This window comes from Pinus tabuliformis, chromosome 3_2 (genome assembly GCF_031772625.1).
Source record: "Pinus tabuliformis cultivar Carrire ecotype Pingquan chromosome 3_2, CPIR1, whole genome shotgun sequence".
Taxonomy (NCBI): domain Eukaryota; kingdom Viridiplantae; phylum Streptophyta; class Pinopsida; order Pinales; family Pinaceae; genus Pinus; species Pinus tabuliformis.
Window position 1 is genome coordinate 89,028,805 of NC_142302.1, and position 72,089 is coordinate 89,100,893.

General features: G+C 37.3%; 3 pseudogenes; all 3 read left to right on the forward strand.

Moving 5' to 3' along the window:
• The first annotated feature begins 7,359 nt into the window (after window positions 1–7,359).
• LOC149179971 (uncharacterized) lies at window positions 7,360–8,953 on the forward strand (annotated as a pseudogene).
• A 3,526-nt stretch (window positions 8,954–12,479) lies between these two features.
• On the forward strand, window positions 12,480–13,309 carry LOC149179972 (LRR receptor kinase SERK2 pseudogene; annotated as a pseudogene).
• A 31,788-nt stretch (window positions 13,310–45,097) lies between these two features.
• Window positions 45,098–45,984, forward strand: LOC149179973 (LRR receptor kinase SERK2 pseudogene; annotated as a pseudogene).
• Window positions 45,985–72,089: the final 26,105 nt, after the last annotated feature.

The window sequence follows — 72,089 nt, forward strand, 5'->3', positions numbered from 1 at the left end:
GTATTGGCCCATGGTAGTACCATGGTATTCATGTGAGCACAAACTATTTAAAGGGGAAATTCTATCATCTTAGATCCATCTTAATTCTGGGTCTACCAAGTGCTCAGAGGGATAAATAGATTTCATCCCCCTAAGAGTGGTAGATGTGGAGTTAAGATGGATATAGGTTGGTTTTTATGATAATGAAGATATTAAATAGACTTGGGAAATTATATTGTAAAAACATCTTAAGGTGAATGGTTAAAGCATAGACATTGGACAAGTATATTTGTGTACTTCTGTTTTAAACTGAAACAAATCCAGGGCTAAAAGGAATGGATTGACTGCACTAGTCATCATTTTATAACTTTCCAACATATGCTGCAGTAAACACATTGTAATTTGGGTAATTTTTATAATTTCAAACAAGAACATACTTGTGTTTTGGCAGGGTGGTTACGAGGTCCCTAGAAGTGATAAATTTGAATTTTCTTGGTTTTATATATAATATTAGGTTTTTTCCTCATGCTTTCTGTGAATGGAACGGGTGAATTTTATCCTACACCCACTAGGTTATAGATATGTAATTTCGGTAATTTTGATTTCAAAAGATATTTTAAAGAAATGCAATGATTTCATTCGTGTATTCAATAAACATAAGATTTTATAATTGACTAAAATATTCGCCATTCCTCGTGAGAAATTCTCCAGAAAATTATATATACATATCATATTATTGATAAAATCGCCTTCCATTTTTTGTATATACCACGGAGATTTGCCCATTTATTACACATGAAATTTGGGGGGTTCTTAAAATTTTCCCTGACTACAAAGGTGAGAGCAAGACAAACCATAATTCACTAGAAGTAAAAACCACAACATTAGTGTTCACATTTCATACTTTATTTGAGGAAACAATAACCATCATGTAGAAGAGAATTCAAGGAACCATAAATAACTTATATTCATTTTGGACAAGCTACTAATAAATTATGAGAACAAAGATACATTGTTTCCATTCATTTCATTATAAGTATCAATATAACCAAATTCTCTATCCAAAAATGCGGTACATCACAAATTATGAGAGGTGATAGGCTCTTAGCCTGATTAACATAAATTAAAAAATATAATAGTAAAAAAAATGAGAACACTTACGTTATTACAAACTCAAATAAAATGAATATCAACATCCAAAGTGTGTCGAGGAATTGTAACCAAAACTCCTCAAACATCGTTAGACAAGAAATTAGTAGGCGGAGTAAGAGAGACTTGTGGAATAAGGAAGTTGTGTTAGCTAGAGAGATAAGATAACCATATGATGTGAGTTGAACAACAGAACACTTCGATTTAAGGGCCATACCTGCAACAATGTCTAACTTCAAGTAGGCTACAAATATGAAAGGATGTGTGCACAACTCATAAACATGTTAATAATGAAATATAACGGAATAAAAATTAAGAGTATACCGAAGGATGAACACAAGATTTAATTATTCATGTAACCTTGCATGCAAGAAAAGTCACAAATTAATATAGTGTTACGAAAGAAAAAATAAATTATAAGCTCAAAGAGAACCGAACAATTAAAGTGGAAATATTGCATGGACAATTATTGTGCCTTATCCATGTATAGCCATGGATGAAATAAACATCATAATGTAATTTTTAAACAATAAGGGTTACAACGGGAAAACCCCAACTCGTAAGGAAAGTTTGGAGGATAAATAATTTCATATTATTAATGAAAACAACTAGAGATTAATTGACAGAGAGGCCAAGAAATGGTAAGTGATATTTCCAGGTCAACGTTCGGAGATAAACCGTGGGTCGATGAATGACCAAAGAGAGGAAATAAAAATAATAAAATGCAAAATTAAAATTATGTGGAATCTTACCTAGGTTATTATAAATATATAGTCCATAAAATAGATGAATAACAGCCCTCGTCACGCCCTTTCCTACAATTAGTGAGCGGTTTGTTTCATTGTGAACCAAATTAAAGGGGGAAAACCTAAATTCACAAAAATGTAGAGAGATCAATGGTGAGATTACCTTGTGATGGGGAGCAAAAAAATTAGAATATTGGTGGTCAGATGCGGAGCTTGTCGTTGTTCTAAGTGAAAGCCTCTTGATTCCTTGTTTAGATCATACGAACAAGAAATAATAATAAACAGATGATATACAGGGGGAATGTGAATGAAGTTATGATTTCTATTGAGCATAAAATCCACAATAAAATCGGTGTTGTCTTTGTTATTAAAGCGAAAAGTGATTTCGTTTCGATAAACATGTCTAACTATGGAACCAACAATCGTAACCCGATTCATATGGCCCAAGAAACACTAGACACATTTGATAGAATAGCAGAGTGACACGTCGTGTAACACCTCAAGAATGAGCGACGTGAATTTTGACCTCGGTTTTTCTTACGAAGTTGAAAAATTCAAGGAAACCTCCATCATCCGATCTGCAAATATAATCATAAATATTGATGAAACGCGGGATAGAGGATCCATGTGAACACCATGTTAAATCATATGAATAAAGATATGCATGGTATGTTCATGTCAGTTCCATGTGTTATGAGTGCCCCACACCATAGACTGAGCAATATACATAAGATTTAAAGCATAGTATGATGAGATATGTAAACATAATATAAGAAAAAAAGGGCCTAAATGCTAAAAATATATTTCTACATGAGTTAATGAATAGGTTATATAAATAATATTGAGTGTAATAAATATGTTCAAAGGGTATGATACTCTAGAAACCTAAACGAACACAAGGATTGATGTACTTATGTGGATAGGTATAGAATATCATTAATGAAGTAGAATTGTAATTTAACAAGACATACATTAGAGTAATTTCGAGAGTTGAAATACCCTATATAATTCAATCATGAGCTCCATTGCTATCAATAAGAATGAAAACGATTATAGATGTGTAGGGTTTAATGAGTAGCAAATGAAAATGTGGTGTCACTTCTGTCTTTTTTCCAGTTAAAGTTGGAGTGAAGGTAATAAATTACTTTACTATTTTCAAGTATTAAGAATAGAATGAAAATAAGTAAAATGTAGCTAAAAGGTATTTCCTCAATTTCTAATTATAGTGATAGTATTTTTTTTTGGGTATATATGAGTTGTGTTATAGTAAAAAATCTTATAAATTTAGTGGTGAAGTCCTCTATTTGCATAGTTCCCAAATTCAGATAATGGAATTCCTTGGATCTTCCACCAACATATCTCTTAGGTAAACGTTGTTTCTTAAATAACTCCTTAAATTTTTTCCACGTCATCTCCTTTTCCTTAATTATGTTAGTATTTTTCCAACAAATAGTGGCTTCACGATTTAACTAGTTAGTAGCCAACCTAACCTTCATATTGTTTGAATATTTCTAAACTTCGAAACATTTTCTCGTATTCATCAACCATGCTTATACTTTTTCTTCAGTGCCTCCTTTAAAAATTGGTTGTCATTGTTTCTTAAATTCCCCTTGGATTTCTTCCAGTTTTTATCTTTGTGAAATTGATTGCCCATTTCGTTCACTACTATATGATGATTCAGTGTCAAGATTAACGATATCATTTTGATGTTATGATTTATTTCCTAGATCATATGGTTCCTTTCTTTTTAAATATATTTTATGTTGTTCCTGAATCCTTTCATCATCATTATAGTTATTCCATTTAATTTTCAATTAATCTTTATCATTAAGGATTTTTAATAATGTTGTATATATCCTCTATTTCTCTTCATGCATTCTTTGTTTCTTTACCTACATCCTCAGTGGGATCTTGTTATCTATTCTATAGTTTTCAGCTTCAGTTTGCATGATTTCCATGGTTTCTAATAGAAATGACTGCATATATTTGATATCTTGATTCCTAGAGTTTAGTATTTCTACATATATCCCTTGCCATGATTATTTTCCCCATTGATGTTCACTCCCTTTTTGTCTTCCTTGTGGAGACTCTCCTTCTCCCTCGTCATCCAGCTATCCTATGAGAGTGGTATTTGGAAAAAAAAATCTTATCTTGTTGACAACATAAATCTCCCTAGACTTAGAAGCCAAGTCTCTAAAACTATAAACAAACACATAGAAACGTTTTGTAGATTACCAGTAAACCATAGATGTAGATTAGATGAGTATTTAACTCCTCTATCGAAATGATTGATAATGATCCTCGTCATTGTTTGATTTAGCTTTCGATCTCATTCTCAATGATCCAAGAAAATATCTATAAAGACAGAAATATAAAAATGATCGTTGCATATGATACACAAATGATTTAACATAATCTATACAATCGATCAAGGAATCTCATATCAAGCATCATGAAAAATGAGTGTCATAAAGAAATATGCATTTGTAATAAGAGTGGAGGAAAGGAAAAAGTTACAACCTAGCCTTGATGTTGAAATCTTCCTCTCAGTGATCTTCAATTTCGTCCTTGCAATCAAATGATCTCCAATGGATACTTAGAAAACATATAAGTATAGTTGAGGAGGAAAAAAGCCAAACCTTTATCTTTGAGTGCACTTCTTTAATTGGACAAGGTGGAAAGATGAGATCCAGTAAGGTACGAACTATATCCATAATGTATGGGATGGGATCCTCTATGGTAGATGTAATGGCAATAGTAATTTTTCATATATATAATCATTGTTCTAGTGATTTTATACTCATGTGGTTAGTACAAATGTTTCATGGTTATACTATAATAGAATAAATGATGCACATTCTCAGGATTTCTTATAATGGTTTGAAAAATTCATGATTAAAATCGTAATTGTGATTACTTATGCAAATATTGCAAAAATAGTTAAAATTAACAATTACAATTACATGTGTGAGTAGCATTAATGGTATTATAAAAATGACACATACACTTATGAAAATTATTATAAATATATTTACAATTATTTATGTGTGTGAGTAACATCAAAGTTATTATGAAAATATTATTCTAAAAATGACACACACATAAAGGTGGTTATAAACACATTATAGAAAAAATGTGTAAATGGAACAAAATTCATTCAAGTGAAAATTGGAGTCAAGACTCTAGCTAACTTCATGGAGCCCTAACCAATTGGAAACCAAAACCAAACAATAGAAGAAGGAAGGAGAGGCAAATGAAATGAAGGGCATTCAAAGGGAAAAGCCAGGATTGGTTAAGAGTGAATTGAACTTGGTCATGTTCACCATACAATAACAAGGAGAAAGAATAATTTCAAGCTAAGAGGAATTGAGGGCATACACAATGGTTTAATCCCGGTGAGTCATTGCAACCAAGTTCAGATCTATGTGAAATGTTTGAAGTTTTCCTTAATGGCTCTTACATTAAGTCAGAGTAGAATTTTTTCTTTATTCTTCTAATTGAATAAGCTCACTATATAAATAATAATATAATTGAAAATTAATTTATGAAGCTTGAAAGAGAGGATGGAGGTTCTTACCTCTAGAACCACTCTTTGACTGGTTGGTGGAGTTAATATATCTCTGGAGTTCCCAGACTAGCATGAGGAAAGAGAGGATGGATTTTCTCACCTCTAGGATCCCTCTCTGGCTGGTGGGTGGAGGTGAATACCTCTAGAATACTTGAATTCCCTGAATTGAGAGAGGATGGAGGTTCCCACCTCTGGAATACCTCTTTGGGTGTAATGCCCCACTTAAATCTTATCCTACAAATTTTGTTAATATTTACATTATCTGAAAATATTGAGAAATATTGGTCTAATATAAATTTATGATTTCCATTATTCAAATTCCCCACTTACCTTCTCAAATTGAATATTATGTAGGATATGGTCTCCTTCCATTATTTCAAAATATATGTATTCATTTCACATTCCCCAATGTACCCTCACATTTACTTGGGAGAAGACATAGTCCTCTCCATCTTATCATCAATATATATTTATTCATTTCACATTCCCCAATGTACCCTCACATTTACTAAGGAGAAGACATGGTCCCCTCCATGTAAGTAAATTTCACATTCCCAATGTACCCTCACATTTACTTGGGAGAAGACATAGTCCTCTCCATCTTATCATCAATATATATTTATTCATTTCACATTCCCCAATGTACCCTCACATTTACTAAGGAGAAGACATGGTCCTCTCCATGTAATTACACTTCACATTCCCAAATGTACTTTTCAGATTTACTTGGGAGAAGACATAATCCTTTCCCATTAAATTCTCAATTTTATATTCATGTCACAATTCCAAATGTACTCCTAGCTTACTTGGGAGAAGAGAAGTCAACTAAGGATGGATGAGAAGTTAATGACATTAATGAGAGGTGGTTGAGGAAAGAGGGTATAAAAAGGGAAGGGGGAAGGAAGAAAAGGGGGGTTGGAGTCTTGCTTAGGATTTTGGGGGTTGGAGTCTTGCTTAGGATTGTGGGGGTTGGTTGTAATTGTTTGGCCTTGTTATGATTTTGGGAGACCTTGGAAACCTGTGGAGGTTTCTTGGGTTTGAGAGGAGGAAAAGTATCATTATCTAGTTTTGCACATTCTTCTTGAGGACACACTATATCTGGTTGGACTTGGGCACGGAGGGCTAGGGAACCTGTGGAGGTTTCCTGGGTTAGGAATTTATTTCCTAGTTGGCTGGGAGGTAAATCTGGTTGGGTCGGTGATAAGGAGCATTCAACTGGAGCTATAAGACAAAGGTATCATCATCAACCACCGGAACAGGTATTTTTCCATGGACTACTCTTGTTAAATTGATATCAATGGAATGCTCGCCTTAATTTATGTTGCTTATGATAAAATGATAAGATGTTAAATGTTTAAAGCTATGTAAGAAGGTCAGTAAGCTCATTTTATTACTTTTAAATCAGCAGGAAAATAGATATGTTAGTGTAAAATAGATTGAGGCTCTAATAATAGGAATCAAGCCCTTACACATGGTATCAGAGCTTTGGTTCAAAATCTGGACCCAAAGCCCACTAAATAACTATTCCATAATCAAATTTCTTATTAAATAGTTGAAAATACAGAAAATTAGAATGTCAAAATGTTTCAATAGTAGTCCAATGGCTTAGTGCCTACGGATATGACAGAGCTAGTGTTTTGCTTCAACTTAAATGCGCCTGTAAAATTCCTGACAGAATAAATAATATTATAGAAATACAAAAAAATATGGACCGAGCTTCTAGATGAAGCAAATCAAAACAGCTCGGTGAACTCGACGATGTGCTGGAAGGTCCTTACCGTGCAGGGTCCCGGGTCCCTAATATAATCAAAGGGCGTAGCATGAATCTATACGTCTCGAAGATCATCAACAATCAATCCCTCAAATCTACCCTTGGAAAAACCTCTCTTCATCCACAAGTTAAACTCAACCAATGCATCATCCACGACTCCTCCGAAAAAAATCTCAAATTCTGAGGAATTGTCCTGTGAAAAAGGAGATCCCCATCCCCATCCCCTTTGCTTTCGCTGAAGTTTGCGGTTCAAGGTCGATTTCAAGTTTCTACATGGGTTTGAAGCAGCTTAACGCAGATGCCACAGCAAAATAGATAATTTCGAGAGTGAAATTACCTCTTTCCGCCTCTGAATAAGTTGGCTTCTCGTCGGCACAAGGTTTCTTCTCTTGAATTTGCCTCATTTTAAATTTCATCTTTTCACTGACAGTGGCCCACGGTGTTCAAACCCTACTTTAAATTTTAAACTTCGAAATTTGAACCGAAATGTTGGTTTTGTGCATTTAAGATATTTACCAGAAGCATCATTGATCTTAAAATGGGAGGAGAGAGTGAAAGAAGTAGTCGGAGGAACATAAAGAAAAATTCTAGCAGCACCAGTAGGAGGAAGAGAAGTAAAGATGCATATACAGAGTCTGATAATTCTACCAGTGATACTGAAGAAGAAAGGAAGAACCGGAGGAATTGGAGTCATAGAGATAAGAAATATCATAAATCAAAAAAGGCTGAGCGGATAGAGGAGAGTTCAAGTGAGGACTCCAGTGACGAGGATTATCGCAGACGCAAGGATAAGAAAAGGAGGAGAAAGCGGAAGAGGGAAAGAAGGGACAAGAGGAATGGAAGGAGTAAGAGGAGACACATAGAACATAGTTCGGATGAAGATTCAGAGTCACCTTCTTCGGCTGATGTGGCGGGGGAGGATCAGAATGCAGAGGAAACTCCGGAAAAGATTACTAAGCTAATTCTGAATAAGTTCCCTTACGTGAAGCAGGAATTGAAACAGCTACTGAAAATGATTGATGATGGACAAGCGATAGACATCCAAGAACTCTCCAACAAAGCTTTCTTGAAACTTCTTAAGAAGTTGTTTAAATCCTTAAAGATTAAAAGGACAGGAAGAGGACTTTATCTGCTACCTAGAGGAGGTTTCCCTTGTCTGGAAGCTGTAGGTTCTGTCATTGAGTGTGATACTAGTGTTGCAATTGAAAGTCAATCTGACCATCAAAGAGAGTATCAAGAAGATGAACAATCTGATCTTCAAGGAAGGGAATCCAAATATAACGATGAAATACCTGATTATGATGCCAAGCATGTTGAAGTATCTGAGCGGAAAGCTGATTCACCATCCTCTACCAAACGCAGAGTAATTGGCCCAACCATGCCCTCTGCAGAGATGTTGGAAGCTGCTGCTAAACTAACGGAGGCAGAAGCTGCCTTGAGGGATGCTGAGAAGGAATTAGAGAATGATGTGTTGATAGGACCCCCACCACCAGCTGCTGTGGTTGAAGCAGAATCAGCAAATGATGCAGAGCGCTTTGAAGAGGTGACAAGGATTATTCCTCTTAATGCAAGTAATCCATATGATGTGTTGGGCTTAAATAGAGGTGCATCAGCACAAAGAAAAGGTATTGGAAACTGTCTCTTTTAGTACATCCTGATAAATGTTCTCATCCTCAAGCACACCAAGCTTTTACAATATTGAACCAAGCTTTCAAAGATTTACAAGACCCAATAAAATGAACATGTAACTAAACTGTGAGAAAGTATTATGTGTGGGCGTGGCTACCAGGTATGTTGCAAGCTTTGATGGAGTATTTTCTAAGCATATATGAATATAAATCACAGTTCTTCTTAGCATCCTCGTTGACTCCAGTCATTGCAGCATTTTGAAACATGCCACTCTGAATAAATTGACTTTTCAAAAAAAACCAGAACACTAGCTTAATTGTCGGTATGTCTATATAGTATAGTTGTATATCCAATATTTACATCTGGCAAGAAACATAAGTTGTTTCAAACTGTTTCCTATCTTGGTATGGTTATCATATCAGCAGGGACACGCTAATATCTTTACCTGTGTCTTGCTATATTTCTTTTGTGGGTAGTGACGATCATAACATTGTCAAATAAAAAGATGGAAATTTCAATTTGACTTCCATTCTTGGCCAGCAATATTAGATGAATCAACAACTGGACCGGTCTCATACTTGTGTGATATGGGGTCTATTCCTACCCTACTACTACCACTATAACAGCGACCATTATAACTGCTGGGTGAACAGGGCCACCCCCAGCAGGTGTTCACAGGTAAATAATAGGGGATTTGAACATAAGACCTTTGTACTCACATTTACTTTACATTTTACAAGCTTGGTAAGTGAACAACTAACAGTGTTTACGAATGAAGAATTCCAAGAGTGAACCTTTTCTTTTGTCTAAGCCATCCTTGACCTTGTTGGTTCAATTAATATTTCATGGTTTGCTTTTCTGTACCAATTTCTAGTTGTATTGGTATCAACTTAATTTCATCCATAATAGTGCCTTAGGTACGCATGTAGTTGAGATTGTGAGTGATCGAACAATAATCATGCCCTTAAAGTATAACATGAAGAACTACAACCAACAGTTAATATATCTCCCCTACAGATATAATGTGGTTGGAGGGATCTTCTTTAGGTTTACCATTAGTTTTAGGAATGACTAAGGGTAGATTAGTTGGCATATTGGCCAATTTGGATAATTATGGATAGGAACATTAATATTATTTGAGGAGATTCAAACCTGCCATATATGTAGAAGGCACTGGTTGGCATTATATCCTGTATTATATCTAGCATTGGTTCTAGCCATGATAATGACTAGTGTGGAATTTAGATTAGAGAAGGATGAATTAGATGAACTAGAACTAGTTCCAAAACTAGATGAACCAACTATCCTGGAGGGGGATGAGGATTCATAATTCAATGAAGATGAACTTCCCAAACCCAAGATGCAGGTAGTGAAGGCTCGAGCGAGGAGTAAATCAAACTCAACAAGTACACATAAAGAATCCAATAAATAAATTAAAAAAAAAAAAAAAGTTCAAAGGCCTTGTAGCCTTGTAGCCACCCACTTATTACTGTCATGTGATTATAACAATCCAAGTATTAATGAAGTTATTTTCAACAAAAAAAAATAAAAATTTGCAGGCCATATACTATATGCACTGTTAAAGCATGCACAGCACATCTCAACATGATCTTTGACCATTTCTCATCTCTTTGTTTTGCCAAGCATTCAATTTATAAATGAGATTGAAAAAAAAAAAATCTCATAATCTCCTCTCAATTTGACTTGAGGTTTATTTAATTTGGTAATCCAGTTTACATGTTTGATTATATAGATGTGAAAGTCACAGAGCCAAGTTGGAGGCTATTTCTATTGAATTTGATCTGGTATTATACTATTTTATACAATCGATATCTTACTAGCTTGGCATATTATGAAAGAAACCAAGCAGCACGCCTATTTTACATCCGGAACAGTAACAAATATCATGACCCAAACAATGGTTTAGATATGTAATCATTCCACTCATCGCGCATCCCTTCTCGATACTTCAGTAGCTTGTAAGTTGCATATGTTAAAGGTATACCCCACGCATCATGATCTTTAGGTGCCTAGATGGTCACTTACATCCCGTTAGAAACATTTTCTGCCATGCATCAAAACTTACTGCAAAATGCTTCCAAGAAATAACAACCAAATAGTTCAACAGAAAGGGAATCTTAAAAACCTTAGGAGTCCTAATCAGTTTCATTTCTGCCTCCTCGAGGGTTTTGCGGCCTTTCTTTGAATTGCATTCGTTGCAAGCAGTAACCTGGTCAATAGATAAGCAGGAGTCCAGGCAGAATTAAACATAACTAGAAATACAAATATGATAAACATGAATCCAGGCACACTAACTTCAATTGATAGCCGAAATATAAATGTAACTATTCAATTCAGTCAATAAAACTTGTCGTAACATCAATGAAACTCATCTGAAAAACATTCAAATGATATACTTTCTTCAATAATTACTTTGTTGGTGACAATATTGAAAGCAGTAACCCAATATTTAACTCGCATATACCTCTATTATTTAAAAATAGCCTGGCTCAAAATCACCATCACACCAAGCAATTTATAAAGTATGAAGCAGTCAAACCAGATTATTTTTTTTAAGTTCAACCATTTGCTATGTTTATGAAGCTAAGCAAGTAGTGACCTTTCTTGCTAATACAGATGTAGTTGTTTTAGCACTGTACAAAACCAAAATGCTTAACAGATAGGGGATAGAGAAAATTATGGGTATGCTCTATGTGAATGACCAAATAATTTTCCATAAGTTTATCACTTAAAGATGGATTAATATGCCTGCTGCAGATTGAAATTCCTGTCCAGACTATCAGTTCAAAAGCTTTTCCATTTTATAATTTATATAACAAACCAAGCATATCGAAATATCAGTTGTTCTATGCTTTCGACCTATCTATTGCAACCCAGGTTATTTCTTGTATATTATATCAAAAAGTAAGTGTACAAATATACTATTGTAGCTACTTGCCTTCTCAAACTATTGGTTTAATGCATATGTTTCAGCATACAATTACATATCTTTTACAATTATTATCTTTTGATGCAAATAGCGAATGAAACAATCAAATATGATTGAAAGTGCAAAAATGTCATTTGTGTTGAACCAGAACCTCACGTGTACTTTCATGAAATCCATTTGAAAAGTTACAACATAAATGTTTTAACTTTTAACTTTTTAGTGGTGATTGTTGTGTTCAAAGTTCCTACATTTTAACTATTAGGAATAAAATATAAATATAATAATAATAAGAAATAGTTAATTAAATAGTAATTAGTTAATCAATAGGCATGTCCCTAAGGACATGACCATTCATGAAAGCATACCTGCCTAGGTATATAAAGCAGTGTTTCATTTGTAATTCAATCATCTCACTTGTATTCAAATATACTTTTATAATATATTATTGTCCTATCATGGATGTTTATATATTTCAGATCTTCTGAAGTAGTCTACCGCATATATGAACTTTTCTCGTTTCAGAGGTGATGTGCGTACAAGAAAAATGATAAATAAAAACTAAATATTTTAAAAACAATGGGCAAAGTATATAAAGGAGTGCTGGCAGACAATACAAAGGTTGCAGTAAAACGATTGACTGACTATCATAGCCCTGGTGGGGAGCAAGCATTTCTATGGGAGGTTGAGATGATCAGTGTGGCAACCCACCGCAACCTTCTGCGCTTGATAGGATTTTGTGTTGCACCATTAGAGCGGCTTCTAGTCTATCCATATATGCAAAAACTTAGTGTTGCATACAGGCTAAGGGAGCCCAAACCTACAGAAAAGCCATTAGACTGACCTACTCGGAAAAATGTAGCCTTAGGTGCAGCCCGTGGTTTGGAGTACCTTCGTGAGCACTGGAATCCTAAAATCATTCATCGGGATGTGAAAGCTGTTAATGTCTTGCGAGATGAAGACTTCGAAGGTGTTGTTGGTGATTTTCGGCTAGCGAAATTAGTTGATGCTAGGAAAACTCATGTTACAACTCAAGTCCGTGGAACCGTGGGTCACGTTGCTCCTGAATACTTATCAACTGGAAGATCCTCAGAGAGGATAGATGTGTTTGGTTATGGTATTACTCTTTTGGAGCTTGTCACTGAACAACATGCTATAGATTTTTCACGTCTTGAGGATGAGGATGACGTTCTATTATTGGATCATATTAAGAAGTTACAAGAAAGAAAAGATTAGATGCTATTGTAGATGCAAACCTAAAGCAGAACAATGACGTTAAAGAAGTTGAGGCAATGATTCAGGTAGCATTGTTGTGCACACAGACCTCACCGGAAGATCGACCCAAAATGACAAAAGTTGTGCGCATGTTGGAAGGAGAGGATTTGGATGAACGTTGGGAAGAGTGGCAGCAAGTTGAAGTCATTCGTCGAGAAGAATATGAACTAATGCCTTGAAGGTTTGAGTGGGCTGAGGATTCTGTATATAACCAGGATGTAATCAAACTCTCTGGTGGAAGATGATCAACATGGGCTTTGTTGTCTCATATTTTTGTAACTTGGAACATTTTACAGTTTTCTTCAAATATATCATTATTGGAACTGTAAAAGTGGTTTTTAAGGTCGTAAGATTTTATTTACCTATTCTTCCACTTTTGTAAGCAAGGTGTGACTCCTTGTTCAATGATACTCAAATGCCGTTATGTACCTAGGGGGGATAATATGGGGTACCAAGGGAGATACCCAAGGTAATAATGTAATAATGGGATGGGCCATGGTAATAAATAAGGTGGTTAACCCATCTCATGTAAGGGACCACAAATGATACCAATTGTTGTGGATCTAACCCATAAATATTATAGATCTGATAAAAAAATATAAGACAATAAAAATAAACCCAGAAAAAAGATGAAATGCTTCTTTATTAATCAAACCCTTAAGGTAGGGCAACACCATACATTCACTCCTTAAGGAAGGAGAACACTCCACAATCCATATGCCTGTTCATACAATAATACTTCTCTTCATCTTCATATGGAGTCTCTAGCCTCTATATAGGCCTCATACATACAATACCATGCATCATTACCATGGTTTCCTCATACCATCAACTAATACCATGGGCCCATTACATTATTATTAACTGCTTGTGGTCCCTTACATGACATGGGTTAACCACCTTATTTATTACTATGGCCCATCCCATTATTACATTATTATGTTGGGTACCTCCCTTGGTACCCCATATTATCCCCCCTAGGTACATAACAAATGCATTTTGAATCCCCGCTTCATCAGTAGGAAATCTCCAATCATGCTGTTGTCCATTTGCAATCGTGTACATTAGATATTCACCTAGGTATCCTTGAACATCTGAATACCAGGAAAACCCTGACTTTCATTAACCAGGAGAGATCTGGATTATGGTGAGGAAATTATATCCAACAATATTATAGTGTTTGTATTTATCATGGAATACTAATCTCCAAAGCTGGTTGTTTGAATTGGAATATTTCCTTGATGTAATGTGAAAAGATAAAATTAAATGTTTTTCCTTTCTAAGGGATCTCATTGTTTTGGGTGAGTGTCACTTCCAACGACCAGTTTACCCTGGTTGAGTTCAAATTTATTGGCTTAATTTTCAAGAACGAAATGAAAAGCATCCCACTCACTAGCTGTTCAGCTAAGTACTAATGGAAGCAAAGCATTGTTATGCAGCATAGGAAGTATGAACAGAATAATGAGAATAATTCCAAACAACCCATGACCTTATACAATATTATAAAGGCACCTACCACACTGGAGAGGAGTGCTCTTGCCACATGGCAGCCTATAGTCGTTTTCCTTTGTACAACATTTTGAGAATTATGAAAAGAGACAAAGTTGACCGTAGAAGATATGACAAGAATATGATGCTTTGGGAAAGCTTTTAAGAAAAGCCCCTGAATAGGAGGCTCACACAAGAAAGAGTATCTGAGGGCATCAAGATGATGCAGTTTTTGTTTGTATTTGGACACAAATTGTTGCTTGATGTACAATTCTTAGCTCTTTTTTTTTAGGCCTTAGTCACATGAACATAAATAAAGAGAGGATTCAAAGAGGGCAGTGTCCAAAATATAATGAAAACTGACTATTTTTTTTTTTGTTTGTGGGATTTGAATGCCTATGCCGATTCTCCTAATCAAAATGCCTAACCAATTGACTAGTATGTTTTTTTTATAATAAATATGCAATCTTCATTTATTTTTCATGTGGTACGTGTTACAAGGGTGTCATTTATAGTTTTAACAAAACAACATTGATTCTTGGACCTTAGTTTGATGAAATGAAATTTTAACCTTACGAAATTAAGTGTCATCTCTTGTCAGTGGCATTTATGTACTGCAGTATCTTAGTGATATTGTATAAGTTATGTGTTGTGGCCATGCATCATATTATGGTGAAGATTTTATAAATTCATCTTCTCTTCTCCACAAACATTAATATGCATAAAATGCATAGATGTGTTGGATGGTGAATATTGTGGAATCATATTGATCTTATTCCAAAAATCCGTTTATGTTCAGTTTATGCTAATGTATTCTTGGTTCTTGCATTAAAATAACCATGTTACCTCTTAGTTGTTTGGAACCATGGCTTATTATTATATAAATATAAGCACAAAAATTTCAAAATCAACTCTACTTTAAAAACATCTTTAATATAGGCAATTATTCCATTTGTTTAATTATTTCTCATTTGACAGCTCATATTGTGAGTTTCATTATATCTCATGAAATTGTTTTAGTACTAGTAAAAAAAAAAAAAAAAAAAAATTGAACCTTTGATATCTAAAGGACATTTCTCTCAAATTAAAAAAAAAAAGCATCAAAATCATGCTATAAACAATTTCTGAAGTTTTGAGTCTTTTATTTTCAAGATTAACTAATTGGTTTGGAAGATGAAAAACCAACAAATTGGAAGAGTGGGACTTTTATATTCACTAAAGTATCAAATAAATTATTTGCATGAAACTTATAGTAGCACCTTCTAGTGGAAATTGATAGTGCACGAATCCGTTGCTTGCCATTATTTTGGTTTTGGTACCACCTTATAGCATATCCGGGTTCAAATGCTATTTTCCATGACGAACAGTTAAATCTGTTTCAACTCTAATTGTTATTAAGGGGTTCCACAAGGATGTCACATGAGCGTTTATGATGCCCATTTGAACATATATAGCCACCTATGTTAAGGTTATATTTTGCAGTTCCATGTTATTTATGAACATTATATACATTTGGTTGGCCACGTGAAAATCAATTGATGGATTTGGTATTGATGATGGACATGTTGGATGTATGACCAAATGTATGACTTACTTGGTTACAATTTATCTAGTGCATGACTTGTCAAAGTTATTGTTGCATCGTATAGGCTTATATAGATATGATTTATCTAATCAATGACTTAGTGCAATTATGATTTATCTGATGTAAGATTTATTTCCAGTATGAACAACAAAAATTGACACGTGGACACTGGTCTTAATAAACATGACGTTTAAGATCATGTATCTATATCTATTTTGTGGTTGTATATATGCATGGATGAGAACTAAACTACAGGTTGGAAAGAACCGTATGATAACCAAGATCTACTATTCCATTGGGGAAGGTCGAGACGACCAGTGAGGAAAGGTACGATGTACATTGTTCTATTACATTTGGTATCTACTTGATATGCACTCCTATGACATGAGAAAAATGAAAATGACAGGTGGCAAGACGACCTGGCTGGATTATTCGATGACAAGTCCAACCAGCTCTGTAGTGTGGTTCGTGCTCTAAAGGAGGGGTGGAGGTGTTTCCCACCGTGTATCCTCCGAAACCTAGAATCATGGGGAGGACAGCTGAACGCTCCCCCTAGACGTGTGATGACGATTGCCAGATTCCTACTGGGGAAAGTTTGGTGGAGGCATTCGACGCTTCCACCATGTCGGTTTTATCAGTGGTCAGTATGGCCTTTGTCACTGATAAAACAGCAGAGGACGGATAGGGCGGGAGCGGAAGTAGGCCAGGGTGGATAGGAAGATATAGATCAGTTGGAGACTCTTGATGGGAAGTAATGTCATTGTCTGACTTATCGAATTTTAATGCTATAACTCTCTCTGGTTTGCTATGCTTTCAAACTCCTTGTATATTTTCATTCTAACTTCGGGACGAAGTTTTCTGAAGGAGGGGTGTATGTAATGCCCCACATAAATCTTATCCTACAAATTTTGTTAATATTTACATTATCTGAAAATATTGAGAAATATTGGTCTAATATAAATTTATGATTTCCATTATTCAAATTCCCCACTTACCTTCTCAAATTGAATATTATGTAGGATATGGTCTCCTTCCTGTTAGCGCTTGGAATTCACCTAGGCTGAGATAGACAAACTCTCAAGGCTACATCAAACCATTTCACCTCGTAGCTAGCCCTACGAGGTATGAGAAGGCTCTCTCGGGTCAGATTTGATAGATCTTTCAATATGATTAGGCTGACCAATTAAGAATAAAGATTTTAGGCTAGTAAATTGATAGGGTGGTTGGATTTAATGATTTTTGGGGTTTTTGGTGGCAATTGGAGGGAGTGCAATTCAGGGTGCGGGGATTGGGCTCAGTTTTTGCAGGGGGTTCTTTGGGGCAAGGTAGGAACTTGTGCTGATGCCTTTGGCTTGGATGAGTGATCAGGGAAGAAAGAGAGGAGGTTAAAGAGGGAAAACAAGGACTTTGAATCCTCTTTAAACAGTGGAAAACATAGATATTGAACAGAATTAAAAGCTGAGCATGGCATGCATGAATTCAAACTTTATCACTTCATCTTGTTCAAATAGCAGCAAAGAAAGAGATATGTAACACATAAACAAACTTACAGTAACAATTAGAAGACACACCATCAACACAATGATCCACAAGAATCCACAATGAAATCTGCAAAACCCTGCCTTTCCTTTCCTTAAATTTGCAGAAATAGATGTACAATACACAATAATGTTTCTCCCACAAGAGTCCAACCATGAAAATGAGAAGGAGAGAGCATAATATAGACCATCTAGACCATCTAACTCCTTTCCCCACCTCTAGGGGTCGAGCTCAGCTTTCTAGGGGCAGTTTGAACTAATTCTAAATTAAGCACTAGATAATAGGCAGTCCAACAACTTGCCTCTATTACTTAGCTAACTGATTCATGCATTAATTATTCACTTTTTACATCAAGGAAGCTTCTAGAAGGGTAAAGAGAGATAAAATCTATCAAAGTGCCATGAAAATATTACATTTATCCATCATCTACAAGTAAAAATGGTCAACCATAGTCAAAACAGTGTTTTTTGACAAAAAAGGTCAATTCTGGCAAAGCTGGCTCGAATGGTCGCGCCCCCTGTTCAAATGGTCGCGCCCCTTTGCAGCTACTTTTGAGTGGGTTCCACTGATCCAAATCAGGTGCAAGATGGCTCATTGGAAAGCTTGGTCTGTCTACTTTCCATCCCAAGTAGAATTTCTGAATTTGGAGTTGTTTTCCCCCTCAAAAACCATTTCTCCCAAGGTCACTTTCTGCAACTCAAAAAGTCGGCAGAAAGTCATTTTTTTGATGTATTTTGAGCTTTTGGAGGCTCAAATCTCAAAATCAGGCTTCTCCCAAGTATTGGTAATTTTTCTCTTTGCATGCCCTTTCCAAAAATGCCAAGTTTTCAAAATTCCGAGCAGTCCTCCAAAATGGTCTCACCCGGGGTGAGACCATTCCAATGGCCAAAACCTGTAAATTGCACAAAAAATTCACAAATGACAAAATTTTCTCCAAATTTCTTGAAATTTGGGCTGGGAGTCCCCAATAAAGTACCATGCTCAGTCAAAGAGGCTTTGACCAAAATTTGGAGTGGATCGGGCGTTTTCCTTCGTTTTTGTGCTTTGGCCAACCGTCCTTGGAGCACCTTCGTTCTCGCCGGTATTTTTGACATTTCTCTCAAACCATGACACCTGTGTAAAAAGTGAAGGAGGTTTTTCTTCTTTGGCATGTTATGGACAAAAACCTCTCTCATTTTTCCAAAATTCATCTTTTATTGCTCTGGAACATCATTTAAGTCCGACTTGTCCCGATGTGTGAAGCAAGGAATTTTGTCGAAATGGAGCGAGATGAAGGGGATAGGGGGCTTCTAAATTCTTGGGGAAATTTGTGGGAGTGGGGAGGGATGTTAGGAAGTAGGAGAAAGTGGAATCTCAGTGACTGAGTGAGGGGAAGGGGTCGAAAAGAGCAAAACACAGGCCCAACCTAGAAAATTGCCAGGTTGTAGCTAGAAACTAGGGTTTGTACAAAAATGAGGAATTTGGCGGATCTAAGGGATGGGAAGTGTTTTTTAAGGTATTTTAAGGATAGGGGAAGGTGTATGAACATCAGGAAACAAGTTTTGCCGGTGATTTGACCATCCAAGAGAAATTGCCTTCAAAACCCTAGGAGAGGGAAATGACCTTGCCTGGGTGGCAACTGAAGCATGAACAAGGTGTCAAATGACTCATTAGACACTGAGATGATAATGAAAACCCTATGAATGATGATAGACTCATCTGAATAATTACATGGACCACCATTTGGACAACTTTGAAAACAGTGAGAGCAAACCCTAGACCTAATGCCTAGTGACCAAATTTTGCTTGAAGACTCACTGAAATGACAAAATTTGACCTTGATACTTCAAAATCACTTTGTAAGAGCACATTTGATCACTGTAGGAAGGCTGGAAAGACTGACACTGACATTGGCTCCAATGGGGATGGTAGCTCCTTGGAGGTGCCAAGAACCTTAGACATCTGGGAGAGCAGACCAGTGCTTGCAACCATTGGGCGATGGAGTCATGATTTACACCTTTGACACAAAACTTTGACACATTTATTAGATGAAAACTTGACTGAAAACTGACTGAAACTTAACTGAAGCTTGACTCAAACCGACTCGATGGCAAACTGAAATAACTTGAAAAAACTCACTCAATAGACCAAACACAAATGACTCATGACTGACTTAACTAAAACAAGAGAAGGGCAGCAGTCCATCAAGATGTGAAATCATGATGACAACCACCGGTGTTTCTTACAAGACTATATACATCAAACTATATCATAATGCCAATGTAACCAATCAAGCAAATGCCTTCTTGACTGATTCTCCCAATCAGATCTCATGATCAACAATAGATACTGGTAACCGGGCATCCAAAAACATAGCTGACCATGATCTCCTTCATCACTGAAGACTGCAATAAACACTATCACTGCTGGCTGCAACAAACTTGCTAGAGGATCGTGAAAAACATGAGGATTTGCCATTGCCACCTCCTGCTGAAAGAACAAGGTGTCTTTTGCTCCAAATTCTGATCTGCCTTCCTCATGTGCTACGGTGAAAGTATGCTCATGGGCTTCAAAAAACTCCGAACAAATGGATGAGCAGATCTCTTCTTGGAAAAACATTTCAGCACATGAAACATATGAAGAATCTGAATGGAAATCCTGAATGCTATGATCTTCTATGGTGTGAATGTGCTGTAGGTCATCTTCATATGATATCACAACCAAATTATCAAGTTCCTTATTACATTCTTCAATCATAAGGAAAGAAACTTCAGCTGATTCTTGACGTGCAAAAATGACATTTCTATCATCTACCATAAATTCATCCAAAGGAACTGTTTCACTTACTTGAATGAAGATGTCATCTTGCTTTTCATGAACTGACTGAATTACCTCCTCATGCAGGCTCTGTTCTAATGGCATGAGAACATTTGGATCAAAAACTTTGTCTATGGTCTCAACAACAAAGCCCTCCTTTTCAGGATTCAGCACAAGGTATGGTTGGTCATCACAATCTGAATCTAGAATTGAAGTAGCTGTCCTGTCTTCCTCAATCTGCATGCTGTCTTCTTCTGTGGGCAGATCTGAAATAAGCTTTTCTCTTTCATCAATTTCAGCCATATGGCCATCTTCAACCTGTTGATCTGCGTTAACTTGAGCCAGAACAAGACCTCTCAAAAGTAGATCTATCTCATCTTCAGATAGAGGAGATAATACCTTTTGTTTTCTTTTGTTCACACAGTGAGTGTCTTCATTGATTTCAAGTGAAGGAGAATATAGATTTTCCTCATACTTTTGATCCATTTCATGCAATTCCTGTTGACTGTCAAGATGCAAAATTGTTTCATTTCCCACCGTACTAAGAACTTGGTCCTGCTGCAAATTTTCATGATCATCTCTATGGGAATCCACTAGGTTCTCTTCATGTTGCTGAAATGGATTCTCATACAGAGCCTCCATGATCTCAACATCCATAAAATTATCATCTTCATAATACTTCTCAATGCTTTCAATAAAATTATGTACATGGCTACAACAGTTCTGAACTAAAATCAAAGATGGATATGATTCTTTATACTTTTCAAAGAACACGGTATGAAAATCCCTTAAACAATAAATTGAAGCAGATGGCAAACTTTCATACCAGAATCGGGCTTCATCTTCTAGAGTAGCCATAAACATTTTCATCAAACAGTCCTCAGGAAAATTGATCTTTAACTTGCGAACATCCATATGAAATCTAATCAAATGTAAAGCAGCATCCTTCTTACCATCAGCGTCAAATGTGGGCAGATTCCTTGACCAATCTACCTTGGGCATCTTATTCGGAAAACCTGGAATGTGATCTCAGCTCATGGGAGCATATCTTCTTGCAATTAGGTCCATCATGAAAATCTCACAGCTACTGATCTTCTTGCAGTGAAGTCACCATGAAGCATAGTTTGCTGGATTCTTCAGTGAAAGGAGTCGCCAAGTGAATGATTTCAGCCTTTCAAGTGTCTGATCGTTGTTCACCATCAACAATCAGATCTGAACTTGATACATGTACTGGGGTAAAATGTCAATGAAGCACTATTTTCACAAGCTCACGGAGATTGACTGAAGCAGCGTTTATCTACTAACGCTGATGTAAAACAAGAGCGTTTTCGAAGGCTTCTGGCGTAACTTCAGGCTCCGTCTAAGACTTATGAAATAACACGTTCAATGAGCAAAGGTTTAGATGTTCTCCCCAGTATGGTCGCCAATATGTTAGCGCTTGGAATTCACCTAGGCTGAGATAGACAAACTCTCAAGGCTACATCAAACCATTTCACCTCGTAGCTAGCCCTACGAGGTATGAGAAGGCTCTCTCGGGTCAGATTTGATAGATCTTTCAATATGATTAGGCTGACCAATTAAGAATAAAGATTCTAGGCTAGTAAATTGATAGGGGGGTTGGATTTAATGATTTTTGGGGTTTTTGGTGGCAATTGGAGGGAGTGCAATTCAGGGTGCGGGGATTGGGCTCAGTTTTTGCAGGGGGTTCTTTGGGGCAAGGTAGGAACTTGTGCTGATGCCTTTGGCTTGTATGAGTGATCAGGGAAGAAAGAGAGGAGGTTAAAGAGGGCAAACAAGGACTTTGAATCCTCTTTAAACAGTGGAAAACATAGATATTGAACAGAATTAAAAGCTGAGCATGGCATGCATGAATTCAAACTTTATCACTTCATCTTGTTCAAATAGCAGCAAAGAAAGAGATATGTAACACATAAACAAACTTACAGTAACAATTAGAAGACACACCATCAACACAATGATCCACAAGAATCCACAATGAAATCTGCAAAACCCTGGCTTTCCTTTCCTTAAATTTGCAGAAATAGATGTACAATACACAATAATGTTTCTCCCACAAGAGTCCAACCATGAAAATGAGAAGGAGAGAGCATAATATAGACCATCTAGACCATCTAACTCCTTTCCCCACCTCTAGGGGTCGATCTCAGCTTTCTACGGGCAGTTTGAACTAATTCTAAATTAAGCACTAGATAATAGGCAGTCCAACAACTTGCCTCTATTACTTAGCTAACTGATTCATGCATTAATTATTCACTTTTTACATCAAGGAAGCTTCTAGAAGGGTAAAGAGAGATAAAATCTATCAAAGTGCCATGAAAATATTACATTTATCCATCATCTACAAGTAAAAATGGTCAACCATAGTCAAAACAGTGTTTTTTGACAAAAAAGGTCAATTCTGGCAAAGCTGGCTCGAATGGTCGCGCCCCCTGTTCAAATGGTCACGCCCCTTTGCAGCTACTTGTGAGTGGGTTCCACTGATCCAAATCAGGTGCAAGATGGCTCATTGGAAAGCTTGGTCTGTCTACTTTCCATCCCAAGTGGAATTTCTGAATTTGGAGTTGTTTTTCCCCCTCAAAAACCATTTCTCCCAAGGTCACTTCTGCAACTCAAAAAGTCGGCAGAAAGTCATTTTTTTGATGTATTTTGAGCTTTTGGAGGCTCAAATCTCAAAATAAGGCTTCTCCCAAGTATTGGTAATTTTTCTCTTTGCATGCCCTTTCCAAAAATGCCAAGTTTTCAAAATTCCGAGCAGTCCTCCAAAATGGTCTCACCCGGGGTGAGACCATTCCAATGGCCAAAACCTGTAAATTGCACAAAAAATTCACAAATGACAAAATTTTCTCCAAATTTCTTGAAATTTGGGCTAGGAGTCCCCAATAAAGTACCATGCTCAGTCAAAGAGGCTTTGACCAAAATTTGGAGTGGATCAGGCGTTTTCCTTCGTTTTTGTGCTTTGGCCAACCGTCCTTGGAGCACCTTCGTTCTCGCCGGTATTTTTGACATTTCTCTCAAACCATGACACCTGTGTAAAAAGTGAAGGAGGTGTTTCTTCTTTGGCATGTTATGGACAAAAACCTCTCTCAGTTTTCCAAAATTCATCTTTGATTGCTCTGGAACATCATTTAAGTGCGACTTGTCCCGATGTGTGAAGCAAGGAATTTTGTCGAAATGGAGAGAGATGAAGGGGATAGGGGGCTTCTAAATTCTTGGGGAAATTTGTGGGAGTGGGGAGGGATGTTAGGAAGTAGGAGAAAGTGGAATCTCAGTGACTGAGTGAGGGGAAGGGGTCGAAAAGAGCAAAACACAGGCCCAACCTAGAAAATTGCCAGGTTGTAGCTAGAAACTAGGGTTTGTACAAAAATGAGGAATTTGGCGGATCTAAGGGATGGGAAGTGTTTTTTAAGGTATTTTAAGGATAGGGGAAGGTGTATGAACATCAGGAAACAAGTTTTGCCGGTGATTTGACCATCCAAGAGAAATTGCCTTCAAAACCCTAGGAGAGGGAAATGACCTTGCCTGGGTGGCAACTGAAGCATGAACAAGGTGTCAAATGACTCATTAGACACTGAGATGATAATGAAAACCCTATGAATGATGATAGACTCATCTGAATAATTACATGGACCACCATTTGGACAACTTTGAAAACAGTGAGAGCAAACCCTAGACCTAATGCCTAGTGACCAAATTTTGCTTGAAGACTCACTGAAATGACAAAATTTGACCTTGATACTTCAAAATCACTTTGTAAGAGCACATTTGATCACTGTAGGAAGGCTGGAAAGACTGACACTGACATTGGCTCCAATGGGGATGGTAGCTCCTTGGAGGTGCCAAGAACCTTAGACATCTGGGAGAGCAAACCAGTGCTTGCAACCATTGGGCGATGGAGTCATGATTTACACCTTTGACACAAAACTTTGACACATTTATTAGATGAAAACTTGACTGAAAACTGGCTGAAACTTAACTGAAGCTTGACTCAAACCGACTCGATGGCAAACTGAAATAACTTGAAAAAACTCACTCAATAGACCAAACACAAATGACTCATGACTGACTTAACTAAAACAAGAGAAGGGCAGCAGTCCATCAAGATGTGAAATCATGATGACAACCACCGGTGTTTCTTACAAGACTATATACATCAAACTATATCATAATGCCAATGTAACCAATCAAGCAAATGCCTTCTTGACTGATTCTCCCAATCAAATCTCATGATCAACAATAGATACTGGTAACCGGGCATCCAAAAACATAGCTGACCATGATCTCCTTCATCACTGAAGACTGCAATAAACACTATCACTGCTGGCTGCAACAAACTTGCTAGAGGATCGTGAAAAACATGAGGATTTGCCATTGCCACCTCCTGCTGAAAGAACAAGGTGTCTTTTGCTCCAAATTCTGATCTGCCTTCCTCATGTGCTACGGTGAAAGTATGCTCATGGGCTTCAAAAAACTCCGAACAAATGGATGAGCAGATCTTTTCTTGGAAAAACATTTCAGCACATGAAACATATGAAGAATCTGAATGGAAATCCTGAATGCTATGATCTTCTATGGTTTGAATGTGCTGTAGGTCATCTTCATATGATATCACAACCAAATTATCAAGTTCCTTATTACATTCTTCAATCATAAGGAAAGAAACTTCAGCTGATTCTTGACGTGCAAAAATGACATTTCTATCATCTACCATAAATTCATCCAAAGGAACTGTTTCACTTACTTGAATGAAGATGTCATCTTGCTTTTCATGAACTGACTGAATTACCTCCTCATGCAGGCTCTGTTCTAATGGCATGAGAACATTTGGATCAAAAACTTTGTCTATGGTCTCAACAACAAAGCCCTCCTTTTCAGGATTCAGCACAAGGTATGCTTGGTCATCACAATCTGAATCTAGAATTGAAGTAGCTGTCCTGTCTTCTTCAATCTGCATGCTGTCTTCTTCTGTGGGCAGATCTGAAATAAGCTTTTCTCTTTCATCAATTTCAGCCATATGGCCATCTTCAACCTGCTGATCTGCGTTAACTTGAGCCGGAACAAGACCTCTCAAAAGTAGATCTATCTCATCTTCAGATAGAGGAGATAATACCTTTTGTTTTCTTTTGTTCACACAGTGAGTGTCTTCATTGATTTCAAGTCAAGGAGAATATAGATTTTCCTCATACTTTTGATCCATTTCATGCAATTCCTGTTGACTGTCAAGATGCAAAATTGTTTCATTTCCCACCGTACTAAGATCTTGGTCCTGCTGCAAATTTTCATGATCATCTCTATGGGAATCCACTAGGTTCTCTTCATGTTGCTGAAATGGATTCTCATACAGAGCCTCCATGATCTCAACGTCCATAAAATTATCATCTTCATAATACTTCTCAATGCTTTCAATAAAATTATGTACATGGCTACAACAGTTCTGAACTAAAATCAAAGATGGATATGATTCTTTATACTTTTCAAAGAACACGGTATGAAAATCCCTTAAACAATAAATTGAAGCAGATGGCAAACTTTCATACCAGAATCGGGCTTCATCTTCCAGAGTAGCCATAAACATTTTCATCAAACAGTCCTCAGGAAAATTGATCTTTAACTTGCGAACATGCATATGAAATCTAATCAAATGTAAAGCAGCATCCTTCTTACCATCAGCGTCAAATGTGGGCAGATTCCTTGACCAATCTACCTTGGGCATCTTATTCGGAAAACCTGGAATGTGATCTCAGCTCATGGGAGCATATCTTCTTGCAATTAGGTCCATCATGAAAATCTCACAGCTACTGATCTTCCTGCAGTGAAGTCACCATGAAGCATAGGTTGCTAGATTCTTCAGTGAAAGGAGTCGCCAAGTGAATGATTTCAGCCTTTCAAGTGTCTGATCGTTGTTCACCATCAACAATCAGATCTGAACTTGATACATGTACTGGGGTAAAATGTCAATGAAGCGCTATTTTCACAATCTCACGGAGATTAACTGAAGCAGCATTTATCTACTAACGCTGATGTAAAACAAGAGCGTTTTCGAAGGCTTCTGGCGTAACTTCAGGCTCCGTCTAAGACTTATGAAATAACACGTTCAATGAGAAAAGGTTTAGATGTTCTCCCCAGTATGGTCGCCAATATGTTAGCGCTTGGAATTCACCTAGGCTGAGATAGACAAACTCTCAAGGCTACATCAAACCATTTCACCTCGTAGCTAGCCCTACGAGGTATGAGAAGGCTCTCTCGGGTCAGATTTGATAGATCTTTCAATATGATTAGGCTGACCAATTAAGAATAAAGATTCTAGGCTAGTAAATTGATAGGGGGGTTGGATTTAATGATTTTTGGGGTTTTTGGTGGCAATTGGAGGGAGTGCAATTCAGGGTGCGGGGATTGGGCTCAGTTTTTGCAGGGGGTTCTTTGGGGCAAGGTAGGAACTTGTGCTGATGCCTTTGGCTTGGATGAGTGATCAGGGAAGAAAGAGAGGAGGTTAAAGAGGGCAAACAAGGACTTTGAATCCTCTTTAAACAGTGGAAAACATAGATATTGAACAGAATTAAAAGCTGAGCATGGCATGCATGAATTCAAACTTTATCACTTCATCTTGTTCAAATAGCAGCAAAGAAAGAGATATGTAACACATAAACAAACTTACAGTAACAATTAGAAGACACACCATCAACACAATGATCCACAAGAATCCACAATGAAATCTGCAAAACCCTGGCTTTCCTTTCCTTAAATTTGCAGAAATAGATGTACAATACACAATAATGTTTCTCCCACAAGAGTCCAACCATGAAAATGAGAAGGAGAGAGCATAATATAGACCATCTAGACCATCTAACTCCTTTCCCCACCTCTATTGGTCGAGCTCAACTTTCTAGGGGCAGTTTGAACTAATTCTAAATTAAGCACTAGATAATAGGCAATCCAACAACTTGCCTCTATTACTTAGCTAACTGATTCATGCATTAATTATTCACTTTTTACATCAAGGAAGCTTCTAGAAGGGTAAAGAGAGATAAAATCTATCAAAGTGCCATGAAAATATTACATTTATCCATCATCTACAAGTAAAAATGGTCAACCATAGTCAAAACAGTGTTTTTTGACAAAAAAGGTCAATTCTGGCAAAGCTGGCTCGAATGGTCGAGCCCCCTGTTCAAATGGTCGCGCCCCTTTGCAGCTACTTTTGAGTCGGTTCCACTGATCCAAATCAGGTGCACGATGGCTCATTGGAAAGATTGGTCTGTCTACTTTCCATCCCAAGTGGAATTTCTGAATTTGGAGTTGTTTTTGCCCTTCAAAAACCATTTCACCCAAGGTCACTTTCTGCAACTCAAAAAGTGGGCAGAAAGTCATTTTTTTGATGTATTTTGAGCTTTTGGAGGCTCAAATCTCAAAATCAGGCTTCTCCCAAGTATTGGTAAATTTTCTCTTTGCATGCCCTTTCCAAAAATGCCAAGTTTTCAAAATTCCGAGCAGTCCTCCAAAATGGTCTCACCCGGGGTGAGACCATTCCAATGGCCAAAACCTGTAAATTGCACAAAAAATTCACAAATGACAAAATTTTCTCCAAATTTCTTGAAATTTGGGCTGGGAGTCCCCAATAAAGTACCATGCTCAGTCAAAGAGGCTTTGACCAAAATTTGGAGTGGATCGGGCGTTTTCCTTCGTTTTTGTGCTTTGGCCAACCGTCCTTGTAGCACCTTCGTTCTCGCCGGTATTTTTGACATTTCTCTCAAACCATGACACCTGTGTAAAAAGTGAAGGAGGTTTTTCTTCTTTGGCATATTATGGACAAAAACCTCTCTCAGTTTTCCAAAATTCATCTTTTATTGCGCTGGAACATCATTTAAGTCCGACTTGTCCCGATGTGTGAAGCAAGGAATTTTGTCGAAATGGAGCGAGATGAAGGGGATAGGGGGCTTCTAAATTCTTGGGGAAATTTGTGGGAGTGGGGAGGGATGTTAGGAAGTAGGATAAAGTTGAATCTCAGTGACTGAGTGAGGGGAAGGGGTCGAAAAGAGCAAAACACAGGCCCAACCTAGAAAATTGCCAGGTTGTAGCTAGAAACTAGGGTTTGTACAAAAATGAGGAATTTGGCGGATCTAAGGGATGGGAAGTGTTTTTTAAGGTATTTTAAGGATAGGGGAAGGTGTATGAACATCAGGAAACAAGTTTTGCCGGTGATTTGACCATCCAAGAGAAATTGCCTTCAAAACCCTAGGAGAGGGAAATGACCTTGCCTAGGTGGCAACTGAAGCATGAACAAGGTGTGAAATGACTCATTATACACTGAGATGATAATGAAAACCCTAAGAATGAGGATAGACTCATCTGAATAATGACATGGACCACCATTTGGACAACTTTGAAAACAGTGAGAGCAAACCCTAGACCTAATGCCTAGTGACCAAATTTTGCTTGAAGACTCACTGAAATGACAAAATTTGACCTTGACACTTCAAAATCACTTTGTAAGAGCACATTTGATCACTGTAGGAAGGCTGGAAAGACTGACACTGACATTGGCTCCAATGGGGATGGTAGCTCCTTGGGGGTGCCAAGAACCTTAGACATCTGGGAGAGCAGACCAGTGCTTGCAACCATTGGGCGATGGAGTCATGATTTACACCTTTGACACAAAACTTTGACACATTTATTAGATGAAAACTTGACTGAAAACTGACTGAAACTTAAATGAAGCTTGACTCAAACCGACTCGATGGCAAACTGAAATAACTTGAAAAAACTCACTCAATAGACCAAACACAAATGACTCATGACTGACTTAACTAAAACAAGAGAAGGGCAGCAATCCATCAAGATGTGAAATCATGATGACAACCACCGGTGTTTCTTACAAGACTATATACATCAAACTATATCATAATGCCAATGTAACCAATCAAGCAAATGCCTTCTTGACTGATTCTCCCAATCAGATCTCATGATCAACAATAGATACTGGTAACCGGGCATCCAAAAACATAGCTGACCATGATCTCCTTCATCACTGAAGACTGCAATAAACACTATCACTGCTGGCTGCAACAAACTTGCTAGAGGATCGTGAAAAACATGAGGATTTGCCATTGCCACCTCCTGCTGAAAGAACAAGGTGTCTTTTGCTCCAAATTCTGATCTGCCTTCCTCATGTGCTACGGTGAAAGTATGCTCATGGGCTTCAAAAAACTCCGAACAAATGGATGAGCAGATCTCTTCTTGGAAAAACATTTCAGCACATGAAACATATGAAGAATCTGAATGGAAATCCTGAATGCTATGATCTTCTATGGTGTGAATGTGCTGTAGGTCATCTTCATATGATATCACAACCAAATTATCAAGTTCCTTATTACATTCTTCAATCATAAGGAAAGAAACTTCAGCTGATTCTTGACGTGCAAAAATGACATTTCTATCATCTACCATAAATTCATCCAAAGGAACTGTTTCACTTACTTGAATGAAGATGTCATCTTGCTTTTCATGAACTGACTGAATTACCTCCTCATGCAGGCTCTGTTCTAATGGCATGAGAACATTTGGATCAAAAACTTTGTCTATGGTCTCAACAACAAAGCCCTCCTTTTCAGGATTCAGCACAAGGTATGCTTGGTCATCACAATCTGAATCTAGAATTGAAGTAGTTGTCCTGTCTTCTTCAATCTGCATGCTGTCTTCTTCTGTGGGCAGATCTGAAATAAGCTTTTCTCTTTCATCAATTTCAGCCATATGGCCATCTTCAACCTGCTGATCTGCGTTAACTTGAGCCGGAACAAGACCTCTCAAAAGTAGATCTATCTCATCTTCAGATAGAGGAGATAATACCTTTTGTTTTCTTTTGTTCACACAGTGAGTGTCTTCATTGATTTCAAGTGAAGGAGAATATAGATTTTCCTCATACTTTTGATCCATTTCATGCAATTCCTGTTGACTGTCAAGATGCAAAATTGTTTCATTTCCCACCGTACTAAGATCTTGGTCCTGCTGCAAATTTTCATGATCATCTCTATGGGAATCCACTAGGTTCTCTTCATGTTGCTGAAATGGATTCTCATACAGAGCCTCCATGATCTCAACGTCCATAAAATTATCATCTTCATAATACTTCTCAATGCTTTCAATAAAATTATGTACATGGCTACAACAGTTTTGAACTAAAATCAAAGATGGATATGATTCTTTATACTTTTCAAAGAACACGGTATGAAAATCCCTTAAACAATAAATTGAAGCAGATGGCAAACTTTCATACCAGAATCGGGCTTCATCTTCCAGAGTAGCCATAAACATTTTCATCAAACAGTCCTCAGGAAAATTGATCTTTAACTTGCGAACATGCATATGAAATCTAATCAAATGTAAAGCAGCATCCTTCTTACCATCATCGTCAAATGTGGGCAGATTCCTTGACCAATCTACCTTGGGCATCTTATTCGGAAAACCTGGAATGTGATCTCAGCTCATGGGAGCATATCTTCTTGCAATTATGTCCATCATGAAAATCTCACAGCTACTGATCTTCCTGCAGTGAAGTCACCATGAAGCATAGGTTGTTGGATTCTTCAGTGAAAGGAGTCGCCAAGTGAATGATTTCAGCCTTTCAAGTGTCTGATCGTTGTTCACCATCAACAATCAGATCTGAACTTGATACATGTACTGGGGTAAAATGTCAATGAAGCGCTATTTTCACAAGCTCACGGAGATTGACTAAAGCAGCGTTTATCTACTAACGCTGATGTAAAACAAGAGCGTTTTCGAAGGCTTCTGGCGTAACTTCAGGCTCCGTCTAAGACTTATGAAATAACACGTTCAATGAGCAAAGGTTTAGATGTTCTCCCCAGTATGGTCGCCAATATGTTAGCGCTTGGAATTCACCTAGGCTGAGATAGACAAACTCTCAAGGCTACATCAAACCATTTCACCTCGTAGCTAGCCCTACGAGGTATGAGAAGGCTCTCTCGGGTCAGATTTGATAGATCTTTCAATATGATTAGGCTGACCAATTAAGAATAAAGATTCTAGGCTAGTAAATTGATAGGGGGGTTGGATTTAATGATTTTTGGGGTTTTTGGTGGCAATTGGAGGGAGTGCAATTCAGGGTGCGGGGATTGGGCTCAGTTTTTGCAGGGGGTTCTTTGGGGCAAGGTAGGAACTTGTGCTGATGCCTTTGGCTTGGATGAGTGATCAGGGAAGAAAGAGAGGAGGTTAAAGAGGGCAAACAAGGACTTTGAATCCTCTTTAAACAGTGGAAAACATAGATATTGAACAGAATTAAAAGCTGAGCATGGCATGCATGAATTCAAACTTTATCACTTCATCTTGTTCAAATAGCAGCAAAGAAAGAGATATGTAACACATAAACAAACTTACAGTAACAATTAGAAGACACACCATCAACAGAATGATCCACAAGAATCCACAATGAAATCTGCAAAACCCTGGCTTTCCTTTCCTTAAATTTGCAGAAATAGATGTACAATACACAATAATGTTTCTCCCACAAGAGTCCAACCATGAAAATGAGAAGGAGAGAGCATAATATAGACCATCTAGACCATCTAACTCCTTTCCCCACCTCTAGGGGTCGAGCTCAGCTTTCTAGGGGCAGTTTGAACTAATTCTAAATTAAGCACTAGATAATAGGCAGTCCAACAACTTGCCTCTATTACTTAGCTAACTGATTCATGCATTAATTATTCACTTTTTACATCAAGGAAGCTTCTAGAAGGGTAAAGAGAGATAAAATCTATCAAAGTGCCATGAAAATATTACATTTATCCATCATCTACAAGTAAAAATGGTCAACCATAGTCAAAACAGTGTTTTTTGACAAAAAAGGTCAATTCTAGCAACGCTGGCTCGAATGGTCGCGCCCCCTGTTCAAATGGTCGCGCCCCTTTGCAGCTACTTTTCAGTGGGTTCCACTGATCCAAATCAGGTGCAAGATGGCTCATTGGAAATCTTGGGCTGTCTACTTTCCATCCCAAGTGGAATTTCTGAATTTGGAGTTGTTTTTCCTCTTCAAAAATGATTTCTCCCAAGGTCACTTTCTGCAACTCAAAAAGTGGGCAGAAAGTCATTTTTTTGATGTATTTTGAGCTTTTGGAGGCTCAAATCTCAAAATCAGGCTTCTCCCAAGTATTGGTAATTTTTCTATTTGCATGCCCTTTCCAAAAATGCCAAGTTTTCAAAATTCCGAGCAGTCCTCCAAAATGGTCTCACCCGGGGTGAGACCATTCCAATGGCCAAAACCTGTAAATTGCACAAAAAATTCACAAATGACAAAATTTTCTCCAAATTTCTTGAAATTTGGGCTGGGAGTCCCCAATAAAGTACCATGCTCAGTCAAATAGGCTTTGACCAAAATTTGGAGTGGATCGGGCGTTTTCCTTCGTTTTTGTGCTTTGGCCAACCGTCCTTGGAGCACCTTCGTTCTCGCCGGTATTTTTGACATTTCTCTCAAACCATGACACCTGTGTAAAAAGTGAAGGAGGTTTTTCTTCTTTGGCATGTTATGGACAAAAACCTCTCTCAGTTTTTCAAAATTCATCTTTGATTGCTCTGGAACATCATTTAAGTGCGACTTGTCCCGATGTGTGAAGCAAGGCATTTTGTCGAAATGGAGCGAGATGAAGGGGATAGGGGGCTTCTAAATTCTTGGGGAAATTTGTGGGAGTGGGGAGGGATGTTAGGAAGTAGGAGAAAGTTGAATCTCAGTGACTGAGTGAGGGGAAGGGGTCGAAAAGAGCAAAACACAGGCCCAACCTAGAAAATTGCCAGGTTGTAGCTAGAAACTAGGGTTTGTACAAAAATGAGGAATTTGGCGGATCTAAGGGATGGGAAGTGTTTTTTAAGGTATTTTAAGTATAGGGGAAGGTGTATGAACATCAGGAAACAAGTTTTGCCGGTGATTTGACCATCCAAGAGAAATTGCCTTCAAAACCTTAGGAGAGGGAAATGACCTTGCCTGGGTGGCAACTGAAGCATGAACAAGGTGTGAAATGACTCATTAGACACTGAGATGATAATGAAAACCCTATGAATGATGATAGACTCAGCTGAATAATGACATGGACCACCATTTGGACAACTTTGAAAACAGTGAGAGAAAACCCTAGACCTAATGCCTAGTGACCAAATTTTGCTTGAAGACTCACTGAAATGACAAAATTTGACCTTGACACTTCAAAATCACTTTGTAAGAGCACATTTGATCACTGTAGGAAGGCTGGAAAGACTGACACTAACATTGGCTCCAATGGGGATGGTAGCTCCTTGGAGGTGCCAAGAACCTTAGACATCTGGGAGAGCAGACCAGTGCTTGCAACCATTGGGCGATGGAGTCATGATTTACACCTTTGACACAAAACTTTGACACATTTATTAGATGAAAACTTGACTGAAAACTGACTGAAACTTAACTGAAGCTTGACTCAAACCGACTCGATGGCAAACTGAAATAACTTGAAATAACTCACTCAATAGACCAAACACAAATGACTCATGACTGACTTAACTAAAACAAGAGAAGGGCAGCAGTCCATCAAGATGTGAAATCATGATGACAACCACCGGTGTTTCTTACAAGACTATATACATCAAACTATATCATAATGCCAATGTAACCAATCAAGCAAATGCCTTCTTGACTGATTCTCCCAATCAGATCTCATGATCAACAATAGATACTGGTAACCGGGCATCCAAAAACATAGCTGACCATGATCTCCTTCATCACTGAAGACTGCAATAAACACTATCACTGCTGGCTGCAACAAACTTGCTAGAGGATCGTGAAAAACATGAGGATTTGCCATTGCCACCTCCTGCTGAAAGAACAAGGTGTCTTTTGTTTCAAATTCTGATCTGCCTTCCTCATGTGCTACGGTGAAAGTATGCTCATGGGCTTCAAAAAACTCCGAACAAATGGATGAGCAGATCTCTTCTTGGAAAAACATTTCAGCACATGAAACATATGAAGAATCTGAATGGAAATCCTGAATGCTATGATCTTCTATGGTGTGAATGTGCTGTAGGTCATCTTCATATGATATCACAACCAAATTATCAAGTTCCTTATTACATTCTTCAATCATAAGGAAAGAAACTTCAGCTGATTCTTGACGTGCAAAAATGACATTTCTATCATCTACCATAAATTCATCCAAAGGAACTGTTTCACTTACTTGAATGAAGATGTCATCCTGCTTTTCATGAACTGACTGAATTACCTCCTCATGCAGGCTCTGTTCTAATGGCATGAGAACATTTGGATCAAAAACTTTGTCTATGGTCTCAACAACAAAGCCCTCCTTTTCAGGATTCAGCACAAGGTATGGTTGGTCATCACAATCTGAATCTAGAATTGAAGTAGCTGTCCTGTCTTCTTCAATCTGCATGCTGTCTTCTTCTGTGGGCAGATCTGAAATAAGCTTTTCTCTTTCATCAATTTCAGCCATATGGCCATCTTCAACCTGCTGATCTGCGTTAACTTGAGCCGGAACAAGACCTCTCAAAAGTAGATCTATCTCATCTTCAGATAGAGGAGATAATACCTTTTGTTTTCTTTTGTTCACACAGTGAGTGTCTTCATTGATTTCAAGTGAAAGAGAATATAGATTTTCCTCATACTTTTGATCCATTTCATGCAATTCCTGTTGACTGTCAAGATGCAAAATTGTTTCATTTCCCACCATACTAAGATCTTGGTCCTGCTGCAAATTTTCATGATCATCTCTATGGGAATCCACTAGGTTCTCTTCATGTTGCTGAAATGGATTCTCATACAGAGCCTCCATGATCTCAACGTCCATAAAATTATCATCTTCATAATACTTCTCAATGCTTTCAATAAAATTATGTACATGGCTACAACAGTTCTGAACTAAAATCAAAGATGGATATGATTCTTTATACTTTTCAAAGAACACGGTATGAAAATCCCTTAAACAATAAATTGAAGCAGATGGCAAACTTTCATACCAGAATCGGGCTTCATCTTCCAGAGTAGCCATAAACATTTTCATCAAACAGTCCTCAGGAAAATTGATCTTTAACTTGCGAACATGCATATGAAATCTAATCAAATGTAAAGCAGCATCCTTCTTACCATCAGCGTCAAATGTGGGCAGATTCCTTGACCAATCTACCTTGGGCATCTTATTCGGAAAACCTGGAATGTGATCTCAGCTCATGGGAGCATATCTTCTTGCAATTAGGTCCATCATGAAAATCTCACAGCTACTGATCTTCCTGCAGTGAAGTCACCATGAAGCATATGTTGCTGGATTCTTCAGTGAAAGGAGTCGCCAAGTGAATGATTTCAGCCTTTCAAGTGTCTGATCGTTGTTCACCATCAACAATCAGATCTGAACTTGATACATTTACTGGGGTAAAATGTCAATGAAGCGCTATTTTCACAAGCTCACGAAGATTGACTGAAGCAGCGTTTATCTACTAACGCTGATGTAAAACAAGAGCGTTTTCGAAGGCTTCTGGCGTAACTTCAGGCTCCGTCTAAGACTTATGAAATAACACGTTCAATGAGCAAAGGTTTAGATGTTCTCCCCAGTATGGTCGCCAATATGTTAGCGCTTGGAATTCACCTAGGCTGAGATAGACAAACTCTCAAGGCTACATCAAACCATTTCACCTCGTAGCTAGCCCTACGAGGTATGAGAAGGCTCTCTCGGGTCAGATTTGATAGATCTTTCAATATGATTAGGCTGACCAATTAAGAATAAAGATTCTAGGCTAGTAAATTGATAGGGGGGTTGGATTTAATGATTTTTGGGGTTTTTGGTGGCAATTGGAGGGAGTGCAATTCAGGGTGCGGGGATTGGGCTCAGTTTTTGCAGGGGGTTCTTTGGGGCAAGGTAGGAACTTGTGCTGATGCCTTTGGCTTGGATGAGTGATCAGGGAAGAAAGAGAGGAGGTTAAAGAGGGCAAACAAGGACTTTGAATCCTCTTTAAACAGTGGAAAACATAGATATTGAACAGAATTAAAAGCTGAGCATGGCATGCATGAATTCAAACTTTATCACTTCATCTTGTTCAAATAGCAGCAAAGAAAGAGATATGTAACACATAAACAAACTTACAGTAACAATTAGAAGACACACCATCAACACAATGATCCACAAGAATCCACAATGAAATCTGCAAAACCCTGGCTTTCCTTTCCTTAAATTTGCAGAAATAGATGTACAATACACAATAATGTTTCTCCCACAAGAGTCCAACCATGAAAATGAGAAGGAGAGAGCATAATATAGACCATCTAGACCATCTAACTCCTTTCCCCACCTCTAGGGGTCGAGCTCAGCTTTCTACGGGCAGTTTGAACTAATTCTAAATTAAGCACTAGATAATAGGCAGTCCAACAACTTGCCTCTATTACTTAGCTAACTGATTCATGCATTAATTATTCACTTTTTACATCAAGGAAGCTTCTAGAAGGGTAAAGAGAGATAAAATCTATCAAAGTGCCATGAAAATATTACATTTATCCATCATCTACAAGTAAAAATGGTCAACCATAGTCAAAACAGTGTTTTTTGACAAAAAAGGTCAATTCTGGCAACGCTGGCTCGAATGGTCGCGCCCCCTGTTCAAATGGTCGCGCCCCTTTGCAGCTACTTTTCAGTGGGTTCCACGGATCCAAATCAGGTGCAAGATGGCTCATTGGAAAGCTTGGTCTGTCTACTTTCCATCCCAAGTGGAATTTCTGAATTTGGTGTTGTTTTTCCCCTTCAAAAACTATTTCTTCCAAGGTCACTTTCTGCAACTCAAAAAGTGGGCAGAAAGTCATTTTTTTGATGTATTTTGAGCTTTTGGAGGCTCAAATCTCAAAATCAGGCTTCTCCCAAGTATTGGTAATTTTTCTCTTTGCATGCCCTTTCCAAAAATGCCAAGTTTTCAAAATTCCGAGCAGTCCTCCAAAATGGTCTCACCCGGGGTGAGACCATTCCAATGGCCAAAACCTGTAAATTGCACAAAAAATTCACAAATGACAAAATTTTCTCCAAATTTCTTGAAATTTGGGCTGGGAGTCCCCAATAAAGTACCATGCTCAGTCAAAGAGGCTTTGACCAAAATTTGGAGTGGATCGGGCGTTTTCCTTCGTTTTTGTGCTTTGGCCAACCGTCCTTGGAGCACCTTCGTTCTCGCCGGCATTTTTGACATTTCTCTCAAACCATGACACCTGTGTAAAAAGTGAAGGAGGTTTTTCTTCTTTGGCATGTTATGGACAAAAACCTCTCTCAGTTTTCCAAAATTCATCTTTGATTGCTCTGGAACATCATTTAAGTGCGACTTGTCCCGATGTGTGAAGCAAGGAATTTTGTCGAAATGGAGCGAGATGAAGGGGATAGGGGGCTTCTAAATTCTTGGGGAAATTTGTGGGAGTGGGGAGGGATGTCAGGAAGCAGGAGAAAGTGGAATCTCAGTGACTGAGTGAGGGGAAGGGGTCGAAAAGAGCAAAACACAGGCCCAACCTAGAAAATTGCCAGGTTGTAGCTAGAAACTAGGGTTTGTACAAAAATGAGGAATTTGGCGGATCTAAGGGATGGGAAGTGTTTTTTAAGGTATTTTAAGGATAGGGGAAGGTGTATGAACATCAGGAAACAAGTTTTGCCGGTGATTTGACCATCCAAGAGAAATTGCCTTCAAAACCCTAGGAGAGGGAAATGACCTTGCCTGGGTGGCAACTGAAGCATGAACAAGGTGTCAAATGACTCATTAGACACTGAGATGATAATGAAAACCCTATGAATGATGATAGACTCAGCTGAATAATGACATGGACCACCATTTGGACAACTTTGAAAACAGTGAGAGCAAACCCTAGACCTAATGCCTAGTGACCAAATTTTGCTTGAAGACTCACTGAAATGACAAAATTTGACCTTGACACTTCAAAATCACTTTGTAAGAGCACATTTGATCACTGTAGGAAGGCTGGAAAGACTGACACTAACACTTCCATTATTTCAAAATATATGTATTCATTTCACATTCCCCAATGTACCCTCACATTTACTTGGGAGAAGACATAGTCCTCTCCATCTTATCATCAATATATATTTATTCATTTCACATTCCCCAATGTACTCTCACATTTACTAAGGAGAAGACATGGTCCCCTCCATGTAAGTACATTTCACATTCCCCAATGTACCCTCACATTTACTTGGGAGAAGACATAGTCCTCTCCATCTTATCATCAATATATATTTATTCATTTCACATTCCCCAATGTACCCTCACATTTACTAAGGAGAAGACATGGTCCTCTCCATGTAATTACACTTCACATTCCCAAATGTACTTTTCAGATTTACTTGGGAGAAGACATGATCCTTTCCCATTAAATTCTCAATTTTATATTCATGTCACAATTCCAAATGTACTCCTAGCTTACTTGGGAGAAGAGAATTCAACTAAGGATGGATGAGAAGTTAATGACATTAATGAGAGGTGGTTGAGGAAAGAGGGTATAAAAAGGGAAGGGGGAAGGAAGAAAAGGGGGGTTGGAGACTTGCTTAGGATTGTGGGGGTTGGAGTCTTGCTTAGGATTGTGGGGGTTGGTTGTGATTGTTTGGCCTTGTTATGATTTGGGAGACCTTGGAAACCTGTGGAGGTTTCTTGGGTTTGAGAGGAGGAAAAGTATCATTATCTAGTTTTGCACATTCTTCTTGGGGACACACTATATCTGGTTGGACTTGGGCACGGAGGGCTAGGGAACCTGTGGAGGTTTCCTGGGTTAGGAATTTATTTCCTAGTTGGCTGGGAGGTAAATCCGGTTGGGTCGGTGATAACGAGCATTCAACTGGAGCTATAAGACAAAGGTATCATCATCAACCACCGGAACAGGTATTTTTCCATGGACTACTCTTGTTAAGTTGATATCAATGGAATGCTCACCTTAATTTATGTTGCTTATGATAAAATGATAAGATGTTAAATGTTTAAAGCTATTTAAGAAGGTCAGTAAGCTCATTTTATTACTTTTAAATTAGCAGGAAAATAGATTTGTTAGTGTATAATAGATTGAGACTCTAATAATAGGAATCAAGCCCTTACACATGGTATCAGAGCTTTGGTTCAAAATCTAGACCCAAAGCCCACTAAATAGCTATTCCATAATCAAATTTCTTATTAAATAGTTGAAAATCCAGAAAATTAGAATGTCAAAATGTTTCAACAGTAGTCCAATGGCTTAGTGCCTACGGATATGACAGAGCTAGTGTTTTGCTTCAACTTAAATGCGCCTGTAAAATTCCTGACAGAATAAATAATATTATAGAAATACAAAAAAATCTGGACCGAGCTCCTAGATGAAGAAGCAAATCAAAACAGCTTGGTGAACTCGACGATGGGCTGGAAGGTCCTTACCGTGCAGGGTCCCAGGTCCCTAATATAATCAGAGGGCGTAGCATGAATCTATCCGTCTCGAAGATCATCAACAATCAATCCCTCAAATTTACCCTTGGAAAACCCTCTCTTCATCCACAAATTAAACTAAACTAATGCATCATCCACGACTCCTCCGAAAAAAATCTCAAATTCTGAGGAATTGTCCTGTGAAAAAGGAGATCCCCATCCCCATCCCCTTTGCTTTCGATCAAGTTTGCGGTTCAAGGTCGATTTCAAGTTTCTACATGGGTTTGAAGCAGCTTAACGCAGACGCCACAGCAAAATAGATATTTTCGAGAGTGAAATTACCTCTTTCCGCCTCTGAATAAGTTGGCTTCTCGTCGGCACAAGGTTTCTTCTCTTGAATTTGCCTCATTTTAAATTTCATCTTTTCACTGACAGTGGCCCACAGTGTTCAAACCCTACTTTAAATTTTAAACTTCGAAATTTGAAATGAAATGTTGGTTTTGTGCATTTAAGATATTTACCGGAAGCATCATTGATCTTAAAATGGGAGGAGAGAGTGAACGAAGTAGTCAGAGGAACATAAAGAAAAATTCTAGCAGCACCAGTAGGAGGAAGAGAAGAAAAGATGCATATACAGAGTCTGATAATTCTACCAGTGTTACTGAAGAAGAAAGGAAGAACCGGAGGAATTGGAGTCATAGAGATAAGAAATATCATAAATCAAAAAAGGCTGAGCGGATAGAGGAGAGTTCAAGTGAGGACTCCAGTGACGAGGATTATCGCAGACGCAAGGATAAGAAAAGGAGGAGAAAGCGGAAGAGGGAAAGAAGGGACAAGAGGAATGGAAGGAGTAAGAGGAGACACATAGAATAGAGTTCAGATGAATATTCAGAGTCACCTTCTTCGGCTGATGTGGCGGGGGAGGATCAGAATGCAGAGGAAACTCCAGAAAAGATTACTAAGCTAATTCTGAATAATTTCCCTTACGTGAAGTAGAAATTGAAACAGCTACTGAAAATTATTGATGATGGAAAAGCGATAGACATCCAAGAACTCTCCAACAAAGCTTTCTTGAAACTTCTTAAGAAGTTGTTTAAATCGTTAAAGCTTAAAAGGACAGGAAGAGGACTTTATCTGCTGCCTAGAGGAGGTTGCCCTTGTCTGGAAGCTGTAGGTTCTGTCATTGAGTGTGATACTAGTGTTGCAATTGAAAGTCAATCTGACCATCAAAGAGAGTATCAAGAAGATGAACAATCTGATCTTCAAGGAAGGGAAGCCAAATATAACGATGAAATACCTGATTATGATGCCAATCATGTTGAAGTATCTGAGCGGAAAGCTGATTCACCATCCTCTACCAAACGCAGAGTAATTGGCCCAGCCATGCCCTCTGCAAAGATGTTGGAAGCTGTTGCTAAACTGACGGAGGCAGAACCTGCCTTGAGGGATGCTGAGAAGGAATTAGAGAATGATGTGCTGATAGGACCCCCGCCACCAGCTGCTGTGGTTGAAGCAGAATCAGCAAATGATGCAAAGTGCTTTGAAGAGGTGACAAGGATTATTCCTCTTAATGCAAATAATCCATATGATGTGTCGGGCTTAGATAGAGGTGCATCAGCACAAAGAAAAGGTATTGGAAACTGTCTCTTTTAGTACATCCTGATAAATGTTCTCATCCTCAAGCACACCAAGCTTTTACAATATTGAACCAAGCTTTCAAAGATTTACAAGACCCAATAAAATGAACATGTAACTAAACTGTGAGAAAGTATTGTGTGTGCGCGTGGCTACCAGGTATGTTGCAAGCTTTGATGGAGTATTTTCTAAGCATATATGAATATAAATCACAGTTCTTCTTAGCATCCTCGTTGACTCCAGTCATTGCAGCATTTTGAAACATGCCACTCTGAATAAATTGACTTTTCAAAAAAAACCAGAACACTAGCTTAATTGTCGGTATGTCTATATAGTATAGTTGTATATCCAATATTTACATCTGGCAAGAAACATAAGTTGTTTCAAATTGTTTCCTATCTTGCTATGGTTATCATATCACCAGGGACACGCTAATATCTTTACCTGTGTCTTGCTATATTTCTTTTGTGGGTAGTGACGATCATAACATTGTCAAATAAAAAGATGGAAATTTCAATTTGACTTCCATTCTTGGCCAGCAATATTAGATGAATCAACAACTGGACCGGTCTCATACTTGTGTGATATGGGGTCTATTCCTACCCTACTACTACCACTATAACAACGACCATTATAACTGCTGGGTGAACAGGGCCACCCCCAACAGGTGTTCACAGGTAAATAATAGGGGATTTGAACATAAGACCTTTGTACTCACATTTACTTTACATTTTACAAGCTTGGTAAGTGAACAACTAACAGTGTTTACGAATGAAGAATTCCAAGAGTGAACCTTTTCTTTTGTCTAAGCCATCCTTGACCTTGTTGGTTCAATTAATATTTCATGGTTTGCTTTTCTGTACAAATTTCTAGTTGTATTGGTATCAACTTAATTTCATCCATAATAGTGCCTTAGGTATGCATGTAGTTGAGATTGTGAGTGATCGAACAATAATCATGCCCTTAAAGTATAACATGAATAAATACAACCAACAGTTAATATATCTCTCCTACAGATATAATGTGGTTGGAGGGATCTTCTTTAGGTTTACCATTAGTTTTAGGAATGACTAAGGGTAGATTAGTTGGCATATTGGCCAATTTGGATAATTATGGATAGGAACATTAATATTATTTGAGGAGATTCAAACCTGCCATATATGTAGAAGGCACTGGTTGGCATTATATCCTATATTATATCTAGCATTGGTTCTAGCCATGATAATGACTAGTGTGGAATTTAGATTAGAGAAGGATGAATTAGATGAACTAGAACTAGTTCCAAAACTAGATGAACCAACTATCCTGGAGGGGGATGAGGATTCATAACTCAATGAAGATGAACTTCCCAAACCCAAGATGCAGGTAGTGAAGGCTCGAGCGAGGAGTAAATCAAACTCAATAAGTACACATAAAGAATCCAATAAATAAATAAATAAATAAAGTTCAAAGGCCTTGTAGCCTTGTAGCCACCCACTTATTATTGTCATGTGATTATAACAATCCAAGTATTAATGAAGTTATTTTAAACCAAAAAAAAAAAAAAATTGGAGGCCATATACTATATGCACTATTAAAGCATGCACAGCACAGCTCAACATGATCTTTGACCATTTCTGATCTCTTTGTTTTGCCAAGCATTCAATTTATAACTGAGATTGAAAAAAAAAATTTCTCATAATCTCCTCTCAATTTGACTTGAGGTTTATTTAATTTGGTAATCCAAGTTACATGTTCGATTATACAGATGTGAAAGTCACAGAGCCAAGTTGGAGGCTATTTCTGTTGAATTTGATCTGGTATTATACTATTTTATACAATCGATATCTTACTAGCTTGGCATATTATGAAAGAAACCAAGCAGAACACCTATTTTACATCCGTAACAGTAACAAATATCATGACCCAAACAATGGTTTAGATATGTAATCATTCCACTCATCGGGCATCCCTTCTCGATACTTCAGCAGCTTGTAAGTTGCATATGTTAAAGGTATACCCCACGCATCATGATCTTTAGGTGCCTACATGGTCACTTACATCCTATTAGAAACCTTTTTTGCCATGCATCAAAACTAACTGCAAAATGCTTCCAAGAAATAACAACCAAATAGTTCAACAGAAAGGGAATCTTAAAAACCTTAGGAGTCCTAATCAGTTTTATTTCTGCCTCCTCCAGGGTTTTGCGACCTTTCTTTGAATTGCATTCGTTGCAAGCAGTAACCTGGTCAATAGATAAGCAGGAGTCCAGGCAGAATTAAACATAACTAGAAATACAAATATGATAAGCATGAATCCAGGCACACTAACTTCAATTGATAGCCGAAATATAAATGTAATTGTTCAATTCAGTCAATAAAACTTGCCGTAACATCAATGAAACTCATCTGAAAAACATTCAAATGATATACTTTCTTCAATAATTACTTTGTTGGTGACAATCTTGAAAGCAGTAACCCAATATTTAACTCGCATATACCTCTATTATTTAAAAATAGCCTGGCTCAAAATCACCATCACACCAAGCAATTTATAAAGTATGAAGCAGTCAAACCAGATTATTTTTTTTAAGTTCAACCATTTGTTATGTTTATGAAGCTAAGCAAGTAGTGACGTTTCTTGCTAATACAGCTATAGTTGTTTTAGCACTGTACAAAACCAAAATGCTTTACAGATGGGGGCTAGAGAAAATTATGGGTATGCTCTACGTGAATGACCAAGTAATTTTCCATAAGTTTATCACTCAAAGATGGATTAATATGCCTGCTGCAGATTGAAATTCCTGTCCAGACTATCAGTTCAAAAGCTTTTCCATTTTATAATTTATATAACAAACCAAGCATATAGAAATATTAGTTGTTCTATGCTTTCGACCTATCTATTGCAACCCAGGTTATTTCTTGTATATTATATCAAAAAGTAAGTGTACAAAAATACTATTGTAGTTGCTTGCCTTCTCAAACTATTTGTTTAATGCATATTTTTTAGCATACAATTACATACCTTTTACAATTATTATCTTTTGATGCAAAAAACGAATGAAACAATCAAATATGATTGAAAATGCAAAAATGTCATTTGTGTTGAACCAGAACCTCACGTGTACTTTCATGAAATCCATTTGAAAAGTTACAACATAAATGTTTTAACTTTTAAATTTTTAGTGGTGATTGTTGTGTTCAAAGTTCCTACATTTTAACTATTAGGAATAAAATATAAATATAATAATAATAATAAATAGTTAATTAAATAGTAATTAGTTAATCAATAGGCATGTCCCTAAGGACATGACCATTCATGAAAGCATACCTGCCTAGGTATATAAAGCAGTGTGTCATTTGTAATTCAATCATCTCACTTGTATTCAAATATACTTTTATAATATATTATTGTCCTATCATGGATGTTTATATATTTCAGATCTTCTGAAGTAGTCTACTGCATATATGAACTTTGCTCGTTTCAGAGGTGATGTGCGTACAAGAAAAATGATAAATAAAAACTAAATATTTTAAAAACGACGGCCAAAGTATATAAAGGAGTGCTGGCAGACAATACAAAGGTTGCAGTAAAACGATTGACTGACTATCATAGCCCTGGTGGGGAGCAAGCATTTCTATGGGAGGTTGAGATGATCAGTGTGGCAACCCACCGCAACCTTCTGCGCTTGATAGGATTTTGTGTTGCACCATTAGAGCGGCTTCTAGTCTATCCATATCTGCAAAAACTTAGTGTTGCATACAGGCTAAGGGAGCTCAAACCTACAAAAAATCCATTAGACTGACCTGCTCGGAAAAATGTAGCCTTAGGTGCAGCCCGTGGTTTGGAGTACCTTCGTGAGCACTGGAATCCTAAAATCATTCATCGGGATGTGAAAGCTGCTAATGTCTTGCTAGATGAAGACTTCGAAGCTGTTGTTGGTGATTTTGGGCTAGCGAAATTAGTTGATGCTAGGAAAACTCATGTTACAACTCAAGTCTGTGGAACCGTGGGTCACGTTGCTCCTGAATACTTATCAACTGGAAGATCCTCAGAGAGGATAGATGTGTTTGGTTATGGTATTACTCTTTTGGAGCTTGTCACTGGACAACATGCTATAGATTTTTCACGTCTCGAGGACGAGGATGACGTTCTATTATTGGATCATATTAAGAAGTTACAAGAGAGAAAAGATTAGATGCTATTGTAGATGCAAACCTAAAGCAGAACAATGACGTTAAAGAAGTTGAGGCAATGATTCAGGTAGCATTGTTGTGCACACAGTCCTCACCGGAAGATCGACCCAAAATGACAAAAGTTGTGCGCATGTTGGAAGGAGAGGGTTTGGATGAATGTTGGGAAGAGTGGCTGCAGGTTGAAGTCATTCGTCGACAAGAATATGAACTAATTCCTCGAAGGTTTGAGTGGGCTGAGGATTCTGTATATAACCAAGATGCAATCGAACTCTCTGGTGGAAGATGATCAACATGGGCTTTGTTGTCTCATATTTTTGTTACTTGGAACATTTTACAGTTTTCTTCAAATATATCATTATTGGAACTGTAAAAGTGGTTTTTAAGGTCGTAAGATTTTATTTACCTATTCTTCCACTTTTGTAAGCAAGGTGTGACTTCTTGTTCAATGATACTCAAATGCATTTTGAATCCCTGCTTCATCAGTAGGAAATCTCCAATCATGTTGTTGTCCATTTGCAATCGTGTACATTAGATATTCACCTAGGTATCCTTCAACATCTGAATACCAGGAAAACCCTGACTTTCATTAACCAGGAGAGATCTGGATTATGGTGAGAAAATTATATCCAACAATATTATAGTGTTTGTATTTATCATGGAATACTAATCTCCAAAGCTGGTTGTTTGAATTGGAATAATTCCTTGATGTAATGTGAAAAGATAAAATTAAATGTTTTTTCTTTCTAAGGGATATCATTGTTTTGGGTGAGTGTCACTTCCAACGACCAGTTTACCCTAGTTGAGTTCAAATTTATTGGCTTAATTTTCAGGAACGAAATGAAAATCATCCCACTCACTGGTTGTTCAGCTAAGTACTAATGGAAGCAAAGCATTGTTATGCAGCATAGGAAGTATGAACGAAATGATGAGAATAATTCCAAACAACCCATGCCCTTATACAATATTATAAAGGCACCTACCACACTGGAGAGGATTGCTCTTGCCACATGGCAGCCTATAGTCGTTTTCCCTTGTACAACATTTTGAGAATTATGCAAAGAGACAAAGTTGACCGTAGAAGATATGACAAGAATATGATGCTTTGGGAAAGCTTTTAAGAAAAGCCCCTGAATAGGAGGCTCACACAAGAAAGAGTATCCGAGGGCATCAAGATGATGCAGTTTTTGTTTGTATTTGGACACAAATTGTTGCTTGATGTACAATTCTTAGCTCTTTTTTTTTTAGGCCTTAGTCACATGAACATAAATAAAGAGAGGATTCAAAGAGGGCAGTGTCCAAAATATAATGAAAACTGACTGTTTTTTTTTTGTTTGTGGGATTTGAATGCCTATGCTGGTTCTCCTAATCAAAATGCCTAACCAATTGACTAGTCTGTTTTTTTTATAATAAATATGCAATCTTCATTTCTTTTTCATGTGGTACATGTTACAAGGGTGTCATTTATAGTTTTAACAAAACAACATTGATTCTTGGACCTTAGTTTGATCAAATGAAATTTTAACCTTATGAAATTAAGTGTCATCTCTTGTCAGTGGCATTTATGTACTGCGGTATCTTAGTGATATTGTATAAGTTATGTGTTGTCGCCATGCATCATATTATGGTGAAGATTTTATAAATTCATCTTCTCTTCTCCACAAACATTAATATGCATAAAATTCATAGATTTGTTGGATGGTGAATATTGTGGAATCATATTGATCTTATTCCAAAAATCCGTTTATGTTCAGTTTATGCTAATGTCTTCTTGGTTCTTGCATTAAAATAACCATGTTACCTCTTAGTTGTTTGGAAACATGGCTTATTATTATATAAATATAAACACAAAAATTTCAAAATCAACTCTACTTTAAAAACATCTCTAATATAGGCAATTATTCCATTTGTTTAATTATTTCTCATTTGACAGCTCATATTGTGAGTTTCATTATATATCATGAAATTGTTTTAGTACTAGTAAAAAAAAAATTGAACCTTTGATATGTAAAGGACATTTCTCTCAAATTAGAAAAAAAAAAAAGTATGAAAATCATGCTGGAAACAATTTCTGATGTTTTGAGTCTTTTATTTTCAAGATTAACTAATTGGTTTGGAAGATGAAAAACCAACAAATTGGAAGAGTGGGACTTTTATATTCACTAAGGTATCAAAGAAATTATATGCATGAAACTTATACTAGCACCTTCTAGTGGAAATTGATAGTGCACGAATCCGTTGCTTGCCATTATTTTGGTTTTGGTACCACCTTATAGCATATCCGGGTTCAAATGCTATTTTCCATGACGAACAGTTAAATCTGTTTCAACTCTAATTGTTATTAAGGGGTTCCACAAGGATGTCACATGAGCGTTTATGATGCCCATTTTAACATAGATAGCCACCTATGTTAAGGTTCTATTTTGCAGTTCCATGTTATTTATGAACATTATATACATTTGGTTGGACACGTGAAAATCAATTGATGGATTTGGTATTGATGATGGACATGTTGGATGTATGACCAAATGTATGACTTACTTGGTTACAATTTATCTAGTGCATGACTTGTCAAAGTTATTGTTGCATCGTATAGGCTTATATAGATATGATTTATCTAATCAATGACTTAGTGCAATTATGATTTATCTGATGTAAGATTTATTTCCAGTATGAACAACAAAAATTGACACGTGCACACTGGGCTTAATAAACATGATGTTTAAGATCATGTATCTATATCTATTTTGTGGTTGTATATATGCATGGATGAGAACTAAACTACAGGTTGGAAAGAACCGTATGATAACCAAGATCTACTATTCCATTGGGGAAGGTCGAGACGACCAGTGAGGAAAGGTACGATGTACATTGTTCTATTACATTTGGTATCTACTTGATATGCACTCCTATGACATGAGTAAAATGAAAATGACAGGTGGCAAGATGACCTGGCTGGATTATTCGATGACAAGTCCAACCAGCTCTATAGTGTGGTTTGTGCTCTGAAGGAGGGGTGGAGGTGTTTCCCACCGTGTATCCTCCGAAACCTGGAATCGTGGGGAGGACAGCTGAACGCTCCCCCTAGACATGTGATGACGATTGTCAGATTCCTGTTGGGGAAAGTTTGGTCGAGGCATTCGAAGCTTCCACCATGTCCATTTTATCAGTGGTCAGTATTGCCTTTGCCACTGATAAGGCAGTAGAGGACGGATAGGGCGGGAGCGGAAGTAGGCCAGGGTGGATAGGAAGATATAGATCAGTTGGAGACTCTTGATGGGAAGTAATGTCATTGTCTGACTTATCGAATTTTAATGCTATAACTCTCTCTGGTTTGCCATGCTTTCAAACTCGTTGTATCTTTTCATTCTAACTTCGGGACGAAGTTTTCTGAAGGAGGGGTGTATGTAATGTCCCACATAAATCTTATCCTACAAATTTTGTTAATATTTACATTATCTGAAAATATTGAGAAATATTGGTCTAATATAAATTTATGATTTCCATTATTCAAATTCCCCACTTACCTTCTCAAATTGAATATTATGTAGGATATGGTCTCCTTCCATTATTTCAAAATATATGTATTCATTTCACATTCCCCAATGTACCCTGATATTTACTTGGGAGAAGACATAGTCCTCTCCATCTTATCATCAATATATATTTATTCATTTCACATTCCCCAATGTACCCTCACATTTACTAAGGAGAAGACATGGTCCCCTCCATGTAAGTACATTTCACATTCCCCAATGTACCCTCACATTTACTTGGGAGAAGACATAGTCCTCTCCATCTTATCATCAATATATATTTATTCATTTCACATTCCCCAATGTACCCTCATATTTACTAAGGAGAAGACATGGTCCTCTCCATGTAATTACACTTCACATTCCCAAATGTACTTTTCAGATTTACTTGGGAGAAGACATGATCCTTTCCCATTAAATTCTCAATTTTATATTCATGTCACAATTCAAAATGTACTCCTAGCTTACTTGGGAGAAGAGAAGTCAACTAAGGATGGATGAGAAGTTAATGACATTAATGAGAGGTGGTTGAGGAAAGAGGGTATAAAAAGGGAAGGGGGGAGGAAGAAAAGGGGGGTTGGAGTCTTGCTTAGGATTGTGGGGGTTGGTTGTGATTGTTTGGCCTTGTTATGATTTTGGGAGACCTTGGAAACCTGTGGAGGTTTCTTGGGTTTGAGAGGAGGAAAATTATCATTATCTAGTTTTGCACATTCTTCTTGAGGACACACTATATCTGGTTGGACTTGGGCACGGAGGGCTAGGGAACCTTTGGAGGTTTCCTCGGTTAGGAATTTATTTCCTAGTTGGCTGGGAGGTAAATCCGGTTGGGTCGGTGATAAGGAGCGTTCAACTGGAGCTATAAGACAAAGGTATCATCATCAACCACCGGAACAGGTATTTTTCCATGGACTACTCTTGTTAAGTTGATATCAATGGAATGCTCACCTTAATTTATGTTGCTTATGATAAAATGATAAGATGTTAAATGTTTAAAGCTATGTAAGAAGGTCAGTAAGTTCATTTTATTACTTTTAAATTAGCATGAAAATAGATCTGTTAGTGTATAATAGATTGAGGCCCTAATAATAGGAATCAAGCCCTCACATTGGGTAGTGGTTGGAAGTGTCTCCCTCTGAAATCCCTAGACTAGCTTGTGAATTAATGTTCTTTAAACCAAAAGGGGGGAGGTGTGCTAGATATCTAGAATCCATGTTATTTCCTCATTATGTGGTCAGTGGGACTCTCAAGCTTGGGGTGGAAGTTTCTTGAAGGAACTTCTAGCATACTATAAATGGTTAGGAGGAAAATTGCAAACTATGTCCCAATGCCTATTACCTTCAAATTCATATATACTTTTTGCAGAAATGTCAATGATTATAATATGCCTAGTACTATATGTTTTGGTTCATTGTGCCAAGTTTTATCATAGTGTAACATGATGAATCGATATTAGGGAAAAGTTTTTATTTTTATTAAAATGTTACTCACAACATCGTTTATGTCAAGTAATATGTGGGATTTTTCTACCTTCATAAAGCAGTACATATATACCACATCTAATCAAAGTGATTGAAAACTAGATCATTGAGTTTCATGGACTAAGATGAGGTTGAAATCTGATTGATTGTATGAAATAATGTTCGTTTTTCTACGCCTTAAATTCCATAATATTGACTGAACATATTTCCTAAAACATTATATGACCCACAGTTTCCCTACGATACTATGTAGAGTCTCAAGGATATGGAACTTGGTTTAATGGTTTTGGTTCAATACTTCTGACTACAAAAATGGAGAAATAGAATTTGCACATATTTTTACACCACCATGGAACTAATGAAATATTATAACCCTGCCTCTATTCGAGCAATTTTATCATTAAACAAAGATTGAAAAAAGTTCATAATATATAGAGGTTATGCAAAGGTTTATAAATTATCGAAGTAAGAGTTGTTGTCAATCACAATCTCTAGAATCACTTGTATAGACCATGTTTGTTTCGAAATAGATTAAGCTCACCAATAAGAAATGTTTTTGTTATATATATATATATATATATAAGATTGTAACAATATGAGGGACGTTGAATGATATGAGATAGCTCAATGATCTCTAACTAATGCTCCAATAATCTTAAACAGCAAAGCTACTCTACAACATCATATAATGAATGGGACGTGAAAAAATTAATACAAATGTCATTTGCTTATGATTGTAGCATTGCTTGTAAACTTTTGATAGAACATTTTATGGATTTTGTGTATTATCAAAAATAATCTTTGTTTCCTAAAACAAAGTATGATTATATATCTATATATATATATATATATATATATATATATATATATATATATATATATATATATATATATATATATATATATATATATATATAATTAGTTCATAAGAATATCTGGCATCTCGACAAGAATTTATGAGACATTGAAAATTTTCTAATCTTGTGTAACCATACCATATTTTGTCTCTATTTAATGCCATTTATTTTCTATTCTAAGTACCAAGATTGGAAATAAGGGGAATTTATTGTGGTATAACTATTTCGACCTTCTTACTAACCTCAATATTGTAACCTTTACATATGGCCTTATTACCAAATATAGTGATGTCCTATGAACCTTTTTAGGGTTTTGGAAGTAGGTATGGTATTAGAAACTCATAACAAAACAACATATATGCTTTGAACAATTAAGAATAATCAACTCCTTGCTTATGAAATTACACTCAAATGATGTGTGCGATAAGACAACATTGGTGGAACTTCCACCCCATAGTGGAACACATGACATAAAAAATAAATAAACCCTAATTGCATGTATTTCATTAATTAAAAATTTAATAAATTCTATAGTTGTCAAAAAACATTCAAATTAAAATACATAGCATGAGTAGATGTTAAAAGTGAATGATATCCAAAAACAATTATATCTTGAGTTGTTGGCTAGTCACATTAATATGCTAAGTGTGATGGGTTATAGGGTCATAAGTAATGCTAGGAATACATACATATGGATGTATAAGATATTATATTTCCTTCTCAATTTTAGAAGGAGTTTTATAGTAGGGATATATTTGTCATGGTAGGATTTCAAGCTCATTATTTTCACCACTTAAATTAGATACCATTATGAGGCCTCTAGAATTGATTCTTATTTACCTTTTCTTATATTTACCCATTTAAGAAGACCTCTGAAGTTCTAGTCAACAAAATTTGTAATAACATCACAAGATGTTTATTATGCAAGTTCAGACAGCACAAGTTATAATACTAGACAACTGCAACGATTTCCAGAAATATGATTTTTTTCAGGAATTTAATTTAGGATTATTATAATTCATGAGAGATATTATTTTACCTTTCTAAAGGATTGTAACAATAGTTTTTCATAAGGTTAAATATCTACATTTAACATAATTTTCATAGATGTGACAAATTGATGTGTAACAAATTGCACCCTAAAGTACAAAGTCACAAAAGGGTTTTTAAGGATTGAAGTGCTTTATCATGCAAAGGTTCGAATCAAGGAATCATTGGTCAGAAACGTACAAGTGATCAATTAAGAGATTATAGTACAATATCATCATATGATCATCTCTAAGGTAGGCATTCCCATACTCAAAATACCAGTATCTCAAAGTAAAGTATCGAAATTTGCAAAGATCTGTATCAATAATGAAGTGATGGTAACCATACATACATCATGGATCCATGCTATAATCATGAATACTGAAAAAATCCATCCAACTTGGATGTATTAGAAAACATCCAATGTATCCATCTCTATCATGCTATAGTATGAATCTAACCACGTGAATAAATTTTTGAAGTTGAACGTGGTCGAAACCATCTCATTACTAGTCAATGATGATAATTGTTAATAGATGAGAGTGAAACCACCAATAATGGCAATGGCTCTGAAGGTACTCTAGCACAGTCTATAGGGTGTGAATAGGTGATATGAAGTCAAGACCCATATAGTCACTTTACTAAATGTTAATGATGTAAACCTATTTTCGAAAGTAAGGAAACTTACCATTAAGGCATGCAAGTTCCAAGGTACTGAAGGGTTTGTAGAAAAACTTCCTAGATATCGTGTTGACGTTGATAGGAAATGATTTATCGTAGAAGGGCCTTCGACAAGAAACATGTACCAATATTTGAAGTACAAAACAAGAGTAATTTAGGAATAAATCAAGGTTGGCCAATGAGATAAGAGGCTTTAATGACTATAGATTGGTCTAACATAGATTGAACTTCTCTTGAACATATTAATGACATGATAATTTACTTGGAAGCTCTTGACTCAGAACAGGACTAGATACCAATATGAATAATTTCAATGAGGCATGACCAATATAGAGACAAATGAATTTACCAACCTTGAAACAAAAAGTGACAAAGATTCATGCTCAAGAGTGAGTTACTACGTTTTCAAGTACAAAATTTACATGTTTATTTCCCAATTGCCCCCAACATTTTTGGCAAGCACCTCTTCATTTTTACACAAGCTTGAGGAAAATAACATATTCTTGAAGTATAAGCTCATCCTTTGGATGATTCGTTATGAGTATTTTTAGAAAACCTTACGAATGAGTGGTTGGGTCTGATCATAATGGATGGGTGCTACATTGTTCACATTTTACGTGTTCGATGAAGGGATAAATCTACTTTTTTTTTAATGTTTCGAGAGTTTGAAAAAGAAATAAAAAGGAAACTACATAATGTTACTTTTTGTAAATTTACTCTCTTGAGGCTGAACGTAGTCTAAAATGATACAATGGAAAACTCTTTTAGTCATGATCTACTAAAGTATCCATTTTTCATAATTAGTCTACTCATTCCAGAAATGGGTTCAACTTATATTGGGTAGAAATTCATTCAAATAATTTTTTGAGTGTGAAATAAATAAGTTCCCTCGACTATCTTTTCATATTTGGAGACTATGAAAAGAGCTTAAAGATATCTCCATGGGGTTACCTTTTTGTATTGTTCTAATGAGCCCGAAATAATGATAAAACTAGACTCATGTCTCTCTCATAGTTTAATGAAGTTGCGAATGGAAAATATTTCACTTTCCAACTTTTATTAGTGAGTGGAAAAAGACAGAAAGACCTTGTCATTTTCATATTTCTTTTTATGAGAATGAAAATACAACATAAGAGGCTTAGTGTAGGATTACACAAACTTGAAACGAAGAGAAAATTATGCTTGAGATAGGCTTCATTTTTACACAATCTTGAAAATAGAGAAAAAACTACGCCTTAGATAGGTTTCATTTTTATGAAATATTGAAACATACAAAAAAATAACCTTCATATAGGTTTCCTTTTTACACAATCTTGAAAGAAAGAAATAAATATGCTTGAGATGCCATGCTCCCAGCATAATGGCCAAGGATAGTGGCTTAATTACAACATGATGACCAGAGGAATATTCCCCGCAAACTTTATCAAGAGATATTTAGTTCATTTTAAAATGAGATTTACACAAGAAAAAAACTATGCTCGTGTGATTTGTTTTATATTTTGAATGAGCTTGACATAGAAAGGAGCTATGGTCATCACACCTTGTTTGTCCGGGGTACAAGAAGGACTTTCCCCTTGCAGTCACCTTGTACTAGTATTATGGTCACTAAATTTACCACCTATAACAACCTGGCCTGGGGAGATAGTCGTAAGTCAAATATACATGCAGGTGAAGAGTAAGAAAACCTAAAATCCCCTAGAAATATTCCCCAAAGTTAGGTAGTTTGTTCAAGTGACCCCCAAGTTCCTTTAGACATTATTTTTAATGCATGTAGACCAATGCCATCATAAGAAATGATGAAGGGTCAATTACTTCACTGTGTCTGATGTGACATTATCCCTTAGCCTTGTGCAAGAGGATCTTCCTAGAGACAAGATATGGTAAATTGATTTTTGTCCCTATGACAAGCTTTTATTTTTATTTGTAGCTTTAGAGCATTTAGTTTTAAAACATCTTCCAATGCCATAAAATTGATCTAATGTAGTTGTATCTACCATAGAATTAAGCATTGATTTCTAAGGTATTTTTTACTCAAAGGGGTCCAGGAAGATGAAACCAATGATATTATGAATCATCTCTAAATTTAATGTAGTGAATATGAAAATGTAATCTTTTTAAATTCAATAAATACTAACTTCAGTAAGGAGTGATAGATTTCAAGAAAAGAAACAATTATAACATTCAAATAAAGAAACATGAACTACTCTTTGAATGCAAAAGAAAGAAACTATATAGTACACAATTCACCCATCAACAAAAAAGTACGAATTTTCATTTTGAAAAATAAATTGTTGGAAACATGTTGTCATTGAAAGAAAAAGCGAACGTATATGTAATGGAAAAGATTGGAAAAGGAAAAGCTCGATGGCAAAGTCAAATAAAAAAAAAAAAAAAAGCTATGGAAACTACAAATGAATTGGTAAATATCTTACCATCGATGGCATCATATTGCAACAATTGGTAGAAAATGAGATAAGGTGACTACAAGAGGTGCAAAAGATTGGTAAGGAAATTAGAAGGCATAGAGGATTTGGAGCATGTTCTTGTGTACTAGAATATTTCAGATTTAGATCAAACCGACCCAGATTGAAACATCTCAGAAAGAGCTTTCCAATGGTATTCAAAAGTCTAAAATTGTCCTCCTGGATCAAAACATAGAGCCAATCAAATTTTGGTGACCTTTAGTCAAAGATAGTGGTATTAGAAGGTGGTTGGACGAGCTTTTAGCATGTATCCAAAGACGACACAAGTTTCAAAACCAATATAAAATAATAACATAGGTGAAAAATAAAGGATCAGGCTGACTAGATGGAAAACATAGTAATGGTGGGCATTTCTATTGGGTGTTGGTGGAGCCTACTTTGCAAAGTTACCCCAACGATAGTACCCCAGCAATATAGTTATGGCACAAATGTCATAGTGCTAGGATGAAAAAGAGCGGGTGGATGTGCATCTCATAGAGTGATGGAGCAACTTATCGTTGTTCAAAGTACAGCCCTTTTGACAGTCTATCCCGATGGAGGAAGCCTTGCAGGCCAGGCCCAAAAGTTTGTTTGGGGAGGACCAGGTTAGGTAGCAAGAGATAGGCTCCAGGAACACGTGGCTAGTTTTTGAGTGATCTATAAACATAGGTTTTGTCAGTCTTTGAGCCATCGGTAAATGGTTTTCCATACCATTAATTGCATATATCAATGGAAGAGATCCACCCTAGGACCTCTTCACCTAATACCACAGACCATAATGAAGTGGTGTTGAGGTATGAGCTCTTGAATCTAGTGGTTTTTGTAGAAAAACAAAGAAAAAGGCTTGAACCTAGTGATTTTTGTTAAAGATCTTAATAATGAAATTTCTCGCAAAATAAAGGTCTCGAGGAACATTTATCTCTCCTCTGATAGGACAGGTGGTAGCATACAATTTTCCTGAACGACACAAGTGATGATGTCATTAGAGTCAAATCAGTGGTGGAGACATGGAGGTAGTAATATTTGTCATTTTAAGGCATCCAAAAGGCCCATTCCTTGGTGACACATATGTCCAATAATAGGTTGACATGTCGCACGGATGATGTTAGAGTGATGTCATCTCGTCAGTTAAAGAATGATGGATTTTTAATAGAGCATAAGGAGAAACCATTGTGTAGTATGCTTCGAGACATGTTGTAATTGATAGGTTGGCAACACAACAAAAAAGAATATTAAGGTTGGGAGGACCCCACAAGACACGTCATTCTGTAAGGATGACCCCAACAGGCTATAAAATGTTACAAATGAATTGCATCAAGGTAAGAGGTCTTGGGACATGGAGTATAGTGGCAACCAATCATAGAGAAGGGAAGTGGTCCCACGTGATATCATGGCTTGGAGGAGATCACTCGGAACAAGCTATTTTGCACAAGTAAAAGAAATGTGCTAGGATTGAAAGGGATACGAGCTTAGTGCTTGACCCTCCATAATTTTATGTAGAAATAGGCCAAGAGCGCAAAGTTTAAATAATAAAAAATTTGGTCGCCGATATGGGCTTAGCATGTAAAAGGCCTAGCTAGTGGTCGTAGAGACCTACTCTTATGGAAAAACATAGGTAAAGGGATAGAAAAAAATGTGCTAAAAGCCAAAAGTAGTGGAAATTCTAGCATTGATTTGATAAAATTTTGTAGTGAAATTTAATAGTGGCATGGATGAGTCGAAATCTATTTTTGGCACCATGTTCATATAGCAGAAAAGTGGCAATTTAGTGCCATAATTGACAGTTAAAGGAAACAAAAAATAGAACGCTAAATGCATGAACAATTTGGAAACAAATTGGGTTGTTAAACGAAAGTTAATTGTAGCTAATAATAGAAGAATCACTGCTAAAATCGATTAGAAAACCAAAATTTCAAAAATAAGTAGAAAACCTCAAAGTTTGAGTCTCGAATAATAGAATTGAAGTCTGAGACTTGTAGAGAATAATCATACCCGAATTTGTGAATAGAGCAAAGGAAAAAAATAATAAATCCATGCAATATATTTGAAGGAATGTTAACCAAAGTTAAACCCAAAAATATTGATCCACAATTATTTAAAAGAAGAATTTGAGTAGATAAGTTTGAGTTTTGAAAGAGTAAATTGTGTTGATGCACATGAAAATTAGAAGTTGTTGGTGTAGTATGATGCGTAATGGTGATATGCATCAAGGGTAAATAAGAGACTAATATTCGTATCTGAAAGGTGTTTTAGAGATGAAAATAAGTGCACTGGTGATTAGTCATCAGTGTTAATGGTATGTTGGTGATTTTGTCAATTTAGTGATTTGTTTAGTAATGTGAAATTGTTGAAAGTTATGGTGGTTTTATCAGTAATCAAGGATTTTTGAAGGTTTTTGTATGCTGGCTTTGGTGAGAAATTGAAGTGAGAAACATTTATTTTCTTATGACATAAGTGGCCTATTGGCTATAGTTTGAAAATTTATGAAACATGGATCAACAAGGTTGGTAAGTGGCAACATTCTGATCAGGGGTAGTAACTCCTTCCAGTGGGTGTTGGTAGCAAGAGTCCCTTGGAGAGAGTGTTGGTAAACAAGTAGGGGCAGCAATGTTTTTTATTATTGACTTACAAATGAGCAAGGAAAATATTCCATTTCAATTGAGAATGATAAACAAGAAGGAGTAGTCCCTTTCAGTGAGGAATGATAAATGAGCAAGGATAGAAGTTCCTTTTAGTAGGACCTAATAAACCTACAAGTAGTGTCTTGTGGGCAAATGACGTAATAACTTTGAAGCTTGTAATAAGTTTAAGATTTGTGTCTTGTGCATATGTTTCTCATGTGCTTGATGATATTTATGTTATGATTGAGTTGTGTTGTTGATCCATGAAAGCTTGCTAAACTAATTGAAAACTATAATTTGTGAAACTTTGTATAGTTTGGTCACACTAATTAATCACCCCACTTCTCAGTAGTGTCCTAGTTTCCATTCTTTCTAACATTTAGTATCAGAGAAAGGTTTCTTCAATATCATTTTAACGGTTTGAATGAAGATCAAGGATCATGGAGAATAAGGACTAGATTACTTTATATGGAGTTCCATTTTTGAGTCACATAAACTATACAATTTGGAAGTTAAGGATGATAATTTATTTGCAAGCTATTTATATTGATTAATGGCTATTTATGGAGGATGAGTAGATAGATGATAGGTTTGATAAATAGCCTAGTAAGGAAATCATAATAGGGTTGTGTAAGTTAGATATTGAAAAGGTGATTTGTTTTAAGACATCCAAGGTTATACGGGACAAATTGCATTCCATCTATGAAGTAGACATGAAAGTTGCATTCGATGTCAAGAGGCTTTCCATGGAGGATGAAGTAGTCAAAGATTCCAAGAGAATCAAAGATCATGAATCAGATGATGATTCTTCTGTATTAATAGGCCAATTCGATGATCAACACCCAAAGAATATGTAATCTACATGTACGTTTTTTTTTATTGTAGAATAACAGGCCATTTATTTTTAAATTTCTTAGATACAAGTACCTGTGAAAGAAAGAATTTCTCATCTATTTGTAGTGAAGCAGGAGCTAACCTAATGGAAATAAAAAACCTATATATTGGTTAAGAATACGATGGGTCCACCTCTAGTGAAGAGGAAGAAATGACATCTCACGTGTCAGAAAAATAATCTCAAGTCATCAAGGAAACATAATTTTGACAATCAAATAGACACTTTTTGTGAATCTAGTTTCTCCTATATTGATTTGGAAGATATTGAAGAAAATATTTATTCGAAGAGGCAACTCATATCATCTCTTGAAGATATTAATAAATTTAGAGACATAAATACAAATATGGAAGAAGAGAATAGAACATTAAAAGAGAAGTTTTTAATTCTTCAGAAGCATGCAGACAATTAGAGAGAGTTTAAAGAGACTCATACAAATATTAATTATTCATTGGTAGTCGGTAGTATTAATACTCAAATCTTCATTGGTAGTCGACATTATTAGTTGGTATCAGTTGTTTGCTGCAAGACATAGGCTAGTTGTATTTATGTTATAATTCCATTATAATTGGTAATTTGTGTGAGGATTCATATTTGTAGTGAAAGGAGCATGATCAGAGGAGGAGGAAACTCTGTTATCAAGTGATCAACAATTTGCATCAATGGCATCAATTCAGAAATTTTCATCATTTCAACACTTGGTATGTACTATCAATTGGTATTTACAACCGTTAGACTCTTTACCAGAGGATGTCATTCATGTTATAAATGTGACATTTTAAGCCTAAGTGTTCATAAGAGAGTATTCACTTATGTCAGTAATGTACATGATGAGTATGATGTCATTAGAAGCCTTCTTGTAGAAATACACACTGAGTTGTTGGTCTAGGCATGCATTATTAGAGTCCCTCTATGATTGTGAAAAGTGTTGTACTTTGATGGTGTCATTCATAGTAAAAGTTGCTTTTGTTGCTAGAGGCTAGGTGTATGTTTCTAGGAAGGAATTATTATCGAAGTAATCTTAGTTGAGACTCAATGTGGAAATAATTATTTCTCATGAATTGATTGAACAAGTTGTGTTGTTTTAGCAAGAGATAACTCTTTCCTACTTGACGCAGAGATTGGGAGTAAATAGTCCTTTCCACTCAACTCAATATTCTTCCCATGACAAAGAGGAATCTGATTGGATTTTATTAGAGGTACGTGAGGTTTTCAACATAAAAAGAAGCAGTTGGAATGTTATAGACATTTTTGTGCCTTACAGCATTAAGCATGAAATGTCCATAATCTAAGGGATCCAAAGTCCCTAAACATGTTGTTCCTACCCCTAGAGGAACAAGGCTAACAAACCACAGCAATTCACAGAAGTTCTCCACCAGAAACTGCTCAAAAACAAGTCAATTCAGGATCATTTCAGTGGCTACACTAGCTGTTTGTGCTGAATGTCAAAGCCAACACTGGCTACCTGCGTTGAATGTCAAAGGGAACACTGGCTACCTGCGCTGAACGAGAGTGGACATGTGGCAAGCTCATTTCTCAAGGTGTCAAAACCCAGGAAGCTTACAAAATGACACTTGCCTCAGGGAATTCGACTGGTGATGAGTAAGAGGTTCCAAATCTCCAAGTGGAAGCAAGAACCTCCAAGTGGAATCAAGAACTGACAGAGGGAGAGGACACTAGTCAGATCTCAAGCTGACTCGTCCTCTCTCCAAACATCTATATATGGATCTCTCCTCCATGAGATCTGGAGGCTGGAATTTTGTTATTGCAAAGAATTGCTGTTGGTTTGAGATTGGAATCATTGGGTGCTTAATGCTTTGAAGGGGGTGAAGATAGGAATTCCATTTGCTGGGAAGGAGATGCTGGATTGGAGCCCTCTGGGTTGTATCTCTTCCTGAACCTTGTTATTCATCAATAAAGCTATCTTGGTTTCTCCTATATGCTGATGTGTCTTTGATGTATGATTGCATTAGTGTATTTGGTTCATTTCTAATCCTGAACTAGTTATGAATGTGAATATCTGTCTTTGTGTAGTGTTCTTCTCTTGTCGCAAGTAGCTGTTCTCTTGTGATCTTGCAGGAATCTGTTGAAGCTGGGCTAGCGAGAAGGCAAGTAGTTGTTCTCTTGTGATCTCGTATGAACCCGTTGAAGTTGGGCGAGCAAGAAGGCAAGTAGCTGTGAACACCCAAAGAGAAGAGAGACCGGATCGAGGGACAAACGGAAGACACCGGTTAGTCCATCCATCTCTCTTCATTCTTAATTCATAAAGGAAGAATACTAGAATAGCTGTCTCTGTTTGTTGCTAAGGCACTGTCACACCTTAGGTGGATAGGATCGTCCTGCATAGGCATTTTTCCCCACAAAAAATTGGTGACTCCGCTGGGGAGATCTGTTTAGTCATTTTATTTGTGTTTCTATCATTGTTTTTCTCATAGACTCGACAGCAACAATCGAACTGCATCTGCTTTTCCCAGATGCAAAGTAGACAGTTGCTGCATTGATCCAATCACTGGACTTGTCTATGATCTGAACAATGGACTCACAAATGATTTGATGATCCTTTGTGATAGATCTTAGTACTCCCTCAAAGCATCCCTTTGATTACACCTTGCTTGTTGCTTTTATTTGGCCTGAAACAGTAGATTAAATAGCAATCTGTGACCCAGAACCAGTGAGAAACGAGAGTTTCTCCTTCAGCGCAGATCCAGTGAAGGGATTCTACATTTCAATGCAGGTCCTGTGAAGGCTACCTGCGCTGAATGTCAAAACCCCTGTGTTGAGGTTGCACTGAACCAGTTTGGCCTTGTGCAGCTGGGGTTCTCTGCTCTGTTTTGCCTTGTTTTGATCTCCGATTTTTGCAGCCTGTAACCAGCATAGGTACCAGTCTGATAACTCCTTTTCTCTGCTTAGATTCCGCCTCCTTTTGTAAAAAAATACTGTGAGTGTTTTTATGTGTTTATGGCATCATTTGCAGTTTTCCTTTGCATGAGTGAAATAATCATCCTGTAGCCCTTGATTCAGATCTGTTGATTGTGATCTTAGGAGAGAGTTCATTGGCTGTTTACAGTTGATTATACATTTGCTTTTGCTTATTGGTTTGAGTTTGTCTCTTTTAAGTGTTGAAACAAGTATTCATTTTGGAAATCGTTAAGTGTTGTAATCTCTTCTACCCTCTCTGATTTCAAAAAAGTGAACTTGTTTGTATTAGTCATTTAAAAGCAAATTCAAAGTTGTACAAAAAGCTTTCTTTTGTAGGCATCAATACTAAGAAAGCGGAAAACAAACACCTGCATTGTGCATTTGCATCTTGATAGTTTGCATGTTTGGTTTAGGAAAAGTGCATTAGAGTGTGTTGATTGCTCTTTGAGAAAAGATGGTGTCTTTCTTTTCCCTTAGTAGCTAGGATTTTCAAAGTTGAAAAGATATAAAGCTTGCTTATCATCTTTAGACTGCATTTAGGAATTGTATCATACATCTCGTGGTGAACCTTGAAAGGCAAACTTCTAAAAAGATCAACCTAAAATAAATTGAATGAACTTAACAACGCTTTGCAACATAACGCACAACATAGAGATCTAGGCTAGAGACGTGTTCCGGCGTCGTAAAGCCTGGTGACTGTCGATCTCGTGGATGGTGGGTGATTCCTCCTGAGGAACGATAGCGCCAGTACGGATTGTGCTCCCACGTACCGTCGCGTATATATTGGGAGACCCCTATAGGCATAAAACCTTTATCCTTAGGAAGCCGTGTCAGCCGCCCTACTGATCGCAATGCACTGAACACAGCATTCAGGAAGATCGACCGCCCGTACCCTAAAAAGTATTCTGCGGTTTTGCGAAAAGTTTGGCACACCCTCTGCCTAGAACTCCAGAGCAGTTCCTTTTGGCCTTTTTCAGACTCTATAACGGAAAAAGTCCATCCGAGCATTTGTCACTTCGGGCTCGTTAAAACATCGAAGGAGACTAGAGTCATCTTTAGCTTTTTCTCGACTCTTTAAAAGTGAAAAAGCAAGTTGTGTCTTAAGCGTCGTTAAAATTTATTTTAAACGGAACAATCACCCTTTATCCCTGCGTTGATCTTTAGGTTGAAAAAATGGAGCACACCAACCAAGGAATTCCCCTTAGTGGAAATCCTAGTCCCTTCTCCTCTTGGGGAGATGTTGGTGCTCCCCATATGGCCACATTGTCGCTTCCAGGATTGACAATTGGCCTGCCGGTCTGGCTCTTTTCAACCAATGTCGTTCAAACCACCACTATTCCTAAACAGTCGAGTCAACAGTTAGACCAGACTAGAGTTGCCAACCATCCTTCTACTTCATTTAACTCTTCCTCTCCTCCTTCCTCTTCGCTTGACGGAACTGGTAAAACAAAAAACCAAGTTCCTAAGGAGAAGAAGGAAAAGAAGAAGAAGGAGCCAAAAGCGACTGGGGGCAAACAAGTGTCGTCTGAAAAAAATCCACACACAGCACTGATAAGGCCTAAATCGCCATGTGTCATATGCAAGGGAGACCACTTCCACAGAGATTGTCCCTACATCCCTCAGATACTAAGGGACTGGTCTCCCCGTTTGCACAATTCGGTAGCATCAATCTCTGATAACCATGTTGACTGCTCACCGTCAACTAGTGAAAGTGAAGCCACAGGATAGAGAGGGAAAGCTAGATTTCCCTGCAAACTGTGTGAAGGCGACCACGCCATCCACCATTGTCCCTTCTTAGACGAGGCTAAAAGAGTTCTGGAAGATCGCCCAACTTTACGAGCGCAACTTCCTCCTCGATATCAAAAACTCCTGCCAAGTCCTTCACTAGTTGAGAACCCGGCTGGCCCGCCCAGGTGGTCAGCCGAAGCACCTATCATTGAAGATGAACCGTTTGGATCCATGCCTGACGAAAGTCAAAAGGTTGAGGTGGCAGTTGACCCGGTTTTGCCTTCAGAGGCTCTATCTTCGAATGATACCATCACAGAGGAGAATAAAGACGACACCGTCCAAATTCCCTTCATCAACACAGACTCCGACGAACAAGGGGGCAATTTGCCCATTCCTTTATCGCAGGAAGGAACTTCGTCAGAGTCATATCCGGCCGTCTATTCGGTCCCACCACCAAGCGACCTAGTTGTCTCGTTCGACTGGAACCAACTAGGCAGACCCCGGTTGCCAGCAATCATACCATTCAAAATTATCATTCAAATATACAGAATGGTAATGGCTGGCACTATCATTGATGAGGGGGCATCTGTGAGTATCCTTTCCTCTATTGCTTGGAAAGCGCTTGGTTCGCCATCGCTTTTGCCTGAAATGAGAAATCTATCAGGCTTTGATAAAGGAACCAGTCGACCTTTAGGGATCCTCCCCAATGTGCCCATAACATTGAAAGGGAAGACCGTTCAAATGAACGTGATGGTCGTTCAAGGACCCTTGGATTATAACCTACTCCTTGGACGAGACTATATATATTGCATGGGGGCCCTCGTCTCCTCACTCTTTAGAGTAATGTGTTTTCCGCACGAAGGAAGAGTGGTCAAGCTCGTGGACCAACTTTCATTTCCCAGATCACGCATCGCAAATAGTCATATACCATCCCTAAATGGTCTCTTCACGCAAGAAGTGTCTCAACCCACGGTCCGTCCTCCTGATGAGCGCGAGTAATCCGAGAAGATATGACTGGAACCCAGGGGGCATGTGTGCTGGTCTGCTTTGGCAGGAAAACTTTGGGTATAGAGTAGGTTTCCGCGGGAGAATATGACTAGTCTGTACCCCGTCCGTCTAGGAAGAGGGTTATTCTAGAATAAGATTCTTTTGTCAAAGTTATGTAAGTTGGCGGGCTACGTCGCTCACCTTTGTCTACTTTGGTAGACATTGCCGAGGAAGTGTTTTGTTTGAAAGATTAACGAGACAATCTTTAGGTAACCTGAAAGAGGTAGGCCTCTCTCGGTGAAACGAAAGTTTTGACGGAAATGAAGTAGGGGTAACCTTGAAATCATACTTTATACCTGGGGGCATGCAAACCTTTTGGAGTGTAAGCAAAGAACGGTTATTTACCTATTTTTTAGGTTAGCCGTTTCCTAACTTGCATAAAGAAAGGATGCGGGGCATAGCTTTGTGAGATGAAGCTCCATAAAAAATAGAATCTCAATGAGACACTCTTATCATATGACTGGTATAATCGAGCAGTTTTAGCACACAGTTCATGCTCGTTAAAAAATAAACGCAAGATCCGAGCAGTTTTAACACGGACTTCATGCTCGTTAAAGAATAAACATAAGCAATGAGCAAGTGTTTCCACCAGCGTTTAAGCTCATTTTAAAATAAAAAATGAACCTTCCCGGTAAATAACCGCTGTGAATGTAATATCATCAGCCATTAAAGCCTTGCTCTGTTTGCCCGTCACCTCCACTTTTCATTTGGCCGATCGTTCACCTCCATATGATTGTTTACCCATTTTGAGGAATAGCTGCGAAGAGTGATTACACCTAGCCATCCTTGTGACACTGCCGTGATTGGAAAATTCCAACCTGTACCTGGAATCAGCTGCTAACCCTGTTTATCACCTCTTCCTCAAAAGACGATTCTTCTTTAAGCTCTTTTCAACTGACTCGTAAAATATGAAAAGATTGTCGAGTCCTTGGCCTTCCAGCTCGTCAAAGGGACAGGAAGTGCTATCCCTCCTCTAGATTTTAATCTTTTTGGACCTGAGGGATTATTGCACAAAAAGATCGAGCGCTTGTTTTATTTGGCTCGTTAAAACTATCGAAAACTCATCCCTTCTGTATTGTTTTATACTTTTTCGGACCTAATGGATTAGATGATGAAAAAGGACTTTTGGAGTTAACTTTATGTACCTTTTCAGACTCTCTAAATATGAAAAGGACCGAGTTATCCTTGTCGTTAGACTCGTTAAAATCATTAAATAGCGACAAACTTGTCTTTAGACGAGAACGAGTTTCACTATCGCTAGGCTCGTTAAAACATAGCGATGGGCTTGCCCGAAGGGTAGGTTATAGAACAAGCATATGTTATCCTCCTCAAGCTTGACAAAAATAAAGAGGTACTGGTCAGCAATGACTGGGGAAAAATTGGGAGAAACTAAAGAAAACTTTGATGGTAGCAAGTCGCTCTTGAACATGACACTTTTCCTCCGTACCACAATCGGGTTGGGTTGTTTCATTCACCGATCATATCCATGGTCTCGCCATACCATCCATATTTGGGGTAATGCTACCGATCCATCGCATCAGTGTTGCCACATGTTCAAGAGAAGTCGTTCAGAAAAGTCAACCGTGTCTCATCCACTGCCATACATTATCCTTCATCCTTTCATGACCACCACCCTGAATCATATGTCACAGATCGTTTTCACCTCCATTAAAATCATTAGCTCCGTTCCATGTCACTGATGTGGGATTCATTAAGGCCCTCCTTTGACGGATCGCTTCTTGTTGACATCAGCTCATTATCCAAGAAGTTGATCTAGGAACAACCCCTTCAGTACTTTGAATCTTGCATGCCTCAATGGCAAGTTTCTCACTTCCGGCGACAGGTATACATCAATGACCTTCGATCGAAAGATTTTGCGTGGTGTTCGACGCCAAGTCCTTTATTCACACCACGTGAATTGTACTGCAGTACCTTGAGGGTCATTATCATTATCGGTGATTCCTCTCGCGCTTGTTAACGGTTTACATCATCGACCGGTAATCAAGAGATGTCTTTCCATGTTCGACTCCAGAACATTTCTCACATGGATTGACTTGTACTTAGAGTGAAGATCGAACGAGTTTGAAGACCCCGGATCTAGCTTCACCCATCCGGGCTGCGATATATATTCAGGAAAGATAAATAAATTGACATGTACATCATTGCAGCAGATAATCATCCTACTCAAAGGATGATAATTTCATCAAAATTATCAGTCTACCATCAGACGATTGTCTGTTCTATGTACAGAAAAATGAATTTATAAAGCTGAGCATGGGAATGCCCGCCTCAGCTAGATCATGAAAGCAGTATGAAAAATAATGTATTGTATTGTATCTTATTACAGGTCCCCTCCCAGCATTGGATGAACTTCGGATCCCCCTGATAAAGCATTTCACCCGATAAACAGCCTCATACTTTAGGGGGAAACTGTTATAGACATTTTTGTGCCTTACAGCATTAAGCATGAAATGTCCATAATCTAAGGGATCCAAAGTCCCTAAACATGTTGTTCCTACCCCTAGAGGAACAAGGCTAACAAACCACAGCAATTCACAGAAGTTCTCCACCAGAAACTGCTCAAAAACAAGTCAATTCAGGATCATTTCAGTGGCTACACTAGCTGTTTGCGCTGAATGTCAAAGCCAACATTGGCTACCTGCGTTGAATGTCAAAGGGAACACTGGCTACCTGCGCTGAATGAGAGTGGACATGTGGCAAGCTCATTTCTCAAGGTGTCAAAACCCAGGAAGCTTCCAAAATGACACTTGCCTCAGGGAATTCGACTGGTGATGAGTAAGAGGTTCCAAATCTCCAAGTGGAAGCAAAAACCTCCAAGTGGAATCAAGAACTGACAGAGGGAGAGGACACTAGTCAGATCTCAAGCTGACTCATCCTCTCTCGAAACATCTATATATGGATCTCTCCTCCATGAGATCTGGAGGCTGGAATTTTGTTATTGCAAAGAATTGCTGTTGGTTTGAGATTGGAATCATTGGGTGCTTAATGCTTTGAAGGGGGTGAAGATAGGAATTCCATTTGCTGGGAAGGAGATGCTGGATTGGAGCCCTCTGGGTTGTATCTCTTCCTGAACCTTGTTATTCATCAAGAAAGCTATCTTGGTTTCTCCTATATGCTGATGTGTCTTTGATGTATGATTGCATTAGTGTATTTGGTTCATTTCTAATCCTGAACTAGTTATGAATGTGAATATCTGTCTTTGTGTAGTGTTCTTCTCTTGTCGCAAGTAGCTGTTCTCTTGTGATCTTGCAGGAATCTGTTGAAGCTGGGCTAGGGAGAAGGCAAGTAGCTGTTCTCTTGTGATCTCGTATGAACCCGTTGAAGCTGGGCGAGCAAGAAGGAAAGTAGCTGTGAACACCCAAAGAGAAGAGAGACCGGATGGAGGGACAAACAGAAGACACCGATTAGTCCATCCATCTCTCTTCATTCTTAATTCATAAAGGAAGAATACTAGAATAGCTGTCTCTGTTTGTTGCTAAGGCACTGTCACACCTTAGGTGGATAGGATCGTCCTACATAGGCATTTTTCCCCACAACATGGAAGGCCAAAAATATTAGAAGACAGAGGGAGATTATTATTAGGGGGAGGATGTTAGTATTTTTTCCATTGATTTCAAAGTGGGTGCAGTATTGTTGATCAAACAAAATATGGTAAAGACATTATACAAATAGGGAGAAGGGCCTTAAGAAAAACATAGAAAATATCATCAATGAAGAAAATTACAATGATTCACTTGATCATTAGCGAATCATTGGTGCTAATCTTTTCTTTTGATCTTGGCGTTGCCATCAATTCTAAAGGGGCAGATTGTTGGAAATATGTTTTCATTGATGAAAATGGAAAAGGTATATCTAATGGAAAATATAGGAAAAGAAAAATCTTGATGGCAAAGGAAAACCATGTTAATGTCAAAGCTATGGAAACTATAAATGCATTAGTAATTTCATCTCATATGTAGGTCAAACCCACCTAGAAGGAAAGAGCTTGGAAAGGGGTTTCTAGTTGTATGAAAGTTATAAATTGGCCTCCTTGACCAAAAGATATAGTCATTCAAGATATGGTGACCATAAGGAAAAGATAGAATAATTAGAATGTTTTTGGATGATATATTTGGTGGATATCCAAATATGGTTCACGTGCACAACCTAGCCACAAATCATAAGGAAACTGAAAAATAGAGGTTCGTTCTGACCGGGATGGACAACGCGAAAAGAACGGGCATATCTATTGGGCATTGGTGGAGCCAACCTGACAAAGATACCCTGACGGTATGGTTATGGCATAGAAGTCTTAGCTTTTGGATGCAAAAGAGTAGAAAAGTATGCAGTGCAAAAAGAAGTGAAGTAAATTCTCATCAATAAAGGAGGAGCCCACTTGATAGCATGTCCCAGCAGGGAAAGCCCGATGGGTATAAGAAGGAAACATTGTTTAAGGAGCACAAGCTTAAGTGTAAGGAGATAGGCATCAGGAACACGTGGTTTCTTTTAGAAAAACCTATATATGGAACTATTGCCATGCCTTGAGGCGTCAAGAGGTCGTTTCCCATATCGCTAATCATATAGATTAGTAGAATAGATCCACCCTAGGACCTCGTCTCCTAATACCACAAGCCACAATGGATTGGTGTAGAGGTATGAGTTCTTGAATCATGTCGTTCTAGTGGAAAAATAAATAAAATGGTTTGAACCCAGTGGTTTTTGTTAAAAATGCTATTAAATAAATTAGTCACAAAACAAAGGTCTCGAGGACCCTTTCTCTCTCCTCCGACAAGACAAGTGGCAACATACAATTGGATCATATGACACAAGTGATGACATCAACATATGTCAATCAATGGTGGACACGTGGCATACATTTTGGGATTTTTCATGCATCGGAAAGGCATATTTTTTGGTGAAACTTGTCACTAATCACATGCTGACATGTAGCACATATGAAATTAGAGTGATGTCATTTCACTAGTTGGAGTGCAGCATGATGATAATATAGCACAGAAAGAAAGAATCTTGTAGCGAGAGGCGGGACACATTAGCATTGATAAGTTGGCAAAGTGGAAACAAATAGGATGGAGGTCAGGGGAACCCCACAAGACATGTCATTTAGTAGGAATAACCCTGGTGGGTTATAAAAGGGAATACAGGGAATGCGTTGTGACATAGAGGACAAAAACAACCAATCACAAAGTAGGCAAGTGACCCCACATGACAAGGTGTCCCATAAGAGATCACTAGATAGAAGATATTTTGCATAGTTAAGAGAAATGCGTCAAGTTAGAAAGGGCCACACGCTTCACATTTGACCCTTGCTTATTTCATGTAGATATAGACCATTGGCACGAAGCTTAAAATAAATAAATATCAACCCCAATAGGTTAAAACAACTTAGCTCCTAAACGGTGTAGCCAATGCTCATAGAGACTTGATCTTATGGGTGAAAATATGTAAACTTCTAGAGCAAACAGTGATAAAAGACAAAAGTGGTGGAATTCAAAGAATTTGTTTGATAAAATTTTGCAGTGAAATTTAATAGTGGCATGGATGAGTTGACCAATGTTTTTTCATCACGTTGATCTAGCATTAAATTGACAATTCAGTGTCACAGTTGGAAGTTAAAGACTAACACAACATAACTGTAAAGGCATGAACAAGTTGGCAGTAAATTGGGCAGTTAAGCTAAAGTTAATTGCATCTAATAATAAGAGAAACAATACTAAAACTTGTTAAAAAATAAAATTGGAAAACTAAGAAGATAAAGTCAATGTTTGAGTCTCCAACAATACAATTAACATCAGAGAATTGTAGAGCATGATTATAGCATAACTTGTGACCAGAATAAGAGAAAACAAAATTCCATGCAGCAGATCTGAAGTTAACTTAACCAAAGTTCAATCCAAAAATATTGGTCTCGAATCCTTTAAAAGAAACATTTGAGCAGCAAAGTTTTTGTGTTGTGAGAGTAGAGTGTGTGGATCAGCATGTGAATTAGAGGTTGTTGGTTAATCATGATGAAAAATCATGATGTCCATCAAGGGTGAATAATAGTCCAATCTTTGTATCTAAAAGTTGTTTTAGATATGCAAAGAAGTGCATTGCTGATTATTGGTTGGTTCCATTGGTATGTATAGTTGGTGAGTTGATCGATTTGTTCAGTAATGTGAAATTACTGAAGGTGATGGTTTTTTTATCAGCAATCAGAGATTGGTGAAGCTGATTTTATGGTGGCTTTTGTGAGAAATTGTAGTGAGAAAAAATTATTTGTTTATGACATAAGTGGCCTATTGGTTGTAGTTTTAAAATGGATTAAAGGGGGATCATCAAGGTTAGAAAGTGGTAGCTTACATTTTAGACGTATTAGCTTCTTCCAGTGGGTTTTGGTAAATTTTTCAGGGGCAAGAGCCCTTTCGAGTGAGTGTTGGTAAATAAGTAGGGGTAGCAATCCCTTTCAATATTGACTGATTAAAAAGTAGGGAAGGAGTACCCTTCAATAGAGAATGATAAACGAGTAGGGGAAGTAGTCCCTTTGAGTAAAGATTGATAAATGACCATCGATAGAATTTCTTTTCAGAAGTAGTAGCTCGTGGGGAAATGATGTAATCAAGTTGAAGCTTGTAACAAATTGAAGATTGGTGTCTTGTGTATATGTTTCTCATGTCCTTGATGATGATTATGTTATCATTTAGTTTTTTTTTTTTATCCACGAAAATTTCCTAAAGTGATTGAAACATATAATCTGTGAAAATTTTTATGATTTGGCCACACTACTTATTCACCGCCCCCACCCCCCGCCCCGGCTTCAGTAGTGTCTTAGTTTCCATTTTTTATAACATAAATATTCTATGGACAAGAATAAGACATCTTTTCATAAAATACTCCAACAGACATATCTTTGGAAAAGCTAATTCAAATGCAAAACAAGACTATATATACTTCAATCATCAATTATAAACTAATTATATCAAAGGAGAAAAAACAGAAACTTTTCTCAAAAAGATAGTCAAATAAAACCAGACCAAAAATTTTGACCTATAGGAGAATGGTAACAAACCCAAAAACAAAATTAATCATTATATTGACAATTTCACAATGGAAATCTTACAAAAATTTTAATTTTTAAGAGATATGA